At 36.9% G+C, this 72089-nt stretch overlaps 1 pseudogene; it reads left to right on the forward strand.

Annotated features, from left to right (window-relative positions):
- Positions 1 to 4648: 4648 nt before the first annotated feature.
- On the forward strand, positions 4649 to 55958 carry LOC129084133 (histone deacetylase 6-like; annotated as a pseudogene).
- The last annotated feature ends 16131 nt before the right edge of the window (positions 55959 to 72089 follow it).

Below are 72089 nucleotides of genomic sequence, written 5' to 3' on the forward strand. Positions count from 1 at the left end.
AAATCACTGCAATAATTAGTATTATTTGTTGATGATGTGATGATGATTATTGTTTGAGAAGCTGAAGCAGAATTCCAAAAGAGGAATTCAGAAATAGTAGAATTTTCTGTGAAAGGCATATACATTTTGGGTTATCAATAACAAATGGAATTCTCTCTCTCTCTCTCTTTTTTTTTTTTTTTATTTTGTGCCCAGATGGGGAAGCTCCATATCTCTTCTAAGCAGCTCATACTTCCCAGGTAGAACACCTTAGAGCTTGAGCAGATGACGGTATAAAGAAGAGATAATTCTGATGAAAATAGCTTGCTATACAGTGGTTCTTAATTATTGGCTGTGAAAGACCTATCCTATTGCCAAAACTTTAGCCATGTATTCTTTGATTAAAGATGCCACCCGTGAAAAAGTCTGACAACCTTGTATTTGTGTAACTTTCTTTGCTTTAGACACAGAAATACAGAGACAAAAAAAGATGTATTTTAGGTGTATATAAAGGAGAGGAAGATATAATATTATCAGATGTAATCCAGGTGATTTCACAGAGAAGATGACATTTGAACCTGATTCTGAAGGATGAGGGGGAACTTGTCAGGAAGACAAAGTAAGGAGGACATTCTAGGTAGAGGCAACAGAATGAGGAGAAAGTATGAAGACATTACCATTTGAGTAGCCTCCTAAGTTCTTCAGACACATGGGGCAGTACAAAGGTAAGCTAGGAAATTGGGTTGGATGTATCTTTTATATGACAGTTTCTGACTTAAAGTTTTCCTTTTCTTTTCTAGGCAACATGCATACTAAATGCATATTAAAAGTGATAGCTAGTCATGATCATAATAATGTTTAGAAAGATATCTGATGACCATCTAGGGTAAAGGATACAGATATGAATTCTAAGAGAATAAAATCAGAGAGGTAAGTTAGATGATGTTTACAAGATGTTATGTATGTTTACTTATGCATTTTGTGTATGTCTACTACTAATAGTAGTTATAGTGAGGCAGTAAAAATTCAAACTCAAGAGATACTTGGGAGAAAAAATTGATAGCATTTGTATATAATTCATATAATTATGGTGTTCGAAAAATTATATTGTCCAAAAGTTATATGTGTTCCACAGAGAATTTTAGAGTTTTGCCACTTTCCTCTTTTGAGCTTGTGGTTCTGCTTCAGATTATCAGACAAAAATTGATAGGACTTGAATATAATTTGTAAAGGCGAAAGAAACTTCTAATTTGAAGTGAGTAAAAATACTTCTATTTATCAAGATGGAGCAGGAGTGGGTAGGCAGGTACTTTTTGATAGTGAACATGTTGAGTTTGAGGTACACATACTTTATTTTATTTTTTATTGAATTTATTGTGGTGATGCTGGTTAATAAAATTACATATATTTCAGGCATACAATCCTATGATACATCATCCATATATTGTATTGTGTGCTTACCATCCAAAGTCAAGACGCATACTTTCTTTATTGCCACAAACATCATGACCTCACTCACTGGTAAGATGAACATTAAAAACCTATTGGGGAAGTGTTAGGTTGGAGACTGACCTGTAGTGTTCAAATGGAGGTTCGGAGAAACAAACCAAGGAAGTGCAAGAAGTGGCACAGAAGAGTGAGATTTGAAAAACATAGAGTGATGTATCCACGAGAACAAATCATAATTCTATGGGACAAACTCGAGCCTAATCAAGGGTGCAGTAATAAGTATTCTGCAAAATCATTTTCTCTGTTACTAGGTTCATACTGAATTTATAGAATGGATCTATGTGAGGAAATTTAAGAGATTCTTAGAAGAAAATCAAAGTAAAGCTAGAAGGAATAAGGGATATGAGCTGAAAAGGCCCAAGCCTAATTTCTGAGGTTCGTTCAAGTATTCTATCCCCTAGAGATGGTGATGGAAACAGTGAGTTTAGGGGTTGAAAATTAGGCCAGTGTCACTTTTTTTCATTCAGAGGAACTCAAATAGGGTTACTGCAGAGATTGTACTCACCAGTTCCCAGGACTCACTCTACGTGCTGGCCATGAGACACCAGCATAGACTATTATTTCTAAACATTGCTGGTGTTGACCAGTGGTCTTTGACATCAATTCAATGCCAACAGGAATCCCTAGTTCGGGGTTTGGTGAACAAGGAAACTTTATTCAATACAAACAGCTCAATTGTGATAACAGCATGGTTTTGCAAACAGCACAATTATGGAACAGCTCAATAATGTTATAAATCAATTATGAAGTAGCACAGCTAGGGAACTGCATAGCCAAGAGGTGGCCCTAAGGCCAGGTGGCCATGGGGCAAAGCAGCCCTGGAGCAAGGCCCCTCTTTGGCTGACAGCTCTGCTCCAGCCCAGTTTACTCCACCCTGCTCCCTCTGCTCTGCTCTGTGCCTGTCTGTTTTTCTCTAGCAAGACATTTTCTGTGTTTCAGCTCCAGCAAACAAAATGAAGTCTTCAGTCTTCAGTGGAAAGGGAAAATACGCTCTCTGAGTAGAGGGGAGCTGACTTATATGGAGAAAAGTCCCTGCCTCGATCCCTGATTAGTGTATATAAAGGAGGGGAAGACATAATATTATCAGATGTGATCACGGTCATTCATGCAAATAAGAACTCCAAATTCCTACAGTTTGGTTCAAAAAGCGCTGTTCTGATTGGTCAGAATGAGGCTTCTTTAATTGGTCAGTGAAGATGATAATGGGGATGTAGCTGTATAGCTCTGATTGGGCAATGAGCATCTCAGTCTTATTGGTTAAAATACAGTTCCAGGAATTCCTTTACAAGGGCTGGCTTAGAGGGCAGGAATACAATGCAAGCAGGCAGTTCAATGCAGGATTCTCTCCGAAGTGCAGTTTGCATGATAGACCCCTGTTTAGAAATGGATGCTAGTCACCAGGAGTTCTTAGTAGCTCTCTGCTTTCATAGGGTCAACACTAGTTAGTGTGAATGAGACATTAATATATGTTGACAGGCTCATGTCTCACTTGTATTTATTTTATTATTAACAGAGAGTAAGTAACTCATATTGATTAAAGGGGAGAGTTGGTGGCAGAAAAAAATTGGAATCACAACCCAAAAAACAAAAATAGTTGCCAGGCCATGGGACATCTCTAATAAGAGCCTAAAAATTTCTGAAAGATATATTTTTGTCAGTGGACATTGTTGAAGGACTTTAATCATGAGTGTTTTAGTATTTCTTCGAACATATGCTAAATAAATTATGACTGAAGAAATATGAAATTGCATATAGCATGAATAGAAACTCTTCAAAGAAGATTTTGAATCAATTCAACACACCTGTAGACTGTTGAGAGATTTACATAGCCACAAATCAAGCTGGCAACAAAAGATCTGAACAAAGCTATTTGTAGAGCCAAAGGCAAAGTGGCAATCAATGATAAAAGATGTAGGCCCAGGCCAAGAGGTGGAAATAACCACTGGGCAGAGACAGAAGCTTCAGCTCATTGAAAAAAATTGCCTGAAGCCTCCATATACTACAGGACCTCAAGGCATGTACCATGAAAACATTTTAAAAGGGGACGCAATTACTTTAAAAGGGGATGTTTTGGTATTTAATTACATAATCCTTTTGGAATTGGTCCAGTCTTCCTGAGGAATTTTTCATTAGTGTGAACAGTGTTACAGTGAAATTTTAGAAATGTTTCTATTTCAAATAGACAATGTGTACTAAATACATCCTAAGCATGTTTTAATGTTGGTGAGACCTTGCAATTGGAGCATGAAGCATTTGATTGTCTAAGTTCATGAAGAATAGAATAAATGAAGGTGTAGATAATCACTAGACCTTATTTTCCATCAATATTTTCAGTATTACAAAACTTTGCTAGAGCATCAATACTCAGTTATTCAATACAATTTCTGAACTTACATTCTCTAGGGATACTAATGATGAAAGAAATGGAGCAGGAAGGAGCCAAAACAAAGAACACAAGCAGTTTAAAACAAGAGCATAAAACAAGTGACCAGTGCATTGTTCCTCACTGACAACACACAGAAGAAGGTACTTTGGTCTGTAACTCACTATAGTCAGATCATTTACTCTTCTGTAGACTTGGCTTCTGTCCATGCAACAATCAAGTGCAATTGCAAAAATGAGGTAATAATGAAAAAGGAGATGGCTGCCAGAAACTTTTAGATTGATGTTAGAATTACCCTTTTGACTTGGATGACCAATCCTCTACATAAAAGTCAAATCAGCTATTGAGGTCTAAATACACTTTTAGACTGCTTAGAGACAAATGATCCAATGATGAGAATCTGTAACAGGAAATGTGAGGACATACTTTAAGAAACCATTATAGTAAAAATGCAAGGGAGCAACATGGGCATTCATCCAATGTTGTGTAGTAAAGAAAATGATTATGAGATATTTATAGTCATAAAAATTAGAGAATTACTGTTCATGAAGGAAGAACACTATGCAGTCAATAAATAATTGAAACTGCAGTTCGTCTTTGCGTCTACTGACCTTTCAGTCAGGAAAATAAAAGTAATTTAATTAAGCTTAAGATCTTCATCAGGTTGTTTAATTCTTTTAAAAGAGTTACTTGGGACTAATGTGTCTAGAACTCCCATTGTCATCGGTGGGCCATTTGCCAGTTTCAAAACAGGAAGAATAGAATACATGATTAGAAATGACCTACCCTGTTGGAGATTATCCCAAAAGGTAAAATCATTTTCTTAAGGATAAGTTTTTAATGTCAGACTGCCCAGAGTTCTAATGTATCGCTTTCACTCAATTTTTGATTTTTTTATGCCTCAGCACATCTCTAAAAAGCAGATGATGTTTGCCTCATAGGACAGTTTTGAGGATTATAGGAGGTAATACGTGTAACTTGCTTAGAATTATGCCTGGCATATGGTGAAGCCTCAATATATGTTAGTTATTGTTATTGTTGAATGGTAATAATAATTATAAGTTAGGTTGGGCATGTGTTGGAGAGTAGGTGAAATGTATATACAACAAGATGCATCTGTCAGTGCTATGATACAACGCCTGCCAAGGAGCCATTTTTCTCTTATATGTGAGAAACTAAAGATTGACCTTTGACTTCACCAGGTTCATTAGTCAGAGATTTTCAATGTCATAGCAGTGAAGACAAATAAATATGTGGGTCTGGAAGAAATATAAAGATTAATGTCTAGGCAGGATCAGATGCCCCTTAAAGAAGATTTCTGCGGTATTACTGAAGGAACACATGGTCAGAGTGAGAACCCTTTCATCTGCCCCAACTAGACTGCAAGCCCTTGACACTTGCATCATATTTAATGATAAATAGAATCCTCCATAATTACTGCTGTGTTTGGTTCATAGTAGACATTCAAAAATTGCTGAATAAATAAATAAATAAATAAATGAATGAACCAGACATTTAATCTTATGCAGATCACTATTTATTTGAATCCCAGTTTAGATTTGTTTTCTTTTAAAAATGATGACGTTGTACTAGCAATCTTTAAACTTTCAAGAGATCTTCATATAGTAAATATCTCAATTAGAAGGCAAGTGACGGCCCTGGTTGGATAGCTCAGTTGGTTAGAGCAACGTTCTGATATGCCAAGGTTGCGGATTCAGTTCCTGGTCAAGGCACATATGAGAATCAACCAATGAATGCATAAATAAGTGGAACAACAAATTAATGTTTCTCTCTCTCCTTCCCTCTCTCTTTCTAAAATCAATAAATTTTAAAAAAGTAATGAATTTCCTGAGAACCTGAGTTATTAAATAAAACAGTGTGTCTCAAACTCTAATGTTCATACAACTCAGTTGTTGAACCTGTAAAATGCAGATTCTGATTTAGTAAATCTGGGGTGTGAAATTCTCAACTTCTAAAAAGTTCCCCTGTGATACTGATGCTTCAGTTGCATGGACACCACAAGTCAAATAGGAAATGTTCAGGGGGTTGTTGTGGATAGCCTCTCTTGGCTCATTAGAAATAGGGAAGAGTGACTTTAGACAGATACAAATACATGACTATTTGAGTTGATGGAAGGGAATAGAGGATTCTTGTTATTGAAAAGCTTCATGAGAGATATGACATTTGACCTTTAGTTGAAAGGTGGGTAGGATTTGTGACAGTACTTTACGACTTGCAAACTATTTTTTATTTCACACTTCAGTGATTATTTACAAGGGTATTATAGACTCTTAAATTTCACAATAAACTGGAAAAAGTACTAAAAGAGATTAGCAAGTTCCCTGGCTAGTGAATGGCAATTCTGAGGCTGAATCATAGTGTTTGTATCCAAACAAATAACATTTCTTCTGTTTAGATGAGGCTTCAGCCTATGAATTTGTCACTCGTGAAATTTGACATTGTTTTCCAGGACCTGAATAGTGAGGAAGCCCTAATGAATTATCATTGCCATATGATGTAACGAAGCCAACATAGAGACAATAGCTATTTCTCTCTTTACTTACCAGCTATTTTCAAGATTCAAAGCCTCAGCTCAGAAATTAAAAAGGGACAGAATTGATAAGCTCTGATATATCCATTTTTCCCCCTGTGGAGAAAAGTATCCACAGAAATGTCAAACAATATATTAAAGATCTATGCAACTAAGAGTTTGTCAATAGATTTGGTCTCTAGCTCTTACTTTATTAGGCCACACTAATACTCAGGCAATTATTTTAAAATTTTGAAGAGATTTTTAATTTCATTATCATATGTTTTTCCTTCTCAGCATTCATGAAGGTCAAAGTCACAAGGATCAATATGTCTGAGAAAACATCAAACATTAACAATGTATTTGTAAACTATCATAGCACAAGCATTTAGGCAAACCTTTTTGTTCAGTTCTGATTGATTTGCAATGGCTTTGTCTCCATAGAGCTTTACCAGTAGAGTGAGTAAAATGTAAATTTTCATTTTTTTCCCTGTGTTCCAGGTAAATTTTTCCTAGAAAAATGAGAATAATTGTATTACTTCTTACAAATGTAGAACAATTCCTATGTCCTTTGCATAGTCCTAATTTTGGTTCATCAGGTTGCCCATAGAAGGTATCTGAAAAACAGCACATTCAGTTATACCTATATGTTAAAAATTGCCAAGGTGGAAGCTACAAGAGTCTATGCTCTCGGTGTAGTGGCCTACACCATTCAAAAACATGCATTCCATCCTAACTTCTAATTGTCTGGTATTTTTAATTTCTACCAATTCAGTTTTGTGGGCCTGCATGTAAAAATAATGAGAGCAGCTTCTTCAAAAGTTGAGAAAAATCGTCTAGCCTTACAAATGCTCTCTCAAGCAACAGGAATGGTACCACAGGCTTTGAGACAGATGGTAGCCAATCCAAATTCAGTATGGTAAGCAGGCACCACTCAATAAAACTTTAATTGATGCATATGTTATCTGCTAACTTGTTTAGAAAATGGATATGCAGCATTAGCTCAAAGCATTTAAATGGCCCGATAGCCCTGGACAGCATGTTGGGCTGCCACCTGGAAGACCCAAATTTCACAGCAGATGTAACCGTAGAAGAATAAAGCTGGTGGTTGATAGTCCTAGAATGGAGATGACATAGTCAGCACCCAGCTGTTCCCCCCACCTTTGCTGACTCCTATTGTTTTGGTGTCACTTCCACCAATACCTGAAATCACTCATGTAGCCTGCTCTCCTCCTAAGGAGAGAAAAAAAAGCTATATACCATAAGGCTGAAATCAGAAGGGGTGCATGCCCCTACTATACCCTGGGAAATGTGGAAGATGCTTTAGAATGCAGTTCAGTGAGGGGAAAAAAAAAGAATAAAGATCTGGATGAAGAATGCCCGACATATGTGCAAATTTGTGCCAAAAGATGGGAGCCAAAACAGAAGATTCCTTCTCAGAATGCCAAAGAGATCTTTGCAATTCATCACTTGCATTTGTCTTGCTCTGGCTAACAATAAATAACACTTTACACAGGCCTAGCAGGTCAGCTTATCAGACCCCTGACTTCAGAGAGAGATAAGGAGTGAAACTTACCATTTCTCAAAACAGGGACTCTTTAACAGCCACCCCCCGCCCTGCCCCACCAAATTAGGTAGGGTAATGAGTGTAAGAGAAATACAATTGCAAGGTCTCTGTCTATTTAAAGAGAGAAAATATTAAAGAAAGGAACAAAATTAATTGCTTTTCAGAAAGATCACAGAGGAATTTTTTATTTTTGAACATTAGTGCTCAGTACGGCAGAACCCCAATCAAAATTAAGAAAACCCACATATGCACCCCTTAGATACAATATTTGTTTCTGACCTGTAAATTACTCTCCATCAAAAAGGTTTTGGAGCAGACTAGGGGTTTGCAGTAGCTTGGGTACTTCTCAGCTGCAATATGCATAATGTTTAGTATTCAGTGAGTTAAAGCAGGCAATGAAAGGGAACTGTCAATGCAATCTAGAAGATATAAAAAAAGGAAGGTGGGGGGGGCAGCAGTATGCTAATAATCCACTCAGTAATTAAGTGAAGATCTCTGCCAAGCTCCACTGCCACTTTCAAAGGGTAATTTGTACAGGAAATCATAGAGTCATTGTCAAATCATTTCAGGATAAAAGGAAAGTCATCAACTGAGATAAGATAAATGCTGGGTGTCTGGCAGCATGTGCCCTAGGAAATGCCTTTGCTTTTTAATTTTTTTTCCTTAAAAAAAATTGCAGAAGTGGGGCTAGAAAAACTTGACAGGTTGAAATGTACATTTACTATTAATAATAGGGGCAATCTATGCATGGATGCATTTTTAAATAGGTTACTTGAACCAAAAAAAAAAAAAAAAGGTACAATAAATCTGTTAAGAGCACTTAACTTATAACTAAGTATATTGTGTGTGATTTTTCTGCACCCCCCGCCCCCCACCTTTTGCACCATGGAGAAGTTTTCAATCATTTATTTCCCTTTGCATCTGTATTTTAGCTAAAGTAAGGTATTTTAAAGTATTATTGAGCATCCTGTTCTCTTAGGAAGACAATGCTTTCTTCTCTGGAAAATTAATTTTTTTTTTTTAAGAAAATCCAAGGGGGAAGAAAAACATATTCTCTCATTATTTTTCCTTTTATTCCTTGAACTTAATGTTTTAATTTTGATCTTGGTTTATCTTACACATAATATAAAATTAATGCTTAAAGTTTAAAGTCTGTGAGGTAGCTATAGTCTTTCTGTAAAAGTAGAGAGTACAGGGTTTTATTTAAAATGTTATTACAGAAAAAAAAATCTCAGCAAAATGAGATGTCTATTTTCTTTGTCATTCAAATTTACATGCTCCCTCACTGACTTAGTCTGGCTTAACCTGTGTTAGACGAATGTCTCCAAAAAGAATAAATTGGTGCATGCATTTGCGGGTAGCTATTTCTACACAGCTAAATTGATTCCTTGGATGAAATGTTTCACCCAAATATTTTCTTAAAACTGATGTCTCCTGTCATCCTGAAAGAAAAGTCTGTTTGCTCTAGGGAGCAAAATGTCGCAATGTTTGAGACTCAGTCTTACAGGACTCTCTCCGATATGGCACTGCTCCATGCACAGAAGCGTGGATGGGAAAGTCAAGATAACAGAGCTTCAGGAGATAGCTAAAGTAGACAATATGTAAAGTTTGTTCATTCACAGTATTCCCCCTCTTTATTTGACTGCTAGACAAACTTTATCCAGATGAAACTAGATATTCTATAATTTACAATAAATGAAGTTATTAATTTAAACAGCATATAAAGAATAGCTATCTCTGTTAAGTCACTGATCCTACTAGCAAAGAGTTGATTTCTAATGAGAGAAGTAAACTAACAAATAGTTCACTAATTTATTTTTACATTTTTTATTCTGTATATATTGTCTTTATGTGTATCAGTTTGCATCCTAGTATTTGTCATTTGGTTCTTAACTTAAAAAGGACATTTTGATTAATTTTGTGTAGATTTTTAATTATTCCTTTAGAACAGTTATGAACCTGTATGTTTGTCCTTCCTTCCTTTCATCCTTCTCTTCATTTCTCCTTTCTTTCCTTTCTTTGTCTCTCCTTCCCTTTCTTCTTCCTTTCCATTTATCTATTCTCTACTTAGCTACTAATCTACCCATCTATCCATTCACTCCTATAGAGCAACTACTATGTAATGGATAATATGATATATGTCAGAATATAAAGCATTTGTGCCTTCGAAATTAGAACTTAATGAAAAAGTGATGGGAAAGAGGATTATAAAATTAAGGAAAAAGGAAAATGACTGTCATAAAACATTAACATTTTATTCTGTGAGTTAAGCAACTATGCTCTAGGTGGAGTTTATAGAATTCATTTGAATATAAAATTGTGGTCATTGACTTAACAAGATTGATCATTTGATTCTCCTGAAAATCTTGTCTTCTTAAATTTCAGTAATGCCAGAAAGCAGTTAAGGAGGGAAACAGTAAAGTAGACATACAAAGAAAGCTGAGCTGAAATATATATATTTGTATCATATATATATATATATATAATCTCTTTGTTGGATATATCCATATCTATCTGTAGATATATTTTTTATTTATTTTTTAAATTTTAATTTATTTTTTCAAATACATTTGTCTCTGCCTACCCCCCACCACTTTCCCTTGCCCCCTCCCTCCTTCCCTCCCTCAGCGCTTCCCCTTTGGTTTTGTCCATGAGTCCTTGGTATATGTTCCTTGACTTTCCCCTTCCCTTCCTTTTCCCCGCCCCCCCTCCCTCCTTCCCTCTTGTCTCTGTTGATTTCTTTTCCTCTCAGTGTTGCTGGTCTTATTTTCCTTGCATCTTTGTATTGTTGGTTAGGTTCTGCTTATAGGTGAGATCATATGGTATTTGTCTTTCGACCCCTGGCTTATTTCGCTTAGCATAATGTTCTCGAGTTCCATCCATGCTGTCACGAAGTTTAGTAGTTCTTTTTTTCTTTCTGCTGCGTAGTATTCCATTGTATTTTTTTAATAACACATTAAATAATAAATATTAAATAAATATTTAAATAATTAAATAATTTGTTTCTTAAATTTACACATATTTTAGAGTCATTGTTATATATTATGTTTCTCTGTGAGAAACTTAAGAGATTTTAATATTTTCCAAAGATATTTGACCATATTCGACTAGTGAGCACAAACAGATCGCTTTTAATGAGAAAATTAATCAAAGCTCCTATTTATTGAGGTCAAGAAAATTCGAAACAATCATTATTTTTACACTGGTATATTTGACAAGCAAACCAATAAAAAATAGGTCATCTATTCAAAACTCTTGACTTAGAATTTAAAATTAAAGCTACCATTTACTGAGAGCTATGTCCCAAGACTGAGCTAAGAATTTCACACATAGTATATATTTATTTAATCCTTCCTACAACCCTACATAGTGGGTGAGAATATTCTCATTTTAAAAGTGGGTAAAAGCCATATACTTTGTAACTAGAAAAGCAGTATTTTAAACCCAAATCTATCTAGTGCCAAAGAAATCTTGTTATATGGATTTCTTCTTTTAGAAAGCATCAAAAATTGTTTTAGAGGAGAACCTATAAACAAATTATTTATTTATTAGTATATTTAGAAATCCTTTTGAACCTAACCTGTATAAAAGGATCTAAGACTCCAATGGCAAAACCTAAACCTGGAATAATAACTAATTGTTTACTTTTGAAAAATAATGACAGCAAAGAAAGGCCAGATATGCTTTTATAAAACAAATGGACTCTGGTTTTATCAACCCGCACAGTGAGAAGTCTTAGAGAGTAATATGTTTCACAACATGATAAAGTTTCTTTAAATCTGATCCTGAAAAACATCAAGAGGAAAAGACTGTTTGTACTAGCTCTTTAACTGCCAAGAAGTATAGACTGCTTTCCCTAAACCAGAAGTTAAACATGTTTTTCAGAATATTAAAGTCAATAAACTTGGCTCTAGTTAGTCTTCTCAGAAAACACTGTTAGAAATCACTCTTCAGAGATTAATTGTACTATACATTAAAATACATAAACATTATGTATAGCCAAGAATAAAATAAATTCATTAAGAAATATAGACAGATATAGTTGGTTAGTGGATTATGTATGAACGGGTCAAAAGTTTATGATTTGAAACAAACTTTTTTTAGTCCACCATTCTCCATGATGATAACTAATGAAATTAAGGAAGACGATGTTTTGTGTCGCTGAAATATTTTCTCACATTGGTTAAATAGAGAAATGATTTCTTAGCAGGTGTGGAGATAATTTCTAAAGATGACTGCCACTCATTCTTCCCCTCCCGATATGTGCAGGTCACTCTTCCCATTGGGGTAGACACTATTTCTCCCCCTCTTGAATCAAGGATGACCTTTAGACTTGTTTTGATCAACAGAACATAGCAGGAATGACACAGTTCCAGTCTGGGCCTAACCTTTAGGAGGACTGGCAATTGCCCCTTTCTGGGGAATTTGGCTACCATGACATAAAGAAACTTGGGTAAGACCACTGAACCTAGAAAGATCACACAGAAAGAGAGGGTAGAGCCAAGTGGAGGGTCACTGAAATGCCAAACATGTGACTGAAGTCATCTTGACATGTCAGTTCAGCCCAGTGGTAGCTGAAACCAGCTGACTAAGTAACTTCAGTCAATGGCAAATGGAGCAGAACAACTAACCAACTAGCTCTGCCTGAATTCTAGATACACAGAATTATAAAAAATAATACCTGTTGTTGTTTAGAACCTCTACATTTTGGTCTGGATTATAATGCAATAGATAATAGGGGGTAAAGGTTGAATTTTAAAAATTAAAGAATGTAGAATGCTTTAATCCTTGACTACAATTTGCAAATTTGTATATGTTCAAGGTCCTCAAAAGAGATTAAAGTACAATCAATATAATTCAGAGGAATACCAAAAGTGCTATAAGTTTCTTCAAATTAGTTGTTTCTTTCCCAGATCTTATCCAAAAATGGGAAGTTTAGATAAAACAAATTTATAAGGAAGGTCTTGGCCATTGTTTGATCCAGGGATTTCAAATCCAAATGCCTACAAGGACTAGATGAGTAACACATTTATAAATTTGTCTAGGTGTAAAAAATAGGGAATGAAGAGTGAATCCTGAGGAAACATTAGAAATACCTTTTTAAATGTTAATGGTTTTGCACCATTCAAAATGTAAACTATAAAATTAGTTTTCCCCTCAAAACTTTAATGCCCAGGGCAAAACATCAGGTTGTAGATTGAGCAAGTTTATGAAATGCTATCCTTGGTATGAATATGTTTAGTTATAATTCATTAGGAGAATTTCCATTTGAGTAAAAAAAATCCTGGCACTATAAAATGCATTAAAGATTTTCAAAAAGTCATAAAGAGAGATATTTAATTTGAATTAATTATGACCAATTTGCTTATTCAACTAAATGTGTAAGCAGTCAGCTCTTTGAAGCATGGATGTGTTTGGAGGATGACAAGCATATTTGAGAAGAGTAATTTTTAGAACCAATTGCTATCTAGTGTTCCTGAATAATTGCCAGTTTCCCAGCAGAAAATTTTATTTAGTATAGACGGTTTGCAATAACTGGATGGTCAACATGCAATGTGACTTGCGTTTCATGACCCAAATCATCAAAAAATTAAAAGCCCTTTTATTTTTCTAAGCTTCCCTAGACTTAAATACTTCTTAGTACATGAAATTAGCTTCTAAAGCCTTTCTACAAAAGTTGGCTAATCACTAACTTCTCATTTTCTTTTTTGGAAATGGAGGTGTTACTCATAACCCCATTGGAAATTCTAGAACACTAGCTAATACCAAACATAGAAAATATTACTTGGTCCAGCACTTTCCTTTGTTTAAGTAATAATTGGTGAAAATTATTTTGCTTGACATTAATATTAAATAAAAATAGGTTTAAAATACCACCTTATTTTCCTCAAGGCATCACAGAAGATATTTACAAAATAATAAGTTAAAACACTGGGAGCAGTGTGACTGTGCTGGCAAATGGATCAGCAATTATGTGTCCAACAATAGCTCACACATGTATAAGTAATTAATGTTCTTAGAATGTTCTTTATCACACTTACTTTTCACAGTGTTAGATTATTACCCTAATTTTTATTCCAAAGACTTTCCTGTTTATCTGGTATTCAATTGTTTTATTGAGCATATTACTATTTATTTTTTTAAATTACTATCATTTCAATTATTCTTGAAGGAGCTTTCTAATTCATTGTTCTACATATAATCTCATGTGCTATTTCTTGGGCATTATAATATAAAAATATTCAAAATAAGAATGGTATACAAATTAATAATCCCACTAAAATGAAATTTTTTAGTTGCTTTGTTTCTCTATAGCAATAAAGGTAACATAAATAGGTCTCTTTTTTAATTTGTTAAAGGAAAATGTGCATTTCTGTGTGTATGAATATGTAATTGCTTTTGTTATTCTCTCACTAAGCAAAAATGAATGTTTCTTCTTTATTAGATTAAATATTAGATGTATTTTATAAAAGAGATATAAGGTGAATTTTATGTTTTGTTAAAGTATTCTTCATGAATAACATCAGATTAGTTTGAGGGTATCCTACCAATATCAATGATTTATGTTTCAAAATAAATCCAATAGTTTTATCCAATCAGTGAGTGGTCAAGATTTTACAAAGAGTGATCACTAAATGCACAAAGTTAAAAACAAACCCCAATACACAGAACAATACATGCTGTGACAATAAATAATTACCAGTTTTACAAATTCTAATCATCTTATGGTTTATCTTAATAGCAGTTAAATATATTCCTGAATCTGTAACAATATTTAGATTTTTTTAGGCTTTGGTTGGTGATATTTTCCAAATCAAGTGAAAGGAAAGAAAACTCAGTCATTACAAAGCATAAAGCAATCTGTAAAATTATAAAGCTTTTTCCTTCTTCTACTCCACTCTTCTTCCCACATCAAATGTAGACCATATGCCAAGGCTACTCCTTAACTATAACTGACTGTTGTTACTGTAGTAATCAGTCTGTGTCAGAGCAATTACTTAAATTCATTCGTCCTGGTTGTTTTTCACAATCCACAGCACACTGAGCAGAACAATGCAGCTGACAATCCAAATGGCACAGATGGAATTATCATACCTCACACCCCGCCTGACTGACAGTTACCTGCAGGAAGGAGGAAGGACCCTATCATCTGGAGGATCAGCTTTCTTGTTGCCTAAGAGGGAGAGAGAAAGCCCATGCTGTACATTTGTCATCTAGGGGATCAGCAGAGACTTCCTCCTGGCATGTGCAAAACAAACAATGACATTATTCTTCTGGATAGGCAGAGTGGTAGGCATTATCCATGTCAAGAGGTACTGGCTTTAAGATATTAAACAGGTTAATCAATAGTTGTTCCAGCCTTTGTAAGACCCTCATTAGCAGACCATATGGACTCATACTCATTAGCCTCTCCTGCCTTTTATCAGATCAATGTTTCCAGGAACTGTCCCTGTTTAGAACAATGTTTGTTTCTTACATTTACTAACGATTAGTTGTTGGGATGTTTGGAGGGGGGCGTGTGTGTGTGCATGTGTGTGTGTATGTGTGTGTGACAGAAATAGTTGCAGGGTGAGTGCTTGGGAAGTTGACAGAGTCTGATCCAATTGCTTCAAATGGTATACCTATCACTGTATTTTGAAGTGCAATTTTTTGAACAAAAGTCCTTTTTTTCTTAAATGTTATTTTTCAATTATAGTTTACATTCAATATTATCTTGTATTAGTTTCAGGTGTAAAATAAAGTGGTTAGGTAATCATACTTTATAAACTGATCCCCCCAATATTTTGTTACCCACCTGGCACCATACATAATACTACAATATTATTGGCTCTATTTCCTATGTTGTACGTTACATCCTCATGACAATTTTGTGACTGCCAGTTTATACTTTTTAATCCTTTTACCTTTTTGACCCAGTCTCCCAACCTCCTTCCCCTCTGGCAACCATCAGTCGATTCTCTGTATCTGTGATTCTGCTTCTTTTTCTTTTTCTTTTTACTCTTTTTTTTTTAAATTTATAAATCATGTTTATTCTATTACAGTTGTCTCAGTTTTTACTCCTTTACCCCCTTTCCACCCATCCCACCCTCAACCCCCACTCCCACAGTCAATTCCCACTCTCTTGTCCATGTCCATGGGTCATTCATACATGTTCTTTGTCTAGTCCCTTCCCCTTCTTTCTACCATTTTCCTCCTTCCCCATCCCCTCTGGTCACTTTCTGTCTGCTCCATGTTTCCATGCCTGTGGTTTATTTTGTTCATTAGTTTATTTTTTTGAGTAGAGTCCACTTATAGGTGAGATCATATGGTATTTGTCTTTCATCAACTGGCTTATTTCACTTAGCTTAATATTCTCCAGTCCATCCATGTTGTCGCTTGCTTCTATTTTGTTTGCTGTTTTATTCTGCTCTTTAGATCCCACATATAAGTGATATTATGTGGTATTTGTTTTTCACTGTCTGACTTATTTCACTTAGCATAATATCCTCTAGATTCATTCATGCTGTTGTAAATGGTGAGATTTTATTCTTTTTATGACTAATAGTCTGTTGTATATACATAGAACAAATTTTTATCCACTCATGTATTGATAGAATGCTTCTATATCTTGACCACTGTAAGTAACGTCACAATGAATATAGGGATGTGCGCGCGCACACTCATACACACACACATTCAAGTTAGTCCTTAGGGCTTCATTAGACATATATTCAGAAGTGGAATCCATGGGTCAAAAGGCAGTTCCACTTTTCATTTTTTCAGTAGCCTCCACAATGTTTTTCACAGTGGCTGCATCAACTTGTATTCCTACCAACAGTGCACCAGGATTACCTTTTCCACAATTCCTGTTATTGATTTATTGATGATAGCCATTCTGACAAATGTGAGGTAATATCTCATTGTGGTTTTAAGTTGCATTTCTCTGATGATGAGCGTCTTTGAGCATCTTCTCATATGTTTATTGATCATTTGTATATTCTCTTTGGAAAGTGTCTATTCAGTTTCTCTGTCCTTTTATTTTAAATTGGATTGTTTGATTTTTGGCTTTCGGTTCTTTATAAATTTTGGATATTAATGCTTTATTGTATATATCATTGGCAAATATATTCTTCTATTCAGTAGGTTGTTTTCTCATTTTGTGAATGTTTTATTTTTGCCATGCAGAAACTTTTTAATTTGATGTAGTTTCATTTATCTTATCTTTTGTTTCCCTTGCTCAAGGAGATATATCAGAAAAAGTGTTGCTAAGAGAAATGTTATAGATTTACTGCCTATTATTTCTTGTGGGAGTTTTATGGTTTTCAGTCATACATTTAAGTCTTAATCCACTTTGAGTTTATTCTTGTGTATTGTATAAAAAGGTGGTCTAATTACATTTTTTTTGCATGTAACTGTCCAATTTTCCCAACTCATTTATTGAATAGAAAGTCTTTACCCCATTTTATATTTTTGCTTCTTTGTCACATATTAATTGACTCTATAGGTGTGGGTTTATTTTTGGGCTTTCTATTTTGTTTCTTTGATCTATGCACCTGTTTTTATGCCAGTACCATGCTGTTTTGAGTACCGTAGGCCTGTATTATAGTTTGATATCAGATAGCACAATTCCTCCAACTTCGTCCTTCTTTCTCAAGATTGGTGTGATTCTTCAAGGTCTTTTGTGGTTCCATATAAATTTTTGGATTGTATTTCCTGGTTGTGTGAAAGACAGCGTTGGTATTTTTATATGAATTACACTAGTTTTTTTTATATGAATTGCACTGTTATTTTTATATGAATTGCACTGAATCTATAGATTGCTTTAGGTAGTATGGACATTTTAAAGATGTTAATTCTTTCTATCCATAAACATGATATATGTTTCATTTATTTCTATCTCCAATTTCTTCAGTGTCTCATAATTTCAAGTATAGGTTTTTTACTTTTTTGGTTAAATTTGTTCCCAGGAATTTTTTAATGCAATTATAAATGGGATTGTTTTCTTATTAATCCTTTCTGATAGTCATATTGGTATATAAAAATGCAACAAAAATTCAACAAAATTTATTTTGTATCCTGCTACTTATTGAGTTCATTTATCAGTACTAGCAGTTTTTTGGTGGAATCTTCAGTGTTCTCTCTATATAGTATAATATCATCTGCAAATAATGACAGTTTTACTTCTTCCTTTTCAATTTGGATGCCTTTTATTTCTTCTTCTTTTTTTGATTGCTGTGACTAGGGCTTCTAGTACTATGCTGAAGAAGAGTGGTAAAGGCGGACATCCCTTTCTCGATCCTGATCTTAAGGGAAACACTTTCCATTTTTCCTTGTTGAATATATGTTAGCTGTGAATTGTCATATATGGTTTTATTATGTCAAGGTATTGTCTCTTTATTCCCATTTTGGCTAGATGTTTTATCATAAATGAGTACTGAATTTTGTCTTTTTTTTGCATCTAATAATATGATCATATAATTTCATTCTTTTTGTTTACATGGTATATTGCATTAATTGATTTTTGGATTTTGAACCAAGTTGTATCCCATGTATAAATCTTACTTGATCATGGTGTATAATCTTTTTAACATATTGCTGAATTCAATTTGCTGATATTTTGTTGAGAATATTTGCATCTATGTTCATCAGTATACTGGCTTATACATTTCTTTTTTGCAAATAGCTTTGTCACATTTTGGATCATGATAATGGTGACCTGGTAAAATGGGCTTGAGAGTCTCCTCTTCTTGGAAAATTTCTGGAATATTTTGAGAAGGATAGGTGTCAGTTTTTCTTTGAATGTCTGGTAAAAATCATTTGTGAAGCTATCAGTCCAGGACTTTTGTTTGTTGGGAGTTTTTTGATTACTGGTTTGATTTTCTTGGTTGTAATTGGTCTCCTCAGATTTTCTGTTACTTTTTGATTCTGTCTTAGAAGATTGTGCATTTCTAGGAATCTATCCATTTCTTCAAGATTTTATAAATTGTTGACATAGTTTTTGTAATATTTTCTTATAATTCTTTTTATTTCTGTAGTGTCAGTTGTTAGGCCTCCTCTTTTATTTCTGATTTTAATTATTTGGGTCATTTTTCTCTTTTTCTTGTTGAGTCCAGTTAAAGACTTATCAATCTCATTTATCGTTTCAAAGAACCAGGTCTTGGTTTCATTTTTTTTGTATCATTTTTTTGAGACTCTATTTCACTTATTTCTGTTCTGATTTTTATTCTTTCCTTTCTTTTATTCTCTTTGGGCTTTGTTTGTTTTTCTTTTTATAGGACCTTTAGTGTAAGTTTAGATTGCTTTTTAATGTCCTGGCCAGAGTAGCTCAGTTGATTAGAATGTTGTCCCTATATGCCAAGGTTGTGGCTTCAATCCCAGATCATGGCACATACAAGAATCAACCGATGAATGTTTAAATAAGTGAAAAAACAAATTGATGTTTCTCTCTCAAAAAAAAATCAATAAAATATTTTTTTAAAGATTTTTTCATTTGAGATTTTTCTTGCTTCTTGAGGTATATTTGTATTGCTATAAATTTCTCATTAGGACTGCTTTTGTTGCAGTCCATAGATTTTGTGCTGTGTGTTTTTATTTGTCTCCACATATCTTTTGATTTCTTCTTTGACATCATTGTTAAGCTATTCATTGTTTAGTAACATGTTATTTAGCTTCTATGTGTTTATGTGTTTTTCAGTTTTTTTCCCCTATACTTGATCTCTAATTTTATACCATGTGGTAGAAGATATTTGATATGATTTCAGTCTTTTTAAATTTATTGAGACTTTGTTTTGTGGCCTAACATGTGGTTTATCCTGGAAAATGTTTCATATGCACTTGTAATGAATGTATATTCTGCTGCTTTGTATGAAATGCTCTGAATATATCAATTAATTCCATTTGGTTTAGTGTGTCATTTAAGACTGCTGTTTCCCTGTTAATCTTCTGATTTGAAGATTTATCCATTGATGTCAATGAGGTGTTAAAAGTCCTTTACTGTGACATTATTACTGTCAATTTCTCCCTTTATGTTCGTTTTATATATTTAAATGCTCCTATGTTGAGTGAATAAATATTTACAAGGGCTATATCCTCCTGTTGGATTATTCCCTTTATTATTATGTATATTCTTTGTCACTTCTTATAGTATTTGTTTTAGTGTGTTTTGTTTAATATAAATACTGCTATCCCAGCTTTTTTTTTGTTTCCATCAGCACGGAATATTTCTTTATATTCAGTCTTTGTATGTCTGTCATTTTGAAGTGGGTCTTCTGTAGACAGCATATATGGGGTCTGTCCAGAAAGTATGCAGGCATATACTATTAAAAAAGGGAGACATTTATTGAAGAAGATACAAGATACAAGAAACATTGTATATAGGACATCATATATAGTTCTTATATATTTATACATCCAGCTACCCTTTGTCTTTTGACTGGTGCATTTAATCCATTTACATTTAAAGTTGTCTTGATAGGAATGTATTTGTGACAATCATTTCTGGTATAAAATGTTCCTGTTGAATGATCAGCTGACAATTTTATAGGCATTCCCTTGTAGGTAACTAACTGTCTTTTTCTTGTGGCTGTTAAGATTCTTTGCCTTTAACATTTGCGATTTTATTACAGGGTGTCTTGGAGTGGGCCTTTTTAGGTTCATTTCCTTGGTAACTCTGTGTTTCCTGGACTTCTTGGACTTCTTTTTCCTTTACCAGGTTAGGGAAGTTTTCAGTCATTGTTTCTTCAAATAATTTCTCAATCCCACTATACTCAAAACAATCTGGTACTGGCACAAGAACAGACCCATAGACCAGTGGAACAGAATAGAAAGCCCAAAAATAAGCCCAGGTATATATAGGCAACTAATATTTGACAAAGGGGGCAGAAGCATAAAATGGAGCAATAATAGCCTCTTCAACAAATGGTGTTGGGAGAGCTGGACGGCTACATGCAAAAAATTGAAATTGGATCATCAGCTGACACCATACACAAAAATAAACTCAAGATGGATAAAAGACAAATATAAGTCACAACACCATAAAAGTCCTCGAGGAGAACATTGGCAGGAAACTCTCAGATATCCCACGCAGCAATTTTTTCACTGATATGTCTCCTAAAGCAAGGGACATAAAGGAAAGAATAAACAAGTGGGACCTCATCAAAATAAGAAGCTTCTGCACGGCAAAAGAAAACATCAGCAAAATGAAGAGACCCAACCGTATGGGAAAATACATTTGCTAATGATACATCAGATAGAGGTTTGATCACCAAAATATATAAAGAACTCACATGACTCCACTTCAAGAAGACATATGATCCGATCAAAAAATGGGCAAAGGACCTGGGCAGACGCTTTTCCAAGGAAGAGATACAGAGGGCCCAGAGACATTTGAAAGGATGCTCAGCATCACTAGCCATCAGAGAAATGCAGATCAAAACCACAATGAGGTACCACCTCATACCAGTCGGAATAGTCATCATAAACAGATCAACAAAAAACAAGTGCTGGCAAGGCTGTGGAGAAAAGGGAACACTAGTCCACTGTTGGGATGCAGACTGGGGCAGCCATTGTGGAAAACAAGTGTGGAATTTCCTCACAAAGCTGAAAATGGAACTGCCTTGTGATCCAGTGATTTCCCTGCTGGGACTATACTCTAAGAATCCCAAAACACCTATTCCAAAGAACCTGTGCACCCCAATGTTCATAGCAGCACAATATACAATAGCCAAGTGTTGGAAGCAGCCTAAATGCCCATCAATGGATGACTGGATCAAAAAACTATGGTACATTTATACAATGGAATACTACGCAGCAGAAAGAAAAAAAGAACTACTAAACTTCATGACAGCATGGATGGAACTGGAGAGCATTATGCTAAGTGAAAGGGGTGAAAGACAAATACCATATGATCTCACTTATAAGCAGAACCTAACCAACAATACAAAGATGCAAGGAAAATAAGACCAGCAACACTGAGAGGAAAAGAAACCAACAGAGACAAGAGGGAAGGAGAGGGGGGCGGGGGAAATGCAAGGGAAGGGGAAAGTCAAGGAACATATAGCAAGGACTCATGGACAAAACCAAAGGGGAAGAGCTGAGGGAGGGAAAGAGGGAGGGGGCAAGGGCAATTGGTGGGGGGTAGGCAGAGACAAATGTATTTGAAAAAAAAAATTTCTCGATCTCTTGCTATTTCTTTTTCCTTTTGGTACCCTTATGATTTGGATATTGTTACACGATGTAGTCCCAGAGGTCCTTTAAAGTATCCTAAGTTTTTAGAATTATCTTTTTTTTTTTTCCTGCTCTGATTGGGTGTTTTCTGCTACCAAATTTCTGGTTTGTTCCTCTACTCCATCCAATCTACTGTCAATTCCTTCTAGTGTGTTCTTCATCTCAGATATTGTATTTTTTATTTATAATTGGTTCTTTTTTTATGATTTCTACATCCTTTTTTATGCTTACTATCTTTTTTAGTTCTCATTGAGTTCTTCTTTTCTTTTTCACTAAGTTCCTTCAGCATTCTATAAGCATTGTTTTGAACTCTATATCTGGAAGGTGGTTTTTTTTCCCTGTTTTGTTTAGTTCATTTCCTGGGAATCTCTACTGTTCTTTCAGTTGAGGCATATATCATTGCCTCCCCACTTTTGCTTCCTCTCTGTGTTTATTTCTGTGTTTTAGGTAGATCTTCTATGTCTTCCAATCTTGGTATGGAGGCCTTTTATAATAGATGTCCTGTGGGGCTCAGTAGAGAATCTCTTTAACCACCTGTGTGGGTTATGCCAGCCTTCCTGTTGTAGTTGAATGTTGACTGCTGTTGACCCATTTGTGACCAGTGTTGACTCTCAGGCTGGTTGACTGTGAGGATAAGCTCCGACTATGTGGTACAAGCTGCTGTGTGGGTGCTGACCACCGAGACTGAGTTTGCCCCAGCAGAGTCTAGTGCCTGCTTAGGTCTCCATTTGGGTGTGCTGCTTGTGGAGCTAATCAACTTATGCTCTGATGTGGTCTGAAGCCAGCCATCAGGTATGTTGGTTCTGTGGCCTCTTTGGAGGGATCCCAGTGCACATCAATGTCAGACACTGTCTGAGACCTGTAATGAGCTACAAAACAATCCATATTTAGTGGCTGCCATTGCTGGGCCTGGGTGCCTGTGGAAAGGACAAGCTGCATACCAACTTTGGCTTTCACCAGTACCTAGCCTGGAACAGGTCAGCAAAAGGCCTAAAGGTCCTTGAGATCCATCTTTGCCTGCAGGCTGCCTGTTAAGCTCAGCAACTGTACCAGTCTCTGTTGGTATGTGAGTTGCATCAGGCAGCTTCTCAGTGAGTGACCAGATGGACTCAAGTGGTGTCTATCAGACTGATAAATAGTCAAACTTGGTGTCAGTACTGGGTCTGAGGCAACTCAGCAAAAGTCTCAGGGTACACCAAGGCTAGCCACCACCTGCCTGGGGCCTGTGGACCTTGGCAGTAGATCTGGGTCTCAGGGATTAGTCAGGGGGAGGCCAGTAGAGTTCATCAGGCTAAAATAGATTAAAATTTGGCCACGTGGAGGCAGGGTTCTGCATCAGAATGTCACCAGTCAGGGTACTTGGGGAAAGATGGCCTTCACCCAAAAGCAAGACAACTGAGTCAATCCCTGTGCATCTCTGGCACCCCTGCAGTATCCCTAGATACTGCAACATGGGTGCAGGCTGGCCATAGCCAGACTACTCTGTAGGGTGCAAGTTTAGTGGGACAGGGCCTCAGGGAGTCAGGAAGGTGAGGCTAGTGCATCTCCGTAGGCCAATGCTCTGTGTGTGCATGGTGCAGGGTAGGGGTGTCGGCACTGGTCAGGCATACTGTGGGGAAAAGGCTCTCACCCTTAAGCCACCCCACTCATTCTCTCCCTGTGCATCCCCGACAATCCCTGAATCTGCTCAGACATTCTCAAGAGCCTTCCAAGAAATGGCTGTAACGCGGGCGCAGGTTGGCAACAGCTATATAACTTTTTTTCAGAGTGAGAGCTTAACAGGGCAGGGTTGCAGGGAGTTGGGATGGTGATGCTATAGCGAGGAGAACTTGACCCAGGAAAGATGGCATCTGTGGTAAAGCCCTCTCCCCAAAGCCACACAACATAATCTGTCTCCAGATGACTCCAGTTGGCTCAGAGTTTTCATCTATTTGCTGGATCCCAGGGTGAGTGCCTGTGAATATAATTTTGAGCACTGGCTTTTTAAAGGGGTGCCTGGTTTTACAGCAGAATCCTGTGGATATCATCCCTGATGATTTTCACAGCCAGAGGTTATGTGGGCTCCTCTTCCTGACACTGGTGTTTTGGGCTGGGGACCCCTAAATGAGGTTGAGACCCATCACTTCTCATGGGAGACCATTGCAGCTGAGATATCACTTCAGAATCTCAATTGCCACAGTGGGATTACGGCCAACTCTTTTCGCACTTCTGCCCTTATCACCAGTCTCAACGTGGCTTCTTCTGTGTATCCTTGTTTTAAAGACATCTATTTAGCTAGTCTTCAATTGGGTTATTCAGCATAATTTAGCTGTAATTCCAGTGCGGTCCTGGGAGGACTTGGGTGTAACTTCTGTTTACCCTGCTGCCATCTTGGATCCCAGGACAAAATTCCTTTTGACTAAGAAAATATTCTCCCACATCTTGGATTTTTTTCAAAACAAACAAACAAACAGAAAGATAAAAAGTAAAGTCTTCAGGAGAGATTGGATTTTACTAGGGTGGAAAACAGAATCAAACAAAACAGCATTTCTCCTGAACTGCTGATATTCCTTGAAAGACCCGCCTCTCTTTGAGTGGTGAATGCTTCAGTCAGTCAGTTTGGAACCTGCAGAGTCAAGCTGCATGAGTGAGAGCATCTGCTTTAATAAAGTCACTGCCAGCTTTAGGCACTTTCATAAGCCTAAAAGCTAGATGTGTATTCATATTCATTTTCAGAGAATTCAGCTCAAAATACTTAGGGAAAAAAGGGAGGAATAACTCCTGGGTTTCTATGTTTCTGTCTTGAACTACCCATGATAAAGTGAGCATCAGGACACATGAGCGCAATGGGGATAAGTTTATGACATATGGACATTTAGATATATAGCATCTATACACATATACATTCTTTTTATAAATTATTTGGCAACATTCTAAACACTAGCAGGGAAGAAATTCATTTGTTTTAGTAGGGGAAAAAGCAAACTAGAAAAGCCGAATTCTAATGGCATGCTGATGATTAAACCTACAGTAATCACAAACATCGAAGGGTCACCAACAGGGCTTGTTCAATCTTTTCCAACAATTGTGTGGCTCTGTGAGGACCCTTTTGCTCGACTTTGAAAAGCATTTACTTCTTTGGAGTTGGAATATTAAAGTTACAGGATATTTCTGAGTATTGAGAATTTATTGCATTGATATTCAGAAAATTACCCAATATAGAGGTGGCTAAACAGGCACAAGATACATCAATGTCTGGCTGCATTTATTTCTTGGACATCAGGTGATTTTAATGTCAAGAAAGTATAGTTATTTTAATTTTGCTTTCAGTTAAACTTGGGCAGTATAGTCTAGGAAATGCTTTTTAACTGAAAAATGGGAAGTATTGGGAGACCTTCATTATGCAAGGGCAGGAGGCTCTTCTCTGTCTGTAGGCTTGGGAAAAGGGTGGGCGACCAGACAGACTCTCCAGATTGACTAGGAGTCGGTGCCCTATTGGGAACTGAAAGAATGGGAAACATAATCTCACTCAGAGTCTTCACCTGAGCTATCCAGTACTGGAGCCTCTAGCTGTATGTGGCTACTGAGCAACTAAACTATGGCTAGTCTGAATTGAGATGTGCTGTCATTATATGGCATATACCTGATTTTAAAAACTTAAAAAGGAAAAAAAGAATGCAAAAATCTAATTTATAATTTTTGATATTGATTATATGTGTAATGATAGTGTTTTGAATATGTTGGCTTAAATACCTTCTTAAAGTTATTTTCACCTGTTGAATTTTACTTATTTTTTTAGTGTGGCTGCTACAAAATTTGAAATTATATGTGTGGTTCACATTGTATTTATATTGGACAGCATGGTCCTGTATGATCCATATCCTATACTAATCACTTCACATGTATTCTTCTTTTAAATCTTTATAGCAACTGATGAAGGCATATGATTATTTCCTATTTATTGGCAGGAGGCAAATCTCAGAGATGCCAGAGAACTTTGTGGAAGCACACAGCTACTAGGTGGGAAAACTGTGTGTGGAACAGATCGGTCTCATTGCAAAGGCCCTCTTCTTTCCAGAGGTCTTGCTTCTTCCATGTCCTATTGATCTCCGTGAGTTAGAATGGAAAGAAACGTTTTGACTGTTAATGCATGTGGTGTCACCTTTGCCTAACCCAGTGTTTCGTGGTGGGAATGCTATTGTCATTAAGATGGGGGAAAATCCAGTGTAGATGTGACTGCCCCAGGATCTTCACAGGGTCTTTAGTATCCCTGGCCAGAAAATGCTAAATGCCAGTAGTTCTTTCTGAACTCCCATGACAATGATAATAAAAAACCTCCCCTTTTATTTCTAAACAACCACTAGGGTGATGGTACCAGCTTGTGCTTGGGAACAATCTAGATTAGGGGGTCTGCAAACTATAGCCTGAGAGTCATCTATTTTTACAAATCAAATTTTCTTGGAACATAGCCATGACCATTTGGTTACATGTTGTTTGAGGCTGCTTTTGCACTACAAGGACAGAGCTGAGCAGTCAAGACAGAAACTATAAGGGGTACAAAGGTAAAAATATTTACTATCTTTTTCCTTACAGAGAAAGACTCCAGGACCATTTGTATTCATTTTCATATATTATTCTGTCCATTGGTTAACATACTTTCTTTAAGACTTACATTTTGGAGCTTCTTTCTTTTGATTCTGTTTCCTTGCATTTTATGTCTCTTGGGTGCACTATTCTCATTCCTCCATCCACAGAAACTTCTGAAATTTTGTTTGCTGCTTCTTGCTACTTCTGTAGTGATATTGTAGTCAGAAAGCCTGAATTCCTTTCTGGGAATTCAGAAAGGAACTGCCACTTACTAGTACTGTGTCCTTGAGCAAATCTACCATTGTCCACTCTGGGACTAACTTTGTCCATCTGTTATGAAGGGCTGATGATCCTTACCTCTTAAGAACTGTGGAGACTGACCTGGCTGGTGTGTGTCAGTGGACTGAATGTCATTCTGCAAACCAAAAGTTCACCAGTTCATTTCCCAGTCAGGGCACTTGTCCCTGTTTGGGGGTGTGCAAGAGGCAACAGGTTGATGTTTCTTTCCTTCTCTTTCTCCCTCCCATTCTCTCTCTCTAAAAATAAATACATAAGATCTTTAAAAAAATTGTGGTGACTATGAAAGGACCTAAGCTAACACCCGAGACATATTAGGTTTCCCATCTTTCCTAAACTGGATCCCAAACCAAGATGGTTTGATTCTCTTTTTTTCCCTGAGGATTAACACATTTCCAAATTGCTTTTTATCTATTCCCCTCATCAGTTCTAGTATTGCTTCTATAGCCTTCAAGACTATTATGATGAGAGTATTCCTCTCATTAGCATTTTTTAAATAATTAGATAGGTCAGTGACCACTATTAATACCAGTGATCTAATGAGAAGGATCACTGAAATAGACAGCTAAGGCAAAGAAGAGGGCATTGAATTCAATCTGTAGTTGACTAGATGCTTAGAAATCAAAGGGATGCCATGTTGTCTTATTGCTTAAAGCAAGTAAATAACCTTGCAAAGAAGTTCAGAATTAATTGAAGTTGAAATAATTATAGACAATGATAAGCCAGCCACCAGGGAGATGCAATAGTCAAGCTGTGTGGTAACAAATACATTGATTAACATATGTTAGGACAGCACAGAATGTAGCTGAGAAACACAGAATTATGAAGGTGAAAAAAAATTACCGGCTTCAATAGCAGTTTTTAGTTGTAGCTCAGTTCTCTATTTCTGAAACCAGAGAGACTCCATTTTTGAAAAAAAATCTGTTTCGGTGAAAGGGAATATTAACTTGAATGGCCAGTATGCTGGATAGCTAGCAAAGCCACTGATTTAAATAAACAAATGTATTTTAACATTTATAGAGCTATCCTTTGATTTTCTGATCAACTGATCAATGGACCATGCCCAGTTTTTTCAGTTTCAACAAGGCTTACAAGGGTCAAGTGAGGACCTCGGTACTCCTCAAAGCATAAAGTGATCTATTAAAGCTGAAATGCTTTCAGCTGGAGATATTCAGAGAAACCACTTCACCTAAAATGAGCCTGCTGCATACAAAAGGACTGGCATGTGACCCACTTGCAGCCCAGAACTGAAAAGGAATCTTGAAATAACACATATAGCTTTGTAGTTTTTAAAGCACTTTTCTCTCCATTAACTGATATGTGAAATGACCAGGTCAATTAACTTATTGAGAGAAAACAAGATTGCTCTTTGCAGATATAAACCTCCTCCCACCCTCCCATTTTTTTCCCGCAGAATTTAGGACATGACTCAGTTTCTTAACACATTGGGAAAAATTTCTTCAAAGAATGGAGTGATGTGTGAAATTAAGAAACAGAAGGAGCATAAGGAAGACAATATGGTAACACACAGTTAAGTTTCCAAGACTTGATAATATATCTCTTGCAAAATATCCCTGTATGCTAAAGTACATTCTGTTTATTATAGCTCTGTGGCTCAGCTGCCCATGTAATATGTTAGCAAATGTCAGACTGAAAATGTAGAGCAAGGTTGGACTATCAAGGCTTTCATCAAGAGGGAACTCTGGGGCTTGCTGTTAGTTTGTATAGTCTGGGGGACATCAGAGAATGACTAAAAATGTTTGATCGGGAGAAAGGGAAATGAAATATGAGGAGAATGATTCTCTCAGACTTAATCAATAGTTAGCATCCATAGTCCCTCACAGAATCTTCTTTATTAGTAAAACATGAATGTATCCTCAGAGAATTTCAGCTTAATTGAGACTCTTATTATCGCAGTCAATATGGGTTCATCCTACAAAAGAAGTGTCACAGTAATTGAACAATCATTTGGTTTCAGACACTGCTCATTGAAGGGAGGATGCTGTTCAACACACAATGCATTCAGGGAAGGGAATGCCACTTGGCCTGAGCAGTTTCTGCAGAACTAAGCAAGCCAGCTACACAATTTTATAGCAAGTGAGTTCTTGCTAGAGAAGTGATTACCAATGTTTTTATATTTTGCAAAAAACCTTATAAGTATTTGGTGGAATGTGCCCTCCTCACTACCATGCATTTTTACGTTAATTTATAGATTAGGAAACTGAGGTTCAGTGTCTTGGAGAGACTTTCCAGGGTCACATAGTAATTCAACAGCAACATTTCGTAATATCATGCACTTACAATAACAGAACAATTTAAAAATAGCCATATAATTCATTTACAGAATGAATTATCACTACAAGGCTTTTTTTCCCACTTGACATATAGATTTGTCTCTCTACCTCCTTTTTGCTGATCTCTTTATTCTTTTAGGTAGTAGATTTTTCAGGGAAAAAATGTTTTACATTACTCACAAAAATAAAATCCAATTAGAAAAACCCCATAAAATAAGCAGAGCATGTTGTATGTATTATAATATTCTTATGTCATAATATCCTGATTTATTTTTTCTATTCAGGTACATTAGCTAGTGTTTAGTTTCAGAGTTGTTGTAAAAGTCACATCCAGCTACCAAATTCACTGCATTAGAAAAAGGCAGCTGGCCCTGGCAAGGTAGCTAAGTTGGTTGCAGCACTATCCTGATATGCCAAGGTTGCAGGTTTGATTCCTGGCCAGGGCATAAAGAAGAATCAACCAATGGATACATAAATAAGTGGAACAAGTTCATGTTTCTCTCTCTGTGAAAATCAACAAGTAAAAAAATTAAAAAAGAAAAAGACAGTAGATTGTTAATTTTGTCTTTAGGATTTGCAAAGATGAATGCTCCAAAGTCTCTCCAAGAAGTATCTCTCAATTAGTGGTTTTAATATCATGAAACATTTTTCAAAATTTCCAAGGGCATCTGAAAACTCATAATCAACCTCCAAGATCATGCCACTGTGGGTCATCTGCTAACCAATTACTTAACTCTATATTTACTTCCCCCAAAACCTTAATTTTTAAATCCTGCAAAGTACTTGTACAACTCTAGACTTACTAAATTTGTGCTATTAAATTTGAACTAGAAATAAGATAATGTTAGATATCTGAATTCCCAAATTGTATGTATCCAGGCCCTTAATTTGTTATTCTTTCTTGGTTAAATATAGGCTATAATAAAAGAGAAGTTTAGTGAACAATCTAGAGCTGGGCTCTTAACAGAGAAAATAAAATTCAAAATTAAACTTAAATTGATGATGCCAGACAAGATTATTTCTGAGTTACAGTTCATAAAGAAATAAGAATTACAAGGAGAAATAATATGAATGACCATATCTCTATCAGTGTGAAACATCCCACAATTGTTTCTTTTTTGGGGGGGAGGTGGATATTTCAATAGTTACATGATTATGTTAATTTAATTTTATATTTTGTCTTTAATACTTCTCAATATAAATTATCTTGAAATTTAGTAATAGATTACTCTCCTTCCCATTTTATTCTCATTTGTCCTTCTGTTCAGAATCCTCAATGGTTCCCAGTTCTAGAGGCTATCAAATTCTCAAGTAGTTTACAATTTAAGACCATTTTCTTTCTAGATATACAATTTTTGTATTAGTTCAGCTGGCCTCTTCATTGTTCCCAAAATTTATCAACAGCTTTTCAACATGTCCTTTGTGTAAAATGTTCTTCCACTTTTCTGACAAGCCTTCTCTCTTCTCCAGAGTCTGGCTTATTTATGTTCCACATTTTCTGTCAGACCACTTGTAGAATACCACTCTATAATAAAGGCTTCCTCCATGGCAGTCTTATAGTTTCTTCTACTGTAACATTCAGTTAGTACCTAATAAATGCCACACCTGTTGTTACATAAAGATTTAGCTTAATCTTTATACTTTTAGGTTCTGTGTATGTCATGTGTGGTGTTCTTGGGATCCTACCCTTGATAATGTCTGCTGGCATTGATGATGATTGCTAACACTGAATGCTACGTGCCAGATAAACAATGTGGTCTAAGCACCTTACAAACATTATCAACTCTTTTAATTCTCAGAGTAATCCTAAGGAGTAGGGTACCATTACTATCTCTGTTTTAAAGATGACAAAACTGAGGCATAGTGCAAGTAAGTGACTTGTCCTGTGTCAGACAGCTGCTAAATGGTGTATTTGATATTTTGAACCCAGGTGGCTCAACTGACATCCAGCCACTTAAATAATATGTAACACTGAATATTATTAAAGGAATAATGTGAAATTTTGAAATTCTAAACTAAATTTTTGTGCAACATAAGAAGATGAGCAAATCTAAAACACACCATATTTAAGTCAAAAAAGGTAATGCTTTGGAGAATAAAATTTTAGGGATGAACATTATTTGATTTTCTTAAATGAGTAAAAATGCATCTATTTGTGCAAAGTTGTGTTGGGACTTGACTCAATAACCAGATGATCCAGGTTCCCAACCCTCCTTCTTGACTTAGCTGTCCACTTCTCCACAGATGTGCACTCTTGTTTGGTCCTTCTCTTACGTCACTCCAGCCTGAGAGAAACACAGGGAAACTGGAAGTTTTGGGGGGAAAAAAACTTGAAATGACTGACTTCATATTGAATGCATCCAATATATCTTTTTATAAAATGATAAGCATGCCTTCATAAAAATATAATAGTTTAATGATGATAGATGTCAAAGTTTTATTTTATTTATTTATTTTTGTAGTTTTTCAAGGGACTCTAAGTAACCACCTTGCATATTGCACATATTATACCAATCTGGGACACACATAGGTATGTGACTGTCTTGACAAAATGAAACCTGTCACTCATGAAGCATTTTAATAGGGTAAGAACTCAATAAATATTTGAAATTTTCTATAAATCAGATATCTAGGGATACTTTAATGTGTAAACTAATAATGATGTCTATTAGTATTTGATATATTTTAATTTTTATTTTGTAAAACTGTTTTTTAATTGTGAATTTTTTAAGATTTTATTTGTTTATTTTTAGAGAGAGAGGAAGGGAGAAAGAAAGGGAAAAAAAATCAATGTGTGGTTGCCTCTTGAGTACCCACTACTGGGGACCTGGCCTAGAACCTAGGCATGTGCCCTGACTGAGAATCGAACTGAGGACCCTTTGGTTTGTAGGCTGGCACTCAATCCACTAAAGCCACACAAGCCAGAGCTATTTACAAAATTCAGCAGACTAAATTATATATGGTGTAATTACAAATACTAACAGAAAAATGGATTAAAAAAATCAGAAGATATGCTGACATACATTAGCCAAAAAGAAACCTATAGAAAAAAGACAAGAAGGAATGAAGCAATGTTAATAAGGGTACTACTGCACAATGTGATTATGAAGGTCCCATTCATTTTTTTCTCTATGCATTACTGTAATTTAAAATTATTTAAATGTGGCTTTACTACTTTTATTATCAGGGAAAAAAAACTTGGACTTAAAAAAGTTATCTGCACACTTCTGGTCAAGATGGTAGCATAGGTAAACATGGCTCGCCTCCTTGCACAACTACTTCAATATTACAACTAAATCATAAAACAACCATCACTAAGAACCATCAAAAATAGAGTTGAATGGAAATCTGATAACTACAGCATTAAAGAAACCATTCAGACTGGTAGAAGGGGCGGAGACACAGAACAAGCTGGTCCCAGATCCACATGTGATAGATAAAAATTCAGGAGGGATATCTTGGCAGTGAGAGGTCCCAGTCCCACACCAGGCTCTCCAGCCCAAGGTTCTAGTGCCAAAAAGAAAAGTCCCCATAACTTCTGACTACAAAGACCAGCAGAGTTTGAGTGGATAGAAGAAACTCCTAGAGTCCCAAGAAGTTCCCCTTAAAGAACCCACACATGGACTTACTCAGGTTCACCCCCACTGAGCTCCAGCAGCTTGATAGTCATACAGAGGGTAACTGAAGTATCCAGGATCAAGATAGGAGCTGGGGAACAGCTTTCTCCTGGACAGAAAGGCAGGTAGAGGCCATGTTCCTTTTCTGAGGCCTCTCTAACAGAGACACAGAGGTGGCAGGCGGGTACCATATCTGAGACTATATCTACATAGCTAACGCTATTTGCCCTGCCCTGGAAGTTCCCCAAGACTCCTTCCCACCCAACTTACAGTCCCACCCAAACTGTTAACTGTGACTTTTCCATATGAATAGCTGGTCTTGGCACATGCTTCACATTCCTAGATCCTATCAAACAAGCAAGAGCTGGCTTCAGTGAGACCCCAGGCCTCTTGCAAGTGGCCCCAGGCCTGGTACTAGAAGCAGGCAGCCTAGATTCACAGCTTGGCTTCGCCTGGGAATCTCTAAGCCCAGCACAAGTAGCAGGCATCTCAGACTGCTTTATAGCTCATGAAGGGTTGTCCTGGGGAGATCATAGGTGGAGGCTGACCGTAGCCTGCACCACCTGGGAAACTCCAGAGCCTCTGCAACCAGTGGACAGCTACAGACCATGTTGGAGCATCATCACCCTGCTCCTGCACAGCTGATCCCTCCATGGTTGGTGGAAGTTGGTGATCACTGATCACAGCCAATCCTTGCAGCTGTCCGGCCTGGGTAAACTCCTCCCATTGATTTGTCAACAGCAATTGAGGCTCAGCTACAATAGGAGAGTGTACTCAGCACACACAAAGGGTACACCTTGAGTATCCATCTTGTGTGATATGGAAGGCTGTGCCACTGGACCCTACAGGACACCTACTACATTAGGCCATGCTACCAAGACAAGGAGTCATAGCAGCTCTACCTAATACATAGAAACAAACACAGGGAGGTTGTCAAAGTGAGGAGGCAAAGAAACATGGCTCAAATGAAAGAACTGATCAAAACTCCAGGAAAAGAACTAACCAAAATAGAGATCAGCTACAGAGTTCAAAACATTGGTTATAAGGATGCTCAAGGAACTTAGTGAGGACCTCTATGGCATAAAAAAAAATCCAGTCAGAAATTAAGGGTACACTAATTGAAATAAAGAACAATTTACAGGGAAACAAGAGTAGAGTGGATGAAGCCAAAAATTAAATCAATGATGTGTAGTATAAGGAAGGAAAAACAACCAATCAGAGCAACAAGAAGAAAAAAGAATCTAAAAAAATGAGGATAATGTAAACATCCTTTGGGACAACTACCAGAGGTCCAGCATTCACATCATAAGGGTGCCAGAAGGAGAAGAGAAAGAGCAAAATATTGGAAATCTATTTGAAAAAACACTGAAAGAAAACTTCCCTAATTTTGTGAAGGAAATAGACATGCAAGTTCAGGAATCACAGAGAGTCTCAAACAAGATGGATGCAAAGAGGCCCACTCCAATACACATCATAATTAAAATGCCAAAGTTTAAAGATAAGGAGAGAATCTTATCTTTAAGAGAAAAGCAGTTTGTTATCTACAGAGGAGTTCTCATAAGACTGTCAGCTGATTTTTCAAAAGAAACTTTACAGGCTTGAAGGGATTGGCAAGAAGTATTCAAAGCCATGAAAACCAGGGATGTATAGCTAAGATCGCTCTACCCAGCAAAGCTATGATTTAGAATTGAAGAAGTGATAAAGAGCTTCCAGGACAAAAAATAAAGATAAAGGAGCCCAACACCACCAAACTAGTATTATATGAAATGTTATAGGGTTTTCTTTAAGAAGAAGATCAATAACTGTGATCTGTGATTCAAGAAGAAGAACTGTGAACAATAAAATGGAAAAAATACATATCTATAAATAATTGAATCTAAAAAAACTAACTCAGCAAACAAGAAGAAAAGAGACAGAATTATAGATATGGAGAGCATTTTGATTGTTGCCAGATAGGGGGGACAGGAAGGAGTTTTGCTGAAGAGGTAAAGGGATTAAGAAGTACAAATAGATAGTTACAGAATAGCCATGGCAATGTAAAGAACAGCATAGGAAATAGGGTAGCCAAAGAACTTATAGGCATGACCCATGGACATGAATAATGGTGGGGAGAACTGCCTGATGGAGTGGGGGGTGGAGGGAGGGCAAAGAGGAAAAAATTGGGACAACTACAACAGCATAATCAATAAAATGCTAAAAAAAACAAAAATTAAAAGTAAACTGCATTTTCAGTAGACATGGGTAGTGTTCAGGATAAGAAGATAACACAATATAAGTTCTCATACTTTATTTTTTGAAATGATTATTGTGTTATTAATGTCACACAACAGTCTTCAGAGATATGGCCACATGAAACCCAGAAAAGCATATCTATTGAATGGAAAATATTTATGGAATATATTTAAGTAGCCTCTGGACCTTTTGTGTGTCTTGCTTATGATACTATTATTCAAATAGATATCCATTTTGTTTATTAACAATTAGGAATTGTGTAAAAGTTCTTTCTCAAACTATAGCTATTGCTTTGTGCAATTGCTCTTTCTGAATATTAACTACAAAGCAGGAACATACATATTTAACTACTTATAAAATGTACTCTAGAGCCCCTGTGTTATTTGCTTGCAGCCTAAATTTAATTTACTCAGGCAATTTATCCACTCAAAAATACTATTTATTGAACCAAGATTTATTTTGTCATTTCCAGAACTTCATAGGAGAATACTTCTGACACGGATGTGGGCTGGATTATACCGTCTGGGCATCTGAGTGAGGAGCAAGACTGAGTGATAACCATGTGTTACATGTGATGGTTCTACCTCTGAATGGTTTTTGTGCTACAGAAATGTATTTGTAATCCATGCCATCATTTTTCTACTTCTAGTATGTTCTTAATGTTTTACATTTCTCACAGAAGCAGTGAAATGGATTTTTACACAAGACTTCAACATTGCTCCTCAAGTATGTCTTCACATAGAAACATGTATATAGAAACATTCTATATGCAAAATAAATATTTATGGGAAAATGTTCTTTGCAGTATTATTTATGAAATTTAGAAAGGCAAATTCTTCTAAATACTCAGAATTGAGAATAGTAGAGTCCATAAAGCCTTTGAACTATCATTAAAATATTATAAAGTTTTATTTAAATGGAAAAATATTTTTAATAAGTAGAAATGTATATGCCTCAACCAGGGTATAAAATTATTGGTAGTGCTCAATTAACAACTGAATTCTCAGATCTCTCAGTCTCTATTTCTTAAGAGAAAAGCAGAGTTAACTTTGTTTAAAGGAAACAGTCTTAACTCTTTGGTAGTGCTCCAAAGTCTTCTAATGGCCTAAATGTTTCAAACAACATTTCTCAATAATGAAATGACTCAAAGTAACAATCCCACAGACCAATTGTTGCAGATCAAAATTATAATTCCAGTTGAGACTAATTTAATGAGACATTCTGAATAGGGTCAGCATGTGGAAAGTAGAGGGAATTTTATGATTGTCTAAATAACTCCTTTTACAGACGAGGAAACAATTCCAGCTCCTTTTAAAATGAGCCAGAAGAGAATCAGATTTCCTTTTATCTCATTGCTCAGGGCTCATTCTCTGAGACAAAGCCAGTCTCTTTATTCCGGAGGAGTCTGTGTACCATTTCTCAAACTGGGAGTATTCATTTAAAATTGCTATTCCCCCAAGCCTGTTTTGTTTAAAAACAAAACAAAAGAAAACTGAATCCCAAACACCAGGTGAAGTAAAATTACATATGTAACATTTGATTATTTTGATTTATTTAAAATTATCCTTTCTACTTTTTGTCTTAATTGTACAAAGGCAACATAAAGTTGTTCCACGCAACAAGAGTAGCTATGTCCAAAAAAAAAAAAAAAAAAAAAATGAAGTCCTATATTAAATCTAATTTGAACTGACTCATAGTTCAGTATGTTACATGAAAATCAGAGCCAGTATAATATTTTAAAAGCTAATGAGTTTTACAAGAGGGAAGGGGGGGGGGGCAGGGGAAAAGGAAGGGAAGGGGAAAGTCAAGGAACATATAGCAAGGACTCATGGACTAAACCAAAGGGGAAGAGCTGAGGGAGGGAGGGAGGGAGGGGGCAAGGGAAAGTGGTGGGGGGTAGGCAGAGACAAATGTATTTGAAAAAATAAATAAATTAATAAAAAAAAGCTAATGAGTTTTAGTAAAAATATTCTCACAGAATGAAGTGCTGAGAAATTTTATCAAATTAGGGGTCTATTAATGTTTTTTTTCTTCCTCCATACAAAACAAAGTTTGGGAAAAGATTAGAGTATTTCGAACTTAATACACTTTGAGTTGCCATCTCAAAAATTTACTTAAAAATAAATCTAAGGCAGAATTCTATAGAGCTTTTCTTAGAGGGAAATAAAAGCACATTAGAAGTACTATGACAAAAGCCCTTTTCCAGGAAATAAAAGAAATCAGGTCATGCTTAATGAAATCAGGCAGCAACCCTAAAGTCAACTGGAATGTTCTGGATCCTTTTTCTTAGATAGTTTTTGTGGGAATCAGAATTTGTGAGATTCTGCTGAGTTTTTTTTTCCTATAAGCTTTTTATTTATATTCCAAAACATATTATAAACAGCAGAAATACATACAATGGAAAGGAAAGGAAACTAACATGTATAAGCAACTACTTTATGGGCCAACATCATGCTGGGTACATGTATTATCTCATTTTATATAAATGGAGAGGTTACAATAGCAATTCAAACCATGCACAATGTGAATGTAATAGAATAAATTCACTGTTGGCTGTAAGATCAATAATTCATGCATACTCATTCTCTGTCTCCCAGTTTTGTAAGGAGCCCCACTTGAAAGGCTAGATCTATTTCTATACATATAAACTGCATATTTGCCATATGAATTTGGGATGGAAAAGAAGAGAACTAGTATTTAATGGCAACCTATTTGAATGCATTCAATGGATATTTATTGAGCACTTACTATGTTCAAGTTACTCTTGTAGGTATTAGGAATAGAGATGTAAACAAGGAAAAGTCATTGTCTTCTTGGAGATTATAATATGCTCAGGTGAGGCAGATCCTAAGCAGATTAATCAGCAAACACATATCAGATAGTAATACCTGCTCAGCTAGGACTTGAACCAGAGTGATTTATACAGAATGACTACCTGTCTACTTTAGATGGGGTCGGTATGGGTGGTTTTTCTGTGGAGAACCATCCACAAAAAAATGTGTAAAAAAATCTATTTTACAAAGTTAAGTAAGGTTAAATACATGTCAAAAGTCTCACAGCTATTACTTTTTCCTTCCCAAATTCATATTGGGCTCCCAAGATTTTTTTATACGTTTGATAATGAAGATTCTTTCTCTCTTTCACTCTTTTTTTGTTTCAAGATTCTGAGTTTTTAAAGAACTTATAGTTTATGGAGAGCAAAGTGGGTCTCCCCTTATAATCACAGGAAAATGTCAGAACAGTGTGGTGGTTTTTCTCTTTCAATCTAACAAAATAATTAATGGAGGACATGACGCTTATCATTACTTTCAAACTTTTCAGCAGTTATCTCTCCTGTGGTAAACATGTAAAACAAAGATCTGTTTTCTCCCTGGCTGATATGTTTGTTTGTCTTAAGAAAATCATTCTCTCTCTGGAAAGCATGTTTGTCCTAGAATGTAGTATTTTTTCCAAAGTCCCTCACTGAGGACTGCTCCCCAGGATGGTCTCATAGTGAATGTGTGAATTTCCATCATCAGCTAAAATGTGAACTTGAACAATAGAGAGTTGGCTCCCCTCCAGGCCTAAATAAAGCTGTGGAAGAGCAATGTTAGATTCTCTCTGCATCCATGGAGGGAGGAAAGGCAAAAGCTTATAGTTCTTTTGATGCTATTTAGAGACCCTTCTTAAGAAAATTGACCCCTTTCACCTGTGCCAGAGAACTGTTGGGCCCCCTCTTTTCCCAAAACGACCTCTACTTACATTGTACAAAACCTAAATGAGGTGATAAACGGCGTGATTTTCCTGTGGGCCCAGTCATAGTCTCTGTACTTGTAAGCCTGGGATTTCTACTGGGAATTCATGTACACTTGGTTCTTTTCTAAAATGTGCTTAGCATAATCTTGTTTTCTTTTTCTTCTCTCTTCTACCAAACACTATCACATTCCAAAATTCAATGCCTTACCTACTGCTTTATTCCATCAAAACAAGGACCAGTTTGTGGTGTGATCACTTTTCATTCACAGTGCAATCATTTATTGTCACATTTCAGTTACTATGCTTGGTGTGGGGGTTGGTTACTCAAACTGAATCAGACCAGACTTTTAACCTATCTTGTGACCCCCAACTTTCTCACAAATTTTCATTCTACATCTTCAAGTACTTCAGGATATCTCCACCTTGATGTCCTAGATTTCCTCAAATTATAATAACACTTCTCCTCACCCACTCCCAAACCTGATTCTTCCCCTGCAGTTTTCTGGCTTTTCTGTCAATGATGCTGTAACTGAAAAATGCAGGTTCAAGTGTCTGCCACAACAAAAGCCAAACTTGTGAGACAGGTGCTGGTGAAAAAGGAAAGAGGTTTATTCAGGGGATGCAATCTGGAAGAACGGTGGACTCTCATCTCCAAGACCATCCCCTTTCCTGCTCACGCTTGGGGTTCTTATAGGGATAGGGAGGAGAGGGCTTTTTTTCCCTATCCAATTATCTTGCTAGCTTTTTGTGCACTAGGGTCCTGTCCATTCATCTTTCTAGCTTTTGGCAGCCTCCCCCTGCACCATCTTGGCCAATGGACAATTCCCCACGCTCTGGCTGACTGTCTATATAGTAATGGTGCCATCACCATCATACTTTTAGTCATCCCTCTTTATTGGCAAGTTTTTAAACTTGGTTATTGTTCATTCATCATTTCTGCTATTGTTTTTCTACTCCAGTGGCAAGGATCTTAGTTGTAAACCTTATCAGATCATTTGGGTTATTGTAATAATTTAATTTGCCTCCCTGCTTCTGAGTATTTTCTTTTCCATTCATCCTAGACACATGCCACTGCTATCTTCAACTTTCTAAAGCACCTTGTTATCTAATACAAAACTACAAAGATCTCTGTGGGTGCCCATTAGATTGACTTTCAAGATTTTCTATTCAGACTATCTAACTCCTGGTTTCTTCTCCAACCATGCTTGCTCTGATGTTCCTTGCCAGTTAGGTTGACCTTATATTAATTTTTACTTTTGCTTTTGTTCTTGATGATAACCCATCCACTCAAATTGTTTACCATTGCAGTCCTGCACATATGACTTAATTCTTTCTTATAAAACTTGAGTTAAATCTGATTTATTCTCTGAAGCTTTCTGAACTGTGCCAGCTACCAGTGACTCCTCTTTTATCTAGAGTACTACAACACTTACCCAGCCCAGTTTTGGGCCGTATGTTATGGATTAAATATTTGTGTCCACCCAGAATTCATTCGTTGAAGCCCTGTCTTCACTGTGATGGTATTTGGAGATGGGGGTTTTGGGAGATAATTAGGTGTAGGTTGGGTCATGATGGTAGGGTTCTCATGATGGGGTTAATGCCCTCATACATGTAGAAAGAGAGAGAGAGAAAAAGAAAAAAAAAAAAAAAGCTCATGAGCAGGCACCAAGGAAAGACCATGGGAAGACATAGAGAGATGTTGGCAAACCAGGAAGTGGGCCCTCACCAGGCAGGAACTACTTGCACTTTGACTTTGGTTACCAGAATTGTGAGAAATAAATGTCTGTTGTTTAAGTCACCCAGTCTATATTATGTTTTTATAGCAGCCCAAGCTGACTAATATACTGTAGTTACAGTCACTTGACTGTCTCTTTTATTGCCTTCCTCCTTGCTCAAGTTTTCTAGCCACTTTAGTGTCCTGGAGGTTTCCAAAACACATTGAGCAATTTCCTGCAGGAGGGAATGGCTTTGTACTTAAAGTTGCCTCTGTCTGGGACATGACACTTCAAAATAAGCATATTATTTGCTCACACATTTCCTTTAGGTTTTTGTCCAAGTTTCGTCACTTATTATCTGAACTAAAATACTAACTTTCATCAATAGATCTCCCTTTATATGGTTTCATTTTTCCTTTCATGCAAATTCAGCTTTTGATATTATATGATTATTTAACTATTGAATATTTTCTACACTATAATGAGACTCCATGCAGGCAAGGGTTTTGCTTTCTCTGTGTGTTATTCTATCCTCAGAGCTTAATGTCTGGCACATAGCAATGCTCAAGAAATATTTATTGAATAGTAAATGACTCTTGTCCTGTACACCAAAAAGTTACAGGTTCAGTCCCTGGTGGGGGAGCATACAGGAGACAACCCATCATGTTTCTCTCTCACATTGATCTCTCTCTCTCTCTCTCTTTCTCTCTCTCTCTCTCGTCAGTGAAAACATATCCTTGGGTAAGGACAAAAAAAAGGAAAAATAAGTAAATGACTCTTTATGACCTCTTAGTTTCTCCAGAGTCTGAAAACCTAAGAGCATGGATAATGTCTTACCACTCTTTCTATAACCAGAGTTGAGTAGGGACCCAGTTACCTCGGCCACTGCTGTCCACACTACTAAAGCCACCCTCATTAAGGTCACCATGGTAGAACAGATGCATTCAAACTCTATATTCTGGCCTCATTGTACGATTTGTAGCTCTGTACATTACTGAACACATCCTATTTCTTGAATATCTCCTTTTCTTTGGCCTTTAAGACTCTGATCTCTTCATCTCTCTATTTGCTCTGCACATTCAAAAGCTCCTCTGGGTGCCCTACAATTTAACTTAAATCTGACACTATCTACCTGCAGGTAAGAGTTAGATAAGAAGTCCAACAAGACTTTCCCCTGTTCCCTGGTAAATTAAAACAAGGAGGCCATAGACAGATGTGGCTTTAATGTGTTGGTAGCCTGTGTAAACAACCAAAAATCAAAGCCTATAAATGGCCTCAAGGGTATGAAATTGAAATCTAAGGATAACCAGTCAAAAATAGCCAACTAGGCTTGAAGCTGTGGCCAATAAAATCATTTTCTTTCTTTGCTTTTATACCTTCCCTACATGTCTTTCCTCTAGTTCCTGTTGGTGAGCACTTCTAACCACTTCCAGTTTGGTTCAGACCAATTAGGGTCTATTTTTGTTCAAATAAACTTAAAAATTTTTATGCCTCAGTTTACCTCCTAACACCCCCCCACCATCAAATACCACTTGCAATTTGTTGCTTGAGCTTCTCATTAACTCACTCTAACCTCAGTATCTGACAATGGGGCAAAGTTGTAATGGCCACCATGGTGAGAAAATATCTTAAGACTGAAAAATGATGCAGGCAGCACCATAAAATATAACAGAATTTATTATAGGGCAATTTACTTATGTGGGTGTAGGGTCAGAGCAGACAGATGATGACCCAGCAATCTGAGCAGGTTATTTCTAACAGACTCCTGTTACAGTACACTTTTAGAGTATAACACAAGTACTAATAATGGATAAGACAAATGGACAAAGAATGTAATATAAGTCAAAGTCCACACCTCCTAGTAGTCTTGTGATATGTGACTGTTTATAATTGATACTATCAGCAGTTTGATATTTATCTCAGTTGCCATGCCATTTCTATGAATGTTACTAACAAAAATATCTGTGTAAGTTTAAGGAACACAGATAATATCAAATAGAAGACTTTGGTATACTTGCTAAGAACAGGAAGGTTGGTTAGAGGACACAGAATGAAGACTTTAAAAAGTCCAGAACATCAAGATGAGTTGATTTTTGTGCACAGCCACATCTACACACCTGAGTGTCAATTAATTTTCTAGACGGGCTCAAGGAACTTAGGGAACATTTACTTACTAGGTTATGGGTTTCTTATAAAAGGATATAACTCAAGAACACTAGGCAAAAGATGTATACAGGGAAAAGTATGTGGGATTCTCCTAAAACTTCCACATGTTCATCATCTCAGAAACTCTCCAAATCCCCACTTTTGGGGATTTTATGGAGGATCCATTACATTGGCTTACTTAATTAAAAACATTGGCCATTGGTGAGTGATTCAATCTCCATCCACTCTCCTTTCCTATGAGGTGGGGGGGTGGTGAGGATAGAAGAAGGGGAAAGGTTGGGGTGAGACTAAAATTTCCAATGCTCTAATCATGGTTGATCTACCTGGCAACAGGCTCCCATCCTTAGGTGATTTCCTAGGGAGATTTCCTCAAGTGTGTTTGAGAGGAGCATGTTAAGAATATAAAAAGACACTCCTTTCACTTTTATGGTTCTGGACCTATTTCAGGAACCAATGATAAAAGTCCACATGTTATAATAAAAGATGCCCTAATGGCTCTTTTATAGAAAATTACTAGGGTTTTAGGAGCTATGTGCCAGGAACAGAGACCGAATATATATTTCTTTTTATAAATCACAATATTGCAATTAGAATCCAAAAAAACTCATAGACAGGGGCCAGATCATTCTTCAAATATGGGCATTTTAAAACCAATACCAAGCATCTCTTAAGTGCTTAACAATGCTTATTGAATGAATCGAAAGAATATTTGTGAAAAATGCTAGAATGTATCTATGACCTAATGTAATACATTTTCTTGGGTATAGATAAGAAAATTCTATTTATAAAGTATCATTAAATGATGCAATATCTATTATTTCTCTTTATCCTCAAAATTGGTCACACATAAAATACTCTGAGAATTTATCTACTGTGATTACTTCAACACAAAGTTTGAGTCCATTTATATCATTCTATAGAACATGTTGTTGAATTAATGGGTAAATAAAAAACCACAAATAATTGAAAGAATGTCATGTAGTTTTAATTTTTAATTTAAGAATACTGACTTGTGAATTTGAATTTAGACTACCTTAATTTTAGAACTACTCACTTAACTTCCTCAAACCTCAGTTTCTTCAATATTAAAAGGTGGTAATGATGCCCTACTTTGAAGTTTAGTGTCAGAATTTAATGATTCAGTGTTTAAAGTTCTTTTTGTGAAAAACAACAATAAGAATAGTAAAAAAAAAAAACGCTATAAAATGAAAATAATTATTTCAGTAGTTAGGCTTAGTTATAAGTGGAATTTCTACATTTGGTGAGATCAAGATCTTCTTCATATCAATACCTATGTAGTTGTTCAATAACTTGGCTCAGAAAATAATTTCACTGAAAAGCATAGCCTGAATTTTGTTTTGCAGAAATCTCTATAAGCAGAACATTTAATACATGTTTTACACATTGACAAATAGTTATTCACAGACAGATGCTGGCCATGTGTTTTTCAAGATCAAATGAAAAATGCCCATAAATGGGAAATTGGAGGGAGGGCAGAACAGATATTTTCTGAAGCAGCACACCTCCCAGTTGGAAACCTTGGCATCTTTGTAAATTTCTACAGCAGTGTGGGAGCATGCCAAGGCTCTGGGTGTGGTTCTGTGCAGCTGACTGCAGTGTAACTCAATTAGGGAATTCTCAGTGGCTGGGCATCTGAGTTTTAAAATAGTTGTTTATGTTCTCCAGATGGTCGTGGACAGCGGAAAGGATGCATTTGAAATGAAGGGATACAGGGGTGGAAAGGGAGGTAGAAAAGTAGTTAAGCAGCTTTCGTTTTTACCTTATAATAAGTCTGATTTTTTTAGGTAGGGCAATAAAACAACTATTCCAGAGAAAAATGCTTTTCACCCATTTAAATATGTCCAAATATCTCGAATGTTTCCTCATCATAAAGGATATACATAAAGGTAGGGGCTATTACTGTCTTCTAAAGTTGAGAAAACAAGCAAAGAGAAGTTAAGTTAAATGGTTTTTCTCTAGGTCATGCAGTCACTCTAAGAACTGGTGTTTTCAGAAGAGACCACAGAGAGGCAAAGGTGGAGGCAGGAAGAAGCTGTTCTTCCCTGTAATTCTGAAATCCAAAAGCTGTTTCTGTAACACATTAGGTGGCAAAGCTCACCTACATTTAACCTAATCTCAAAGTCTTTAGTAGCAAGTTATTTGAATTAACACCAGTTATTTTTCCTATAATTAAAAACTTAGAACTCAGAGGAGAACAAAGATGGCAGAGGAGTGAGTGGAAGTCACACTGACCTCCTCCCAGGAACAATCTGGAATTACAACTAAATTTTGGAGAAATCACCTGGAACAATCAACTGAACATTAGCAAGCGAGGAGCCTTATAACCTCAGACAAACAGAAGAATCAGCTTTAGCACAACCTAACTGGTAAGGAGTGCAGTAGAGGCTTGAGTAGGCTGGTGGGGTGTCCACAGGCAGCAGCAGCAGAAGGATATTGAAAGAGCCAGTTGGATCCCCTTGAGGTGAGCAGGGTCTAAACCATAAGAAAAGATCTCCAGCCTACAGCACCAGAGCCCCAAAAGTACTCAGATAACAGCCAGCTGTGAAAAATCAGCAGGGTTGCTCTCTGCCAGAGACAAGCAGCTAAAGATGCAAAGAGTCTTTTAAGGGTCAACATATAAATTTTTATTTGCAGCCACTTACCCTAGGCTTTGGCAAAGGTGGGGGAAGAGTGGGCTACAGACACTTGAGGAGAGACTGGAGACAGAGGCTTTGGGGATAGTACTGACAGAGTAGCCAGCAGGATCCCGGTGCTGACTCATTCCCTGTATGGCAGCAGCCATCTAGCTCAGGCAGACCACTCTCCTGAGCAGCAGCAGCAAGAGAGGACCCAATAACCCCGCCCCCAGGAGGGACTCTGCCCCTCCCTGTGGTGTCTAAGCCAGCCTGCTGAGTGCAGAGTGACTAGATCAACAGCTGAAGGAGACAGCCACAGACAGTAAATTCCTAGAAGTGTCAAATAGACTGCCTAAGATCAGACAGGGTCAACATCTGACATCATAAGAGGCAGAACAAGAAAGAAAGAACAGTGGTCGTCTATATAGAAGTACACACTACAAAGTCAGGAAATCAAGAAAGATCAACTTAAGAAGCAGAAGCAAAAAAGAAGAGTCTTGCAAATAATGGGAAAACAAAGAAACACCCCATGTCAAAGGGAAAGGAGGAATCCCCACAAAGAGAACTAAATGAAATAGAGGTAAGTAAACTCTCAGATATTGAGTTCCAAACAATGGTTCTAAGGAAGCTCAATGAGCTCAGTGAGCTCAGAGAAAATTATAAAAAACTGCAGGGAAACTAAAAGGAACTTACTGCCAACTATATCGGCATGAAAAAGGACATAGAAACTATTAATAAGAGACAACAGGAAATGAAGAATACAATTTCTGAATTGAAGAACACAGCAGAAGGAATCAAAAGCAGGCTAGACGAAGCAGAGGAATGAATCAGCAAACTGGAGGACAAGGTAGAAAAAAGCTCCCAGAAAGAGCAAGAAAATGAAAAAGGACTCAGAAAGAATGAAGAGGCATTGAGGGAAATGCAGGACAACCTGAAAGGTAATAATATCCATACAGTAGGGATACCAGAAGGAGAAGAGGATGACGAAGGGATAGAGAACCTGTTTGAGAAAGCAATGATGGAAAATTTCCCTACTTGGAGGAGAGAAAAACCACACAAGTCCAAGAAGCACAGAGGGTCCCAATCAAGAGGAACCCAATGAGGCCCACTCCAAGACATAACATCATTAAAATGGCAAATATCAAAACAAATCAAGAATCCTAAAGGCAGCAAGGGAGAAAGAGGTAGTAACATACAAGGGAGCCCCAATATGCTAACATCTGACTTCTCAACAGAAACCCTGCAAGCCAGAAGGGAATGGCAAGAAATATTCCAAGTCATAAAAAGCAAAGGCCTGCAACCAAGACTGCTCTACCCAGCAAGTCTCTCAATTAAAATGGAAGGTGAAATAAGGAGTTTCCCAGACAAAAGAAGGCTAAAAGAATCCACCTCCACAAAACCAGCACTGCAAGATATGCTAAAGGGACTGATTTAAGAAGATGAAGAAAAAGAGTCTATGAATACCCAGTTCCTTTCACAGTCACAAATACTCGACATTACCAATATTTTTAATACTTATCTGATTGTGACAATGATGTGTTGTTACTTTATTATTTTTTGAAACTAAACCTGTTTTAGTATATTTCTTGCCTATTTCTATTATTTAAAAAAGCTCTAAATGACTTTTTGGTATTCTTTATCCATTTTGTTATTAAATGTTTGTAGAATTTTTTCCCTAAAAAAAAAAAAACAACTATTAACCCTTTTTTAGATGTGTTGCAAATACTTTCCTTTTCCATTACTTATCCTTTAAGTTTTTTTAATATGTATATTACTATATAGTCTTAACTGTTTAATATAGTCATATTGTCAATATTTTACTTTATAGCTTCTGGGTTTGAAAATGTTACTTAAGGGTAAGAAAAATATTATTTTGTGTTTTCTTCAAAAGCTCCTTAGATTTTACATATTGATTTTTAACTCACCTGACTTTTTTTTGTATAACGTGTGAAATAAAGCTCTATATTTGTTTTATTTCAAGTAATAGTAGTCCATGTACCTTATTTTCCCCTTATTTTCAATTTAGAAATGTATATTTCTAAATTGAAATATCAATTTAATCATAGATTACATTGTTAGACAAATATATACATTTGTTTCTAGAATGCTCATTTTATTTCATTGATCTACTTGGTTATTTCTGTGTTGGTGCCATTTTGTTTTAATTGCTGAGACTTTACAATGGATTTAAATTTTTAATATTTTATAATGGATTTTGACATTTAAAAAATAAATAAAATCGATCTGCATTTTTTTTTTTTTTAAGAAAGAAGGAACTCCTGTTTTGCGACAACATGGATGGAACTGGGAAATATTATGCTAAGTGAAATAAGCTAGTCAGTGAAAGACAAATACCATATGATCTCGCCTATAATTAAGCAAGATAAACTAATGAAGAAAATAAACCACAGGCATGGTAACATGGAGCAGACTGAAATGGACCTGAAGGGATGGGGAAAGAGAACAGTGGTAGAAAGAAGGAGAAGGGACTAAACAAAGAACATGTATGAATGACCCATGGACATGGACAACAGAGTGGGGATTGACTGTGGGAGAGGGGGGCAGGGTAGGATGTATGAAGGAAGGCAAAGGGGGAAAATTGAGACAATTGTAATTGAATAAACATGACTTAAAAATTAAAATAAAAAAAAAAGAACGCTATTTGTGAATGGGCCTGTCTTGCTTCGAAGCTATTTTCTTTTCCATGTATTCTACTCCGCTAGAGAAACCTAAGATGTTTTCAGATATTATGACTTTGAATGTTATGTTGGTGAGCAGAACATGTAATGTTGCAAATATATACATATATATATATATATATATATATATATATATATATTTTAAGATTTTATTTATTTATTTTTAGAGAGAGGGAAGGGGGGAAAGAGAGGGAGAGAAACATCAATGTATGGTTGCCTCTTGGGTACCCGCTGTTGGGGACCTGGCCTACAACCTGGGCTTATGCCCTGGCTGAGAATTGAACTCATGACCGTTTGGTTCTCAGGCCAGCACTCAATCCACTGGGCCATACCAGCCAGGGCTCATGTTGCCAATATGAGGATAACACTACTGCTGCTGCCACCACCACCACAACTACACTACTTCTTATGTCTTTACGATGATATAAAATACCTCTGAAACTTTAGGGGAGGGTGAAAAAGTGGTGAACTCTATTCATTTTTGAAAGGAGATGGGCACAACTAACTGTTCTCTGCTATGAATTTTTATCTACATGCTCCACTTATTCTGCTGAAGTCACCTCCAGAATATGATATGACTTGTCCTTTATTTTCACTTTCAATAAATGCTTATTAAAGGCCTACCACTTGTCAGTTACTGTGCTGGGGACTGGAGATAAAATGATAATTAAGCTGGACATTTTAATGGCCTAATATTTATATCTATCTATATCTGTCTATCTATCTGCACATGTTTAAAAAGCTAAATAATACTACAAAGTTAACAAAGTAAAATGGTTCCCTACCAGTTGCCCCTCATTGCTAATCAGACCCCTTCTAACTGGCAAGTAGTTTTTAGCTGTTTTGGATCTTTTTCAGTTTTTAGTCCTTTTGTAGCTGTTTCTTTATGCATTTACACACCTTTGTATTTCTAAATAATGTGTGTCTACTCCTATTTTTAATTTATATATCTTCTGCTGACTTTTTAGACTTAATTTTTTGTGATTCACCACTCTGTTTCACTGTTCATTATTCATTATTAGGCCTATGCCAATATTTTTTACAAAGAGCATTGTTGTATGATTGTTTCCTTTTTTACTTATTTTTACTAAAGTTAATAGTTTTTCCACTTGACATCGTTCTTCTAATAGTTTTTATTAGCCTTTTAGCACTGTTTTTATTAACATTAAGACATTTATCATTTTTTTTTCCTTGGAGAATTTCTTTGAGAAATTCTTTCATCTGAACTTCCCAGACAATACCTTGTTTTCCTTTTTCAATAATGTTTGGAATCCCTTTACCTTTTCTCAATTTTTTTACTTGGTTCCTGAAATTTATGCATTCCTCCTTCTTGATTTTACTCCCTTGTTCAAAAGAGGGCATATTTCAGTAGTTTAGTTAGATTCAAAACGTAATAAAGTTACGAAGGGCATCGTGAAAACTCCCCAAATCTGCCTCCTAAACTGCACTGCTCCAGTCTGAATGCGTGACCTTTGTGGCTTCTCCTTTCATGACAAATACCCTTTCTTTTTGTTCAGTTTTCGATTCTTTTTCTCCCTCTCTCTTTTTTCCTTTTCTTCCTCTCTCTCTAATTCCTTCTCTTCCTCTCTCTTTTCTGATTCCTTAGTTTATTCCCATATTTTAGTGACAGATATTTTTCATCATCTTCATAAGGGAGGCATTTATTTTTGCATGTGGCATGTCTAAAAATGTATTTATTTTACCCTGACACTAGATTGAATATTTGGCTGGCTATAAAATTTTAGGTTATAAATACCTTTACTTCAGACTTTTGAAAGCATTAATCTACTGATTTCTTGCTTCCGGTATGCCATTCAGATTACTCTTCCTTTAGATGTGTCCTGATTTATTTAAATAAGTGTGTGGAACTTTTACTCTCAGGCTTCTGAAATTTCACAGTGACTTGCCTTGATATGAATCTACTTACTTACTTTCATCTATTTTGTTCGGCATTTTATGGGCCTTTTTCTATGGTTTGCAGTTGTGTGAAATCTTCTTGCATTCTTTCCCCTCTGTTTTCTTTGTATTTACATTCTGAAAACCTATTATTTAAACATTGAAACTTTAGAAATAATGCTCGTAATTTTTATCTTTTGTTTTCCATCTCATTGATTTTTAATTTATTTTTATTTTTTTTTTTTTAAAAAAGATTTTATTTTTAGAGGGAGAGGGGAAGGAAAGAGGGAGAGAAACATCAATGTATGAGAAACATCAACCTGTTGCCTCTCGCATGTCCCCACTGGGGACCTGGCCTGCAACCCAGGCATATGTCCTGACTGGCAATCGAACCTGTGACCTTTATGTTCACAGGCCAGCACTCATTAATTTACTTTTATAAAAATTGAGCTAACATTGTCTTTCAGCCCCCTATTGAGTTTTTCACTTTTTTCTCTAATACGGCAAAATTTCCAAAGTCCCTTTTTATTGTCAGTAATTTTTTTATAGTATTGACTTGTTTCATAGGTGAAATGTAGTTTCTTATCTTTCAGAGAATTGTAATGTCAGTTGTTGGATTGTTATTGTTGATGTTTTTTCCCCCTACACAGTTTGTTTTCTCCAAGTTGCTTTTTGTTTGTTTGTTTGTTTGTTTGTTTTACTCTCTAGGCTTCATATGAGGCTTCATATGAGAAGTTTATCTCATATGTCTATTTATTCTTGATTGTCTGCTCATGACTAAGATTGGTGCACTAACAAGTGGAGGCTATGAGCAGAGCTCTCTGAATTTGAGCTTCTCTGCCAGATAAATTCGGCAAGATATTTCTTTTAAGAATTTCTAGTGTCAGTATCTTTAGGCCCATCTGTGGGGTGGGAGGAGAGTTGGTTAGAACTCTAGAGGAGTCACCTTCTCCTGCTTAGAGAGCAATAGTTAGCTGCAATGGCTTTAGAAGTCACGTGGAGGAAGAGGGGTGGTGCCTCCTGCCTTTAGCATTGAACATATATGGACACTTAATTTTTCTCTTTTTAATATGCATCCATCTGTTCCACTGTGCCAAAGACCCTTTCTTCTCTCCAGAGAATAAACTTCTAGTCTTTTGGCAGAGGTAGTGGTGATATGAGAGTGAAAGCAAAGAAGGATCTAATCACTTCTCTAAAGCCTTCAGCAATCTTCCCCAAGGACAGACAGATTTTTTTTGGTCTTTCTGACTCCCTTTCTTCCTGCCTTTCAAAACTGAGCAGGGAGCTGGTTTCATTGGAATAATTCAGCTCACTAAAATACAGGGAGAATTCAGGTTGTTTTGGCAGCCAGAGTATGGAAACTCCTAAACTATGGTCCAGGGCCAGGACACTTCTTTATTCCATAGAAAAAGAGATGTCTGCTCTCCCTCCTCAATCAAGCCTATGAATATGTGTGTTCATGTCTCATTTGCAATATCAGTAGTAGTGTGGAGTATCATATACAGGTTGTGTTGTTCTCAGTTTTTCCACTGTCTGTTTGGGATTTGGCTTTCTTTTGTCTCCTAGGTTTCGTACTCCTGGTCTATACTCTTTCTGGCTTCGAACATTTTATCGCTCAAATCTTTTCTTTTGCTTTCTACATTTTTGTGGCATATGTCTATTTTTAGGAAAAACATTCTTTGCTATAGTTTTGGTGAAATTTAGGGTGTATAATTTTTTCAAACTGTCTTCTTAACCCACAATTGGGCATTTGTTCTCATTACTACATCTTTAGCATCTAGTGCAGTGCCTAGCACATAACTGGTACTCAACAAAGTTTGTTGACCTCAGTTCACATTACCTTTAATTCTAATACTGTTAACAGGTATTCTGGATATCTACACAGGGTTGTTATTAGCCTCAAAGAAGTGATATTCTGTATCTCAAAGTACCATGTAATTTGGATATAACATAGAACTATGTGTTTGATTCTATGGTAGTGCTTTACATACATCATTATTATTTGCTAAATACATAAAAGTGCTATCAATATTTCTGTTTTATTACCTTTTTCTCTTTATTCTCTACTCTTGTTTTCCTTCTTAACAATCTAAAGTACAAGGTTTTCCTGCTTTGTTGTTGTTTTTTAAAAAAAAAGCCACATAAAAGTCTTCATTTTTTTCCAGAACACATAAATTTCCCATGTTAGATATGGTTATTACAATGATAAGATCAACTGCTAGACAACCAGAATTATACCTACTCTAATTTTACTTCATTGAAACACACACATTATTTCCCTTGGTTACCTGGTCTGAAACTTTATTCTACTTTTATAAAATGGTTGAGGCATCCCAGCCTTGGGATATTAATCAAACTTTTAAGTTCCCATTAAGACCCCAAGCTTATATTACTTGATTGAACTTCTATTCTAAAATAAAGCTAGCCCTAAACTGAATTTTATTTGCAGAAAATACATGGGTATTCATAAGGCTTCTACGCAGATTAGAAAAAAAGTGGAAAGGAGTACATTAAGTTACAAAAACTTTGTTTTATAAATTAAACACACATGAAAAGGGAGTCTGGGATGGGGCTGGGATGTGGGGTTCTCATGTTACCCCAGCCCCTTCAGTCACCTCCACCATACCCATAAAACCTCCTCAGGGGTTAAGTCTCCCTGACCGTGACCTCCACTGGCCAGGATTTCACCACAACTAGGCACAGAAGGAGTAGGTATAACCCCTACTCAACCCCCCATGACTCCAACATCATCTCCAAGTGAGATGTTAAGAAGCGTGCCATACTTTGCTCTACCCACAGACTAGCAGAAGTTAAGAAGAAAGGTAAAATGAGGAAGCTTAGCAAAGAAGAAACTAAGACCTAATCATGGGCTGCAAGGATTGGATTTAAACTTAGAAGCCAAGACTTGATTGGTGTTTGATGAGCAGCTAAATAAATTGCACTGCCTCTGGGATGACAGCTTCCCTGAAGGCCCTGAGTAGCTCCATACAATTGGGGCAGCTAATCCAGGAGGGCCCCTTGGACTGCTGCATGTCCTTTCAGGCACGGTTTACTGAAAAGGAAAAGCTTACATTGATTCACAGTCCAGAATACATTAATCTATTGGAGACAGTGCAATACAGGAATGAGGGAGAACTCTGCATCCTAGCAGATACCTATCACTCAGTTTGCCTGCATTGGAACTCAGTCACCTGCACATGCCTGGCCTCGAGCTCCATCCTGAGGCTGGTGAATGCAGTCTTGGGAATGAAGATCCAGAATGACATAGCCATCATCAGGCCTCCTGGATACCGTGCCCAAGCATAGTCTTATGAAATGGGCATTGCACGTTTAACGATGTGGCTATGCATCAACAGCAACAAAAGCATGGTAATCACAGGGTTCTTATCATGTATGGGGATTTACACCATGGTCAAGGAACACAGTTCACCTTTGACCAAGACCTCAGTATGACCTATATCTCCATTTACCAGTATGAGAAGGGTTGGTTCCGGTCCCCCCTGATGGCCTCTAACAGGTTTCAGCCAAGGCCGGGGATACACCATCAATGTGCCTTGGGACCAGGTGAGGACACAAGATGCAGACTACAATGCCGCTTTCCTGAAAACTTTGTGATTTTGAGTTCCAGCTTCAAATGGTCCTTGTGGTCACTGAATTTGTTGCCTCCCAAGGGGAACTCAAGAGTAACATGGCCACCACTCCAGTAGCTACCCCACCTGCACATGGGTCTGGCAGAGGCATGCTGATCCTGCCACTGGAGGGTGACTAGAACTCCTGTTCTCTGGCTGTGGGTGTCAGTGTCTCACTTCAGTTCCACACCCTCTTGGGAGACCCTTGCCCTGTGCTAGGATCCCCTCATCCCCTTGCTCTAGGCCCAGTTACTGTCTTGCACTTCAGAAGCCCTGGAACCCTTCTGGCAGGTCCTTGTGATTCAGGTCAGACCATGGAGAAGGAACACATGGAAGGGGACAATGTAGAGGAGAAGGAGGAGGGCCCATGGAAGCCCCCTTTGCTCCCAATCCTGATGTGGCCGCTGCTGCAGGCTCACAAGGGCCTGATCTCTGACCAACATATGAGGGGTCACTATAACTTGTGGGACAACCACCACTCTGAGATGTCTCAGTAAGTCTCATGTATCATGTGCTGTCTTGGTTTGAAGGAGCTGGGTCTTGCAGGGTGCTGCCTCATGCTGCCTGCACATCTCCCACAGATGCTGAACTGTTCATTTGTCATAGAGATGAGTACATTGGATCATCTACAAGACACAAGGGAGATGAAGATCTGAAAGCTGCATGGCGAGGGCACCACCTTTGACTCCATTTGTAGTATATCTGCTCCAGTACCTTCTCCTGCATGCAGCTGGCCACTGGTACAACATGCTGCCTTGGTGACAGGAAAGGTTTTGAATGGTGTTGCCATAGTACCTTCTCCAGGACACCATAAAGAGAAGTGATTTCTGCTTTTTCAACTCTGTGGTGGTGGCTACTTACCATGCCCAGGCCATCAGTAGACATGCGCTGTGGATCCTGATCATGGACTGGGATGCCCATCACCACAATGGAAATTAGTACAGACTTGAGGAGGACCCCAGCATGCTTTACAATTCTCTGCACCAATATGATCATGGCACCTTCCTTTCCATGGGGCATGAGGCCACCAGCAACCAGATGGACCAGGCTGCAGGCTCAGGGTTCACCATCGACATGGCCTGGAATGGGTCTGTACTGGTGACACTGAGTGCCTAGCTGCCTGCCATCATCTGCTGCTTCCTGTTGCTTATAATTTTAACCCAGAACTGGTGCTGGTTTCGGCTACCTTGATGAAGCATGGGGGTACTTTCTGGGGGGCTGCCAAGTGTCACCTGAGTGCTGCGACCACCTCACCCATCTGCCGTTGGGCCTTGCCAATGGGCTGCAATATCCTAATCCTGGAGGGTAGCTATAATCTGGGAGCACATGGTTGCCTGCACCTGCATCCTCTTTGGATACTCGTTACCCCAGCTAGTCCCACTGTGCCTCCCACTGTCAGAGCCTTGGCCTTGATCAGTTAAACCATCCAAGTCCATCATGGATACTGGTGTCACTTGCAAATCATGAAAGTAGAAGGCAAGGAGGGACCCTTCAGTTCTAAATCAACTACCAAGGAGGTGCCCCAGCCAGCCAATTCTGGATTAGCTGAGGGGTTGACCATACCGGATGGGAACATTGTGGATGAGGACATGCAGAACCTTAACATGATCTGAGTAAGCATCTATTCCAGCCCAGACTAAGTCAAAGACAGCCGTGGTGGGGCTCCCTTAGGACCTGTTCTCAGTGTCTGTTATGTAGAGAAGCCACACGGGACCAGACCATCTAAGAGTAGCTGAGCCAATTCAAACCCCACCAGCCTCATGAACTGACAGCCAGACCCCTCCAACCTCACCTGTGTGAGGGGCCACACCCCAGACATCCCACAGAAAGCTGAATCTCAGAATCTTGGAACCAGACAATGAGACTCAGGAGGCTGCAGATTCTCGGATCCTCGGAAAGGCAGCTGGAGGTTGAGACAAGAATGATTCAGTGCTCATGCAGTCCTTTGGGGAAGCTGACTAGGCCACATTTACGCAGTGACAGCATTGCCCTGGTGTCCCCATTTGGTGGCAGTATGCCCCATTCCTGAGGCAGGCCTGAACAGCACCCAACCTTGGCAGGACTCAGGAGCACTCCAGGAAAACTGGGTGTGTCTCTCTTGCTATATTGACTGCAGTTGCTAGGTCACTGCTCATAGGTCCCAGCACCATAAAGGTTAAGCATACCTGCTGGTTCTCAGCTACGTTGACCTGTCTACTTCTTGTTACTAACGTCAAGCCTGTGTCCACCACCAGGCTCTCCTAGATGCGAAGAGCATCGCCCACCAGAACAAGTTTGGGAAGGACATGCCCTACTTACACTAACTCCCAGAACGTGCTCCTTTTCTCTACCTTCTGAAGCCCAAGAGAGACCAGCCTTAGTTTATTCCAGCCTGTATCTTGGATGAGGGGCAGCCTCCTTTCCATCCTGAAAACCCTTTATAACTCTCCGAAGGTGCCGATTTAAGTGTAAATACCTGTAAGAAGGCTGTGGTTATAAATTGGAACTCTCCCCCTGCTCACTACCTGCTCCAACTACTCTATCTACTCTGCTCCAGAAGAAAACAAGGGCAGTTCAGTGGCCCCAAGAGGGAGATGACATCAGGAAGATAACACTTTGGACAGAGGGAGCATCACCTGGCAGGTATGGCAGGGTTGCATGTATAATAAAGTACAAGCTGTTACAGAATAAAATAAAATTAAATTAAATTAAAATAAAATAAAATAAACACACTGGTGCTCCCATATTCAGCAACTGTGGAGTTCTAGAGCAGTGCAAAAAAAAAAATGTGCATCACGTTTCTATGCTGCCTAGATCAATTATAACTGATAAAACCAAGAAGAATTTTTGGATTCAAGGAAAAAGTATTTTTTTACCATTCAGTAGCTTTCCTCCCCCAATGCAGCTGCATTAGCATTCATTTTTTAGGTTCCCAGGTGAATAGTGTGAAGGTAATTACATTTTCGTGTAATCTTAGCAAAACTGAAAGAGCAAAATCCTCTTTCAAGTGCAATGGGAAAATGCTATGCTTCCTGATAGCACAGGTCTTTGTTTCTCTTTAGAGGCACTTTCATCCCGTGAATCAGAAGAGGAGGGTAAGATTCAGAGGAGGACATCTGCGGCTCCTAAAAGTATTTGAGAAGCGGTCACGCTCTTGCTGTATGGGTCCCCTTCAAACCCGAAGCGAGAGCACCTGGAAGTTTTCTCCTTAAACCATTCCTAAATTACTCAGCTCAGGTTGTGCAGATGGATATTGTTGTGTGGCTCCTGTAAGATCAAAAGGAAGCATTGATCAACCCAAGCAGGTTGCTTCTGCCCTTTAATATGTAAAAAGCAAAACCCAGTAAAACAGGTGCCTGTGTTAATTGCTACTCCCAAGGGGCTGAACTGGAGAAAGAAAATGAGCTGAGATTTAAAACTGTAGTCCAAGCAAACGAAGACCTTGAGAGACAAGGTTAGCCAAGAAAGATTAAAAAAAATCATCTAGTTAAAAATCTCACTAGTTGAATGGGATGACAGATGAATGATGGATGCAGGTGGGAAAATGGGATTCTCTTCAAAGGAAAGAGTGTGATGTGCAAGGCAATGAGGAAACTCCTGGTCCTGGTGCATGTGTGCATGGGGAGCAGATAATGCCTGTCTTGCATGCTCATTGTATTGTCAGAAGCTGCTGGAATAGATCCTCTAGGGAGCTACTATAAAAGACAGCAAAACCAAGAACAATTTTCCATTTTGGTAGAAATTTAGTGGAATTGTAATTGTCATTGTGGTACTCGTTAAGGTCAAATTTTTATGAAAGGAAGAACAAATAAGTAAAACTCTGAAGACATGGGCTTTTGAGCCAGACACATTAAGACTCTGCTCTACTGTTAACCAGTTATAGAGTACTATGATTCTTAACCTTACTGAGACTCAATTTTTCATTCTGTAGAATGAGAACAACAACAATCCCCTTTCTATTCAGTTACAAAAGCAGTGATACTGGGTTTAAAGTAACTAGAACAGAACTGAATAGTCTCCAGGAATGATAGATCTCATTTGGATGCTAGAAATAATAACAAAAGAATAAAACCTTGATGTCAGTAGTGCAGTATTTTTGCCAGTTTATTATGTAGCTCAGCAGAACATGGGCTTGATCTTTGGGATGCTGAAGGAGATGAATCGGCTTTGGAGCGAACATAACAGTTAAAAAAAACTTCCTTTTTTGGACCTGCATATTTAGCTGTTTTGGAACACAGTTATTTTCTTACTGAGTTTCAGATATAAGACTGCTGCAGTCACATCGCAGTATTCAATGGTTAAACCTTGTTTGTTGTTGTCATTCCCTTTCTTTTTGTTTAGAATCAGGATAAAGTTGTATTTCAAATATCTTAAAAAAAAAAGAATAAAGCCTTGAATGAAGTCTCCAAATATGTCTTACTTTGGACAGCCAATGAGTCCTGTTGATCTTTAAGATGAGAGGGTGAACTTTGTGTACAAATAGGGGAACATCATTGATCATACCTGAAAACAAACAAACAAATGAAAACAGATAAATAACAAAGATTAAAAGAATCTCAGTAAGGCAAAACTAAAACCAGTACCAAAACAAACAAATAGAAATGCTTTGTGATTTGAATAAACAAATTTACAGGATTAGGAAGTAATAGAGTCACTTTTCTGGTTCAAGTCTTCATTTTTTCAAATGAAATTACTTAATAATCTCCCAACCTAACATTTAATTTTAATACAGCACTTGACACTCCGTATATTTGAGAATGAATAAATACATGAACAAATGAATGGACTTAAATAAATCTTTATGCTACCAGGTTAACTTTCCTGAAAATCATATTATCATCATCATGCCCTTGCACCAGAATGAAATTCTGTCTTTCTCTAGGGATGAACGAGGGTCTCCTGTAGTCATAGATGGCCATGACATGACATTTGGAGCACAGTGACAGACAACTCCTAAATCTAGCAGGTTTTAGCTACCTTCTTTTCACCAGTAGAAAATACTCTCAAAATATCTCCTAGGAAAGAAGTCAAATTGTATCATTAGCATCGTTTTTTAAAATATTTCTATGTAATCCTTCTCCTTAAATCAAATTATTTCTAAAGTTGCAGCTATGAAGTTCACAACCACTCAGCTGCCAGCTTGGTTTTCTCCTCTCGAGTTGGTACTTTGTCCTTCTTTTCCTTTATATACAAACTCTACTGTCAGTAGAACCAACTGAATAGAAGCTGTCAGGAATTTCCACAAATAATTAAAGCATAAAAATAAATAATTAATGACTAGTGTGAGAGAATGTTCTTTTTTCTTTCTATAATACACTTTGAGAAGAAAGAACACTGAAGGGCCAGGATAATCAAAAACTCAATGCTGGTTTTCTCTTACACATTTACACTCCCTCTTTATTTTTCATAAAGTATTTATTACCTTAAAATAGTAACATTATTTCACCACCATAGAGACACTGTAATTTGAATTGATTTCCTTTAAAGAAAGAGTAAGGTATATATGTTAAAGTAATTACAAGTTAGTTTTAAATTAAAAAAAAAATTGTCCCCTAAATATCCTGGCTCAACTCTGGACAGACTGTGTGTGTGTGTGTGTGTGTGTGTGTGTGTGTGTGTGTGTGTGTCTTTCTCTCTTGTCTCTCTGTTTCAGAAACATCTTTCTTTCATCTTTTTCCTCTGTTTTTCCATGTATTTATTTACAACAATAGAGAAAAAATAAATGAAATGGAAAAGGAGATTGATTGGCAGTTTGGATGGGATAGCATTAACTTAGATTCTAAACAGAACCATGAAGCTATTTGCTGCTTGTCATTTCATTTATAACTCAAAACTCTAGAACAGATTACATAATGTCATTTTGTGGGGGAGGGGTTCTTCTCTTGTCAGTTTAGATACTCTCTTGGGAGGTATAGAAGGAAGATCCATATAACTGCTTGAGAAATGGAAACAGATCCCCAATTAAAACACAAATAGTAATTTATTAAGGAATATATTTTATTTTTATTTATTTGCCTTTTTTTCTTTTTCTTTTCTTTTTTTTTTTGTACTAAAAACTCCATGGAGCCAACAATCATATTTATTTTGTTCATTAATGTGTTCTTAATGCTTGTCAAACAGGAGGTGTTTAATATATATTTGCTGGATGGATTAGAGTAGCTCTCATGTATTGATCAATTTTTGTGCCAGGCATAGTTGTAAAAACTTTGCACACAATGGCCTGTTCAACCTTTGTGTTGTTATCATTACAGCTCCTAACACTTTCAGTGAGAGGTGAGCTACAAATGTAGATGATTTACCAAAGTCACTTGCTAGTAAAGACAGAGCTGGTATTCAGACTCCAGCAGGCTGGCTCCAGAGCCTGCTAATAATCATATCTTGCTGATTAGAATATTAATATCACATTTAAGTGGAGAGTTATTTCCTGTACCCTGGGTAGTTCAGCAGAGGGATGAAAGCCTCATGATTTCTATGTTCCCTTAACAGAATCAACAACCTAAATCAACCCATACATAGGTCAGATCACTGAGGTAATATTTGATCTCAAAGTGACTTAGTCAATTTCATGCTACTTATATAGGTATTTGTTTAATCATATATTGGGAATTCTTGTCCAAGTATTACAGCTATATTCTGAAATATGAGCTGGTGGACTCCTTAGGTTATAAATACCTTGAGGATATAATGATGAATTTATTCACTTAAATTTTATTGGGTACCTACTGTAACTCAAGTACATTGCTAGGACAAGGTAGACATCTATTATGCATCTTTATATCTTCAGAGACTAGCAAAGTACTCTAAGAATATACTTCAAATATAGTACTCAATAAAATTTTATCGATGAACAAATTCAATGAAGTAGGGAGCACAGGAAGAGAGAGAGAGGTTGGAGGAGAGAGACAGGGAGTACAGGTTGTACTCTGTTATTTTTGAGGTGCCTCTGGGACACTAAAGTAGAGCTAGAACCTGTGAGATTTCCTATAACAGCTTATAGAGTTCGAGTAGAAGAGACACAGAGGAAAAATTCTAAAGATCAACAAAATTTAAGGGGAGGTGTATGAGACTGAGAAAAAATGACTGGAATAGTAAGAAGGACATCAAGGAAGTCTGACATTTCATAAGTATAGTTTTTTAACTCGCATTTCTCTGATTACCAATGATGACCAGCCCACTTAGATGTGTTTATTAACCATAGTATATTCTTTTTTGTTTCAAAAGTTTAATAAATAGTGGAGCTGTTCATGGTCAATAATGTCAATCTTTGTAGGTGATCTTGGTAAGAAACATTTCTTGCTTATTTTTATCTTACATTTAAAAAAAACTATGAAATTAAACATATACAACAGAGATATACAAACCACATAATGTACAACTTATAAAGTATTACAAACTAAACAACCACATAAGCACTGACTGGGTCAAATTACACCCCAAATCTTACATGTCTCATCTGCTTTCATAGGTTTGGTCTAAAGCCTAAGCATATCTATTCTGAAAAATTTCCCTAATGATTCTGATGTAAAAACAGATCCACTGTTCTATACCCACAAAATAGTGTGACACGTAAATCAACTTTCTGTATAATTCAAACCCTGTATATATTTGGCTCTTAACTCTTTGAGTTTAACTAAGGCAAAAACATTCACTTTTTTGGACATGTCTGCTTGAATTTCTTTTTACACTTGATTTGAAAGGGTACACAGTAAAGAAAACCAAGAAAAATTTTAATGTTAAATTTTTTGTAAGAAGAAATAGGAATTTAAAGGTGAGATCCTTTGAATCTTTTAAATATACCATGGTAGAGCAAGCTAAGAAATAGATGTCTGGAGAAGATGTGGCTGAGTGTTTTCTTTCTTGGCTGAAATCTCAGCAAACAACAAGCTACAATGACTAAATCATTTTTAAATGGATGAGAGTAGGAATCCAGATGTTTGGAAGCGGGATACTAGCTGGTAATGTGCTGTGGCCTATCATCCAGGTCCTTCCTGAGGGAAGTGATAGCAAAGCCAGACTCTCTGTTTTCTAAATATCCTCTGGAAACCAATCTTGTTGTCACCAACATCACAACTCTGTTTCAGCTGGCAATTTACCAACATGTGCTTGGCAGCGACTTTTTCTCCTCAACTCTCAGATATATATTTTCCCATTTTGAAGCAGTGAACCCAACACACAGCCAGAAAAAAGTATTGAAAACACCAAGATTATATTCCTATCCATTTTCAGGAAAACCTTCAATCTTCTTATTTAGATATTATTTTTCCATACAGAATCTTAGCAGCATAAATTATCAGTGTGTATGTACATCATTATTTTGAGTGATCCATAGGAGTGAAAACATGTATGCATACACAGCTACTTAGGTAGTCCTTCACGGTTACTTGGACTTTTGTAAAGAAAAGGGGTCAAATACAGCAGTATTAAATTACAGCATATCAAAAACTGTATTTTTACTAGCAATTCAACCTGAAGGGTTTATGGATTTTAAAAATGAAATAGTTGGCAGGGGGAAAGTTTATGAAACATACAAAATTATCAGTAACATCCTTTAAATTTTGGCTGGAACAAGGTCAAATACACCTTTTCAGTTCTTTGACAACTTTAATGATTGCCAAAGTTACGTGATCATTTGTTCAGTGCAAAAGCAGTGTTTATTAGGGAAGGAGACAGAGCGTTTCTTTGGCTGCTCAGAGGCCAAGTTGGACAGATAGATCCCTTCAGAATTGCGCAAGCCAGCTGAGAGATAATTAAGTCATTTGAATGTGAGCTCTCTTGGCTTCTCTTCCCAATTTTTCCCTTGTCTCTTCTTGGAAGCAAAAACCATGGCTGTTGTCCCATGTTCTCCCCCCAACTCTTTTTAACATTCTCTCCCCCTGCCTGAGGTAAGGGCATCAGATCTCTTCTTACTGATGAAAAAGTATTGAGAAAAATAACTAGCAAAGATTCATAAGACAAACTTTAGGTTTCCATAGAGCTCTGTGCATGTTTCCCTTAATTTTATATTATCTAAAGCTGATCTATTTATATATTTTTTCCCCTTAGACTGATGATTCCACTAAGACAGGCATGTCGTATTCATTGTACCCCAACCCCTAATATAATAGGTGATGAAGAAATACTCCTTGAACCAAACTGAACTGATCATCTAATCCAACATCTTTATTGTATGGATAGGAAATAGCCCCAAAAGGTGAAATGATCTGCTCAAGTTTTCAAGTGGTAATGTCCTTCTACTCTGCTGAAGAGTTTTAAAATCCAGCTTTTATTTTTTTCTACCACAGATGAGTTGCTTACTCTGGGTTGTGCAGGCTCCGCCAGAGAGGAACACATTAAACATCTGAGGCCACTTGGAGACCTTGTAAGTGATTCTGGGCAGTGGGACCATCATTTGGCTGCTGAAGCTTGGCTCTCTACATTTTGTTCTGATAGTCCCAGATGGCAGCATTACTTCACATGCCCAGTGTCTGGCTTAATAATTTTGTTCAAACTCAATATTAAGAAGATAGAATGATTCCATTTGGGTGGAACAAATAATTTGAAACCTACAACATAAATAATCTGGGTTCCTTTAATTAATGAAATACATTTATATCTTACAGTACAAAGCCTAAGACACCAATTTTATAATTTTTTATCTTCAAGCATAAGTAATTTTAAAAAATCTAAAAACCTTTAAGTATTTAATACAATTTAAAACATTTCTTTGTCCAACAAAATTCTATTACTTCCCCATTTATATGTAATGAATACATGCATATAAAAATATTGTGACAATGTTAAATGTCTTAAAATTGATGATGTTATTTATTTAGATGTTTCTCATACACATATTAGAATGTCAGTGTTTTATTGCATTTAGTCTCTTAGGTGATGTTATCTCAAAGAAGTTATTTTGGGATATTTCACTACAAGTTAATTTCCCTTGAGTATTTAAAATGGTTTTCCTATATAACTAAAGGTTTGGCTTACTTTCTATTAAAAACAGCATGTATTATTCAAAATAAAAGATGTTGGTTGTTTTCCAAAAAATTGGTATCAACTATTCACTTCACATTTGATCTATAATACAGCATTGTTCCTGTTTTGACTGCTGTTTTGACATATTTAATGTTCAACAAATGTTAAATTTGGGGATAGAATCACATACATTGGATTAAGTGCAGTATACAAACAAATGCAGGATGCTGCTGTGTAAAGGTTGAGGGGCAGTGGAGAATAGGAGGTAAAACACTATTGAAGTCAACAAAGTCAGGCATCCCCAGTCACTACTTTGGGCTGCAAACTTATCAATGTAGATTTTTTTAAATGTGCATATACACACACATGCACGCTTTACAAATAGGGGCAAAAGTGAATGCCTATCAGCAGGGTAGAAACTTTGGAAATCTAGTTTTTTCTATAATTCATCCTAAATTACTTCTGTGTCCTTTGCTTGGCCATCACCAAGTTACCTATTTTAGATACAATGGAGCTACCTTTAAATATTTTATGCAATGTTTCTTTTTTTGACTAAAAGCCATGTATGTGGTCCAGTCTATAATATAGTTTCCCAATTGTAAAGCTCAACTTCAAATTTTAATTACTTAAATCAGGAAAAACCTTTATACCAATAAAAGTGTTGCAAAAAGAAGTTAATGTTTTTTGTTTGTGTGTTTGTTTGTTTTTAATGAGCAGGATATAATAGATTGAAAATGTGCATCACCTTGGTGCTTTGTGGTATTTGGGTAGTATTTAGCAAAAGCAGGAATTCTTGGCATTTCCATGAGCTTTTATTTCTATTATTTCCCATACTTTAAATTTCAAAGAACAGTTTTGGTGTTAATTACCAGATTTTGACTTTTATAAAAACCCCACACCACATGTCCTGATTTTATAGTTGCATGTAAAATCTGAAATGTGGTTTTATCAAAATAAACTCACACTTGGTGTGTGGAATTTCACTTGTAAAGTAGAGATCATAATTTCAAAAACAAACACAATTTGCACTTGGTTTTGCTTGAAAAAAATAAAACACTTGGCTGTGATCAGATAAAAAATACACTCAAGAAATGGATTTTCTCTAAAAATCATCTCCAGTTGGAGCCATGTGGACATGAATAGTATCATAGCCCGTGCAAGCACCTTGTTATGTCCTTATTTAATTGTAAGAGAATTTTTTCCTTACCTCTATTTTATTATGTTTTAGAAATTCAAATATCCATTCTAATATTTTCTACTTGTTTGGGTCAAGAGAAATGTTTGTAAGAACAATTTATGGGAAGAATAAAATATTCTTAAATTACTAATTAAGTCAAACAAAAGAATTAAATGCACTGTTGACTAATGCTAAAATATCAAGTTACTTCTTTTTTTAAATTACACTTCATTGATTATGCTATTACAGCTGTCCCAATTTTCCCCACATTTGCCCACCTCTTCCTATACACCTCTTCCCTCCAGCCATCCCCACCCCCAAGTTCATGTCTATGGGTCGTGTGTGTAAGTTATTTGGCTTCTCCATTTCCTATGCTATTTTTAACTTCCCCCTGTCTATTCTGTTCCTACCAGTTATGCTTCTTAATCCCTGCACCATTTCCCCATTCTCCCCCTTCCCCCTCCCAGCTGATAACCCTCCAAATGATCTCCATATCTATGATTCTGTTCTTGTTCTGGATGTTTGTTTAGTTTTTTTATTTGTTTTTTTTTTTTTAGAATAAGTTGTTGATAATTGCGAGTTTGTTGACTTTTTAATGTTCATGGTTTTGATCTTCTTTTTCTTAAATAAGTCCCTTTAACATTTCCTGTAATAATGGCTTGGTGGTGATGAACTCCTTTAGCTTTGCCTTGTCTGGGAAGCACTTTATTTGCCCTTCCATTCTAAATGATAGCTTTTCTGGATAGCATAATCTACATTGTAGGTCCTTGCTTTTCCTCACTTCAAATACATCTTGCCAGTCGCTTCTAGACTACAAAGTTTCCCTTGAGAAATCAGCTGACAGTCTTATGGGAACTCCTTTGCAGGTAACTGTCTTATTTTTCTCTTGCTGCTTTTAAGATTCTCTCTTTATCTTTAACTTTTGGAATTTTAATTATGATTTGGCTTGGTGTGGACCTCTTTGAGTCCAACTTGTTTGGAATGCTCTGTGCTTCCTGGACTTGTATGTCTATTTCCTTCACTAAATTAAGGAAGTTTTCTCTCATTGTTTTTTCAAATAAGTTTTTAATTTCTTGCTCTTCCTCTTCTCCTGGCATCCCTATATTTCAGATGTTGGCATGTTTGGAGATGTCCCAGAGGTTCCTGTAGGGTAAGTGGAGGTAGTCTGGCTTCCTCCCCAGGTGTCTGGGTAACTAAAGGACGCAGTTTTGCAAAACCTTGAGGGATCTGAGAAAGTAGTGTTTTCATAGCCTTGAGACTGGGTCCTTGAGAATGGTTCCTGTAACATGAAATGGGCTTGCATGCCCAGAAACATGCTATGTTACCTAACAGTTTGGCCCATAGCCAGCTTTGTTCCTTCCTGTACTTAAGAAGGTAGGGGCTTCTCTCTGGATGTGCAGACATAGACGTGGAGGGGGAATGCAAGGGCCCACATTGGGCGCCATGCAGAGGAGACAGATGACATGCAGTATGACACACAGCTTGCAGTGTACATAAATCATCCACCCTTGAATAAAGACATATCAGACATCGCAATGGCTCCATGAATATCGTTTCATATACATGAATCCCATGAACCTGTCTGGCCCTGAACAGTCACAACACAATTCCTCAGCCTGTCCTCATTTTTTTTGAATCCTTGTTTCTTCTTTTTGTTCTGGTTGAATGTTTATCTCCTCCTTTTGTTCAAAATCCTTGGTTTGAATCCCAGCTTCTTTCCCTTCTTTGTTGGTTTGGTGATTATTCTTTATTTCACTTAGTGTGACCTTCATTTCTTCCTTTATTTTGCCACACACAAGGAATTCTCTGAGCATCCTGATATCCAGTGTTTTATACTCTACATCTGATATGTTGGCTATATCCATTTCACTTAATTCTTTTTTTGGAGTTTTGTTCTGTTCCTTCGTTTGGGCCATTTTTCTTTGTTTCCTCAATTTAGCAGCCTCCCTGTGTTTGTTTCCGTGTATTCGGTAGAGCTTCTTTTACTCCCTGTCTTGTAGCATGGCCTATGTGAAAAGGCACCTATAAATTTTGTGGTATGGAGCATTAGGTAATTGCCAGTGGGTGGGGCAACCCGCTTGACTGCTTTGTGGCTGTGTGGGGAGGGCTCCTAGGGGGGATAATGCAGCCAAGTGGCTTCTGATGGTTCACCAAACACTCACCCCATTTCCAGTCACTTCATCCCCTTTCCATGTATGACTGGCACCCTTCCAGCTGCTGCCCTGGAGGTGAATCCTGGAGTGGGTAACTTTGCGTATGTCCTAAGACTGTACTGGCCTTTTAAGTGGTAAAAATCTGGCAGTTTCTTCTGCTGCCCCAACCCCCGCTGGTTTTTATAGCTCGAAGTAATAGGGCCCTATCTTCCCTGTAACCCTGGGCTGTGCCCTCTGGCCTAGGCTGAAACCATGTGCTTCCAAGGTATCTCTCCAGTCCACTCCACTGCCACTGCTGCCACCTTTACCCATCTCTGTGACTCTGCCCCTCCTACCAGTCTGGATGTATGTGTCTTCTTTAAATCTTTTGTTGTCAGACTTTTTTACAGCTTGATTTTCTGATGGTTTTGGGTGTTATTATTTTTGAGATCTGGTTGTAATTCTTTCTATGGTTGCATGAGGAGGCAAAGTATGTCCACCTATGCCTCCATCTTGACTGGAAGTCCGGTTACTTTTCCTGGGATGGAGTTGATATAGTAGATGACAAGTCATATTTCAATTCTAGCTCTGCCACCAATTAGCTCTTTTACCTTTAAGAAGTTGTATAACCTCTCAATGTGCAAGCTTTCTCATCTAGTAAATAATTAAAAGAATAATTTTTAAAATAAAATGAGAAGTGAGGTATGTAGAATCTCTAGTAAGTGCCTGGAACATAGTAAACACTCAGCTGCTGAGAGTTTAAAATGACATTTTAATTGTGAGGAAAAAGAATAAAAACAAATGTTATCAGAATACTTGAGTTATTTTGATTTTTAATTTTGTATATGTAAATTGAGAGAAAAGTTTGTGCTAGTTTTACATCATCAACTCTATAAGTCTTTGATTGTGTTATACATTAAAGTTGTTCCAAAAGAATTAGCCCTCATGATCAAACAGATCCATAAACTAGTAACAGAATTCAAGAAAAGTCCCTGCAAAAAAGGGGCATACATTTGGGATTTGATTTATAGTTTATAAGGTACACAGACATCTCTGGAGGCCTGCGGGGGAGTATAGAGAGGAGAGACATGTCAAGTGTGATCCTATTGTCAATGAGTTTGGGTTGAGAGCCACTCCTACTACCTACTGTTATACAACTCTCAGCAAGTCAATTAACCTCACAAAGATTAATAGTTGCATGTATTTCAGATTTACTTCGAGAATCAAATGAGACTATATATATATATATATATATATATATATATATATATAATCATGTGACTGTAGCAAAGCCCTTGGCACATGATAAACATTCAAGAGATAATTTAAGACTCAACATGATGATTCACCCTTCTTTCCTTTATAAGACTCCTTCCTGGAGGCATTTACTTTCCCCTCTTGAAGGAACACAAATGGAATAGAATATACAATTATGCACTTAAACTTTCTCTTTCTATTCAAGACCTTCATCATTTTACATTAATATTCTTCTAGAGAGCTCATGGCTTTATAGGAAGCTACCTTCCATTTTAAGAGGAATTATTGAGTCTTAACTTATTAAATTATATGAGCATGATAATCAATTTATAGTTTCTATATTTCGTCATGTTGGACATTCTAGAGCAATTTCTACACAGGTAGCCATAAGGCCTTTGGATTTCATCATAAACAACCTTTCTATAAGTTTGTTGTTAAACTCTTTATCTTCATAAGATTTATCAAGGTAACACTGCTCATCCTTAATCTCTTACTCTGTGAATGATTTCTAACAAAGAGAAGTTACTTTATTCAAAGGTTCTTATGCTCCAGAAGCTCTTGTGAACTCAAAGAGCTAATAATTGCATAAGAAAACCATAAATGTTTATCCATGAGAAGTAAAGAAGCCATGGGAAGTTTATCAATTTGCTGGGTATTCATGTATTTTTCTTATGTTCCTTTCTTGCTTCTTTCCCATGATCACTTTCATTTATTCATTCAACAAATATTTCTTGAATGTTACAAAGTTTTAGGCCTTGCCAGAGAGGTGAATAAAACTGGCAGAGTCTCTGCCCGCAAAAAGTTGTTAATAGTTCTCAAAGTGGGCTGCACATTAGAATCCTGGGGATTTGTTTGTATTGATAAGTAGATTCACAGCCAACTTTTATATCAGAGTTGTCTAGGGGTGGATGAAAACCTTGAGGCAGAAAGAGTTTAATACTTTAGAGGGATGAAAAAGAGGCCAGTGGGTTAGATTATAGTGATCAAAAGGGTGAGGGAAGGAGAAGGATGTGGTAGAGAAGCAAGGTTCTGACCTCAGGCCAATCTCCTTACTTTCAGAAACTGTTACTTAAAATAAAACTGGGTTGAATAAAGTACTTGTTTAAATTATCAAGTGCAGTCCTTTTGCAACTTCATAATGAGTGAGATATTAAAAAGAGATTTTTCAAGTACTTGAAAAATATGTCACAATTTGAAATCTGCATAATATAGCTTCACATTAATTTTTCACAGTAGGGAAAAGGGGTCCTCAAATATCTATAGTAAAATTTTCTTAATCACTTAGACTATCAATGCCAATTGTTTCATGCCTTTTTTCTTGCAACATTATTTTAGTAGAATATTTCATATATCTAAATGCCATCAATTATTCACTAAAAGTTATGAACACAAAAGTTCCTTTTGTTTGACTCTTTATACATAGTTTTTTAAAGTTTATTGGTTAATTTATCATGTGGCTTCAATGTCATCATTTATTTATTCTAAAGATGGGATGGCAGAGTGGAACAACATGGCAAAGTAAATGTGAAATTTTTGGAATTCATCAGTATCATTTTTGTATGTACATTTCTTAAAACTTACTTAAAACTCTGTCTAAAGTTATGATTTGTGATGCTTTTAATATGTAGGCACGCTGTGAATGAAGTAAATCTTGTTTAGAAGGATGGACACATGCATAAAAAATTTATCTAATGGTCTATTAGAACATTGACTTGATTAATTCATTAATACATGATGAATCTATTATAAGAAACTACTGAAACATTTATTTGGTTAAAAGTCAAAAATGCTTATATGATTGAAAAAGATTGTTTTTCTAGGAGAATAAAGTTTAGTAGTAATCAAACATTTATTCTGAAACACAAGCATAGTAATAATATTGCTGAAAATCATGTTCAGTTCCAGCCAAGATGGAGACATAAATAGATACACTTTGCCTCCTCACACAACCTAAAGAGGGACAGCAACAAATTTAAAAACAAAAAACAACCAAGACTGCCAGAAAATTGAACTGTATGGAAATCTGACAACCAAGGTGTTAAAGAAGAAACATTCATCCAGACTCATCGGAGGGATGGAGAGGATGTGCAGCAAGGTGGCGGCTGGAGGACCTGGCAGGTGAGGTGGCAGTTGGTGGACCAGACAGTCCCCAACGTGCAGATAAACCGTGAAGAACAGCTGGGGAGTGAGACAGACCATTCAACCCAGGGTTCCAGAGCAGGCAAAGAACCTCAAAACCTCTGGCCATAACAACCTGTGGGGGAATGCAGTGGCAGGCGAAACTCCCAGCCTCATTGGAGAGTTCTTTGGAGGGACCCACAGGGTCCTAGAACATACACAAACCCACCCACCCAGGAATCAGCACCAGAGGGCCCCAGTTTGCTTGTGAGTAGTGGAGGAAGTGACTGAAAGCCAGCTGAGAGTCAAGCAAGCTGCATTGTTTCCTCTCAGACCCCTCCCCCACATACACCATCACAACACAATGATGTGGGTTGCCCCACCTTGGTGAATACCTAAAACTCTGTCCCTTACAATGTAACAGGAGCTCCTAGACAAAGAAATATGGCCCAAATGAAAGAACAGATCAAAGCTCCAGAAAAAAATACAACTAAGTGATGAAGAGATAGCCAACGTATCAGATGCACATTTCAAAACACTGTAATCAGGATGCTCACAGAAATGGTTGAGTATAGTCACAAAATAGAGGAAAAAGTGAAGTCTATGCAAAGTGAAATAAAGAAAAATTTATAGGGAATCAACAGTGAAGGGGAGGAAATCAGGACTCAAATCAATGATTTGGAGCAGAAGGAAGAAATAAACATTCAACATGGGTGCCAGAAGGAGAAGAAGAGCAAGAAATTGAAAACTTTTTTGAACAAATAATGAAGGGGAACTCCCCCAATCTAGCAAAGAAAATAGACTTCCAGGAAGTCCAGGAAGTTCAGAGAGTCTCAAAGAAATTGGACCCAAGGAAGCACAGACTAAGACACATTATAATTACATTACCCAAGATTAAAGATTAGGAGAGAATATTAAAAGCAGCAAGAGAAAAGGAGACTTACCTACAAAGGAGTTCCCATAAGGCTATCAGCCGATTTCTCAAAAGAAGCCTTACAGGCAAGAAGGGGCTGGAAAGAAGTATTCAAAATTATGAAAAGTAAGGACCTACATCTAAGATTACTCTACCCGGCAAAGCTATCATTTAGAATGGAAGGGCAGATAAAGTTCTTCTGATATATGGTAAAGTTAAAGGAGTTCATCATCACTAAGCCCTTATATGGAAGGTTGAAGGGACTGATCTAAGAAAAAGAAGAAAATCATAACTATGAACAATAAAATGACAACAAACTCATAACTATCAACAACTGAACCTAAAAACAAACAAATAAAAAAAACACACTAAGCAAACAACTAGAACAGGAAGAGAATCACAGAAATGGAGATCATGTGGAGGGTTATCAGCAGGGAGGGGCAGGGGAGGAGAAAAGTACAGGGAATAAGAAGCATAAATGGTAGGTACAAAACAGACATGGGAGGTTAAGAATAGTACAGGAATTGGAGAAACTAGAGAACTTATATAATGACTCATGGCCTGAACTCAGGGAGCAGGGGAAGAATACTGGTGGGAGGGGGCATGCAGCATGGAGGGGGATAAAGGGGAGAAAAAAATGAGACAACTGTAATAGCATAATCAATAAAATATACTTAAAAATAAAAAATATAAATAATATCTTTTAAAAAAAGAAAATCATGTTCAAATGTTGCTTTACTTTCAGTCTGTTGTTTTGCTGGTGTAGAATCACTTTAATATCCAGTATATATAGAGGAGCAAATATTGTTTTCTTGTGTCTTTTCAATCAAACCTTTTCCTTGGTTTTAAAATGCCAGCTCTAGAAGCCAGAATGAAGGCCCTTAGACAAGCCTAAGAAACT

The sequence above is a fragment of the Pteronotus mesoamericanus genome, unplaced genomic scaffold (genome assembly GCF_021234165.1).
Source record: "Pteronotus mesoamericanus isolate MK-2021 breed Mesoamerican mustached bat unplaced genomic scaffold, CSHL_Meso_final scaffold_174, whole genome shotgun sequence".
NCBI lineage: Eukaryota > Metazoa > Chordata > Mammalia > Chiroptera > Mormoopidae > Pteronotus > Pteronotus mesoamericanus.